The sequence below is a fragment of the Nelumbo nucifera genome, chromosome 5 (genome assembly GCF_055504915.1).
Source record: "Nelumbo nucifera cultivar China Antique chromosome 5, China Antique-T2T, whole genome shotgun sequence".
Lineage (NCBI taxonomy): Eukaryota > Viridiplantae > Streptophyta > Magnoliopsida > Proteales > Nelumbonaceae > Nelumbo > Nelumbo nucifera.
Window position 1 is genome coordinate 39,783,752 of NC_142653.1, and position 62,117 is coordinate 39,845,868.

General features: G+C 34.9%; 1 protein-coding gene across 1 annotated transcript; it reads right to left on the bottom strand.

Annotated features, from left to right (window-relative positions):
• Positions 1–6,391: 6,391 nt before the first annotated feature.
• On the bottom strand, positions 6,392–47,814 carry LOC104590717 (uncharacterized). The gene is given in 9 exon segments (XM_088888180.1): positions 6,392–6,989; positions 6,991–7,633; positions 12,631–12,672; positions 15,114–15,230; positions 15,330–16,284; positions 20,840–20,895; positions 40,040–41,245; positions 46,436–46,591; positions 46,691–47,814. Coding segments are annotated over 9 exon segments (4,665 nt in total). The 5' UTR covers positions 47,607–47,814; the 3' UTR covers positions 6,392–6,415.
• Between the last annotated feature and the right edge of the window lie 14,303 nt (positions 47,815–62,117).

A 62,117-nucleotide genomic window follows, 5' to 3' on the forward strand; every position in this document is an offset into this window, starting at 1 on the left:
TCCGAAGTGGGTGACGCAAATGTAGGTCGCCAATTGGTTCTCCGTCAGGCCGGTGGAGATAGGTTGCCTCTTATGCCGTCAAGTTGGCAAAGGTGTAGGTAGGTCGATCATCACGTCATGTAGGTTGCTACGTGAACCTCAGTCAGGTAGGTGACACCTCAATGAGAGGTTGCCCTTCATGCCGAGGTCTCTAACTCAGCCCTAAGGTGGCCGCCCGATCCTGATGAGGTGTCTACAAGTCGGCCATGGCGAAGTGGTGGTGAAGTGCCCTCAGGGTGTGCGAGGTGCATTTGACATGGTTCCGAGATGGTCTCTATCATTTTGGCTGAGACAAATCATTGTCTACATGGTTCCAAGGTATCATGTGACAATTCTGGGATTCCACGTGGCACGAACCAAATTTCCCTTCATCAATGCTTATCGAAAGATGTTGATAAAATAAATCATGGGAGTTACTGAGTTCAATTTCAAGTTAGTAAAGCGATGCTTATTGCAGGAATCTTATAGAATATCCCAATTAGATGGCTCTTTTAATGCGTTGGCTCATTGAACTGCAAAGTAATTTTTTCCAACCCATGATCGACAGGTTGGAGCTCAAACTTTTCATTTCAAAAAAAAAAAATATCGACTAGGTCAGCAATTTAGTGATTCAGTCAGTTGAACAGCTGAACCGTTTGACTTGGTCAGTGAGTCATAGGTCAGATATCAAATTTGTTTCTGTTTCTTATGTATTTTTAGCTATTTCTAATCTATCATCAATATCAATAATTCTCATTTATTATATTTATTTTTGTTTAATACAATAAATATATAACAATAAATACATGTTCAAGTTTTTGGCAGTTTTTTTTTTTCAATTTTCAATTTTTTATTTTATTATTTAATTTATGAAATCACAGATTGACTCATTTGACTGGCGCAGTGAAACAACTGATCCTCTATCAGACATAAAGAAAAAAAGTTTTTGTTTGATGATCAATCCTGAAAACAATGTTATAAAGTAGCTAGTAACCATTAATATTACAAATTAAGATATATTTATCGTTGGAAGCACAGTATGGGTGGACATACAGGGCTGATCAATTAAAATCAAATATGAACAAAGACATGGATATATAAATAGAACTTAACACTGATTCTTAATAGAAAAGAAAAAAAAAACACAAGGTAACATAATTAACTTGATCCTATTTAACAGTCCAGACCTTAAACTAATGCAGAGGCGGAGCCCATTTCGGTCTAGCTGCAAAAAGATGTGGCATTGAAAAGATGCGAGAAATTCATTTTGGGTTAATTTTGGAAAGCTTTCAATGAAGTTTCTTCGTCTTTTGCATTTTTATCTCGCACGGAAAGATCCGAAAAGGCACATAGAAAGATGTACACTTGTCAAACGGTCTTTGGACTGCTCAGATCTTATGTCAAAAACTCGATGCATCTATTGACTGTCAGAACTACAAGAAGATCTTCTCAAAAAAACTTGCCAAATGGATAATAAGTCTTTAGACCATCAAACCATTGACCTGAAATATAAATCCTTAAGCCATTAAATTATTTGAATCAAATTAAAATGGAATTGACGGTTGGAAACAATTCCCTGGTATATGTGTTTTTGAACTTTCTAATTGTATTATTTTAACGCGATAGAATTTGCAAACTGCACCAAACTGAAATGAAAAATATCCTCCGAGAAAGTTCATGTAGTTTGTATGACTTTGACTTTGTTTGGAACGTGGAATACGGTCTGAGAAATTTCAATGTAAATTGGACTTGTTTCAAGGAAATTACTGGAGCAGAGTTTCCAAGTATTGTATCACTTGTCACTAAGGCCCACCACGAGAACTTGCCGGGTCCATTGACTAGCTATTGACCCATCGTTAGGACGATCAACTACATTATAATTATAGCGATTTTGGTCCTTCTTGTGAAAATTCAAGATTTGTTATCGGCGGAATCCACTGCAGCATGCATAACACACGTAAAATCAAAAGGAAAAAAAAGAAAAAAAAAGAAAAATAAGAGACTTTAATTTTCTATGCGGAATAGAAAAGTGAAAAGCTTTTTAGGAAAAATTGCATATGAGTAGAATATCATATACTTTGGGCTTAGTCTCGCTTTAATCCCCGAACTTCAAAATATGCTAATCCAACACCTAAAAAACTGGGAACCAGTCACCTGATTGGTTCCGTTTTTCCCCCAAAACCGTTGATTTTGGTCAGTAAACTGCTGAATCGGCCAGTTAATCATTTGAACCATTAGAACGTTTTTGACTGTTTTTTAATTTATTTAATTTGTTTAATTTTTTAAATTTTTTGTCAGAACGGGTTGATTGTTTGGGTCGAACGGTCCGACCATTCAAACTGATAACCGGACCCCTGACTGGTTCGGTCACCAGGTCGGTTTTAAAAACCATGTGTGAAAGGATGCAAATTCTCTTCTGATGTTACCCAATTTTCTTTATTAATTATCTAAATGCCCAAATCTTTTAGAAGCCAATAGAGAAAAGCAATTTGTCAAAAACTGATATGTTGCTTTGGTTCAATATTGATTCTTGAGGAAAAAGATGATTAACATTGTTAAAAAGTAATTTTGACATTTTCAAAAGTTTTAAATTACACATGTGTTAGAGATAACTGACGAACTGTGAAAGGTAAGAACTAAACTGGCACATTTTGAAAGTTTAATACCGAATTGACACATTTTAAACTAGACCCAAAGTAGAAAGTACTAGTATGTAATTTTTTTATTTACTTTTAAATGGTTGGACCAATGACTCATCACCCTGAAACAAAAATTGGGTTTATCTTCAATTCAGCCATAATTTTAAAAGATTGACATCGACCAAATGAAACCTGAATGACATAAATGGGTATAGAGCTAATCCATCCCCGCAGAGTAGCGCTCAACAATGCTTCTAGTTATTTGAGGGGGGTTCAAGAACAGAAAAAACAAAATAATCTGCTCCACAAAGTTACAAAATGCCAAATTTTATTTTAATGCATGATTTATCTAATATTCCCATATCTGGGCTTCAGCTTCTAAAGCGTCTCTTTACACCATTGTGTGAATTAAAAAAACTTATATTCACCAAGAGGAGATTCAGAACTGACAAAGTTAAGGGTGGAAAAGTTAAGAGTACAAGAATGTAAGAGTACAAGAATCAAAAAGGAATTAATCTTTCATTGATGGGCAATGGAATCTTGGAATCTAAGTATGAAAATTCAACAAGGTTGAGCATTTTAGGGGTTTGAACTTAATGGTTGGATCTGGTTAACGGGTAAAGGTGGAAATGAGGGCTGATTGAGGCCATTGAATCAAAATCTTAAAAGATTAACGGTGAGCCTAGAGGATTTGGAGCTGAGGTGTAGTGTCCTAGAGTTTTAGGTGTTCTGAAGTGATCTAAGTGGTCTGATTGGGAACTTGGGGTGTAAAAGGCAGTGTCTAGGTGCATTTTTTGTTAAATCTCAATTATTTTTGGGAATTTAGTGTGTTTCCTATAGAGGTGAAATTTGGGCGGGTTGGGTTGGGTTTATGGTTAACCCAGCTCGGCCCTAAAGTTTAGGCTTAAGGCTCGAGCCCGATCTTTTCAACCCGCACTGTAATTAGATGCACTCGAATTAGGCTCAGGCTAGGCTTGGGTTAGTCAATAACCCCACTCTAAAATTATACATATATTTATGTATATATGCAAAATATGTATGTATATAGGTAAATATGTATACAAATGTATATAAATACAAATATATACACATATATATAGGCCTCGGTCTGACCTAAAAAGTAAAAAAGCCCGACTTCTTTGGATCAAGCCTAGCCCAAGGACTGAAAATCCAAGCTTAGCCCGTGTAAAACATTGGGCTGGGTCAGTTCATGGACAGGCTGGGCCCACCCAAGTTGCACACCTAGTTTCATAGTTTTTTGGGTTTTTGGTGAGGTGTGGGAGAAATGGCTGAGCAAAAAATCAGATGTTGACAATGACTATATGGATTTGAAATGTGGAATGTTTATGATAAATTGTTATCCAAGACCAAGGAAAAATCTTCTAAAGGGGAAGAACAAAAAACAAAACATTATTATTTTCTTAAAGATTAAGTTCCATTGGTAGACTCTTGAACCAACCTTCAAACTGATCTTTCTAGGGTATATATTTGTATTTATGTACATTTGTATACATATTTAGCTACATAATACATATTTTGCATATATACATAAATATATGTATAATTTTAGAGTGGGCTTATTGACCAACCCAAACCTAGCCCAAGCCCAATCAGAGTGCATCAAATTGAAGTGCGAGCTAGGCTTGGGTTTGGAAGATTGGGCTCGATCCGGGCTTGAGCCTTAAGCCCAAATTTTAGGGTCAAGTCGAGTTGACCATAAACCCGGCCCAACCCACCCAACTTGCACCCCTATATGAAGCACGCTAAATTCCCCAAAATAGTTGAGATTCAACAAAAAAAAAAATGCACTTGGGCATTGCCTTTTACACCCCAAGCTCCAAATCAGACCACTTAGATCACTTCAGAACACCTAAAACCCTAGGACACTACACCTTATCTCCAAACCTTCTAGGCTCACCGTTAATCTTTTAGGATTTCGATTCAATGGCTCCAATCACCCCTCGCTTCCACCTTTACCACTTAATCAGACCCACCAACCATTAAATTCAAACCCCTAACATGCCTAACCATGTTGAATTTTCATGCTTAGATTCCATTGCCCATCAACCACAGATTACTTCCATTTTCACCTCCCTAATTAACTAAACCCCCCAAAATTGAAAATTACATGTTTATACATTAGAAACCAAATCCAGACCTACCATTGACCTATACTTAATCTCCTTCATCTTGCTAAATTTCACACAAAAACTCCTTCATTTGAGCCCTAAACCAACCTTGATTCTATTTTCAAGCAACTTATATATTGGTCAACCTGTCAACATTAGAATCCTTTGAGCAATTTGATGTTCCATCTCACATACTCGATTTAAGGGCCATCTTCTTTCTTAAGTCCCAATTATCATTAAGTATTCATCCCCCAAATTTCACCTTGAATTTCCACTGTTCAACCCTTTATCGCACGTAGGTTTTATTTCAACCAGTCTCATAGGACAAAACCTTGCGACTCTAAATCTTCATCTTAGGCCTGCTTTTGGGCCCATTAAATATTATCACTAGACTCAAAAACTCCTAAGACACATCTGCCAAATTTCACTCCAAATTCCCTCCATTTTCATTCGAGAATGTAAACCTAGATATTATCTTTGTCTGATAAAATGGTTGATCCTATCATGATGATCATCCACTCAAGTAACATCCAAATCTGTTCTAATATCTCAAGTATTTGATCTCATAAGGATCTCATTGATTGACATATAAAAACAAACCCGTTTGATACTTAGTATAGTATCATTATCATGTTTGGAGATTAAGCACAACAATCTTGGCTAATCCATCAGTCTCCATGGTCCATAATTAATCTATAATTAGTAATGTTTAGTGTTTCTCAAACAGCCACTCATTGTACTTTAGGTCCAACCCAAGAAATTAAACAAACTATTCCACGAATTTGGCAATACAGGAGTATTAACCTTGGCATGATAAACTTCCCAAATTTATTCGATACCTGAGAATATTTAAGCTTATAATTACATGAACCTCATAAATGTACAATTAAATAGTAATTTAAAGAACCATACCATGACACATATGAAATAATATGTAAACTGATTTTATTTATTAATAAATGTCACTATACATCAACCTATTAGAGCTGAGATCATATATTGTCTAACAACTAATTGGTCAATTCTCTTCTGATTTAATGTCTTTTTGACAATATTAATATAGTAATTATATTGTAAGGTGTATGATTAAAAAAAAAAAAAAGAAATTTTGTAGATATTCAACATTTAAAATATCAAACAACCTCAAGGTCTAAATAATTAATATAGTTATTTCTAACAATTTAGGAAGTATTTGCCCGGGTTTCTTTTTGAGAGCAGAACTGCCACATTAGCATCCATTGGGGAAACCCCCCATTGGAGTAGAGAAATATTTCTTGTGATTTCATTTCTTTCCGGCAGTATTAATTTTTCCCATATAAAATTAATACTTACCTCTTTTCCCTTTTTATCTTGTACATGTGAATAGCATATGCATTTACTTTTACACTAATAATATATAATATAACAAAATTAATATATTAATTACTTTCTAAGGTGTCTAATTAAAAATAGACATTTTGTAGAGATTCGGCATTTAAAATATCAACAACCTCAAGATCTAAATAATTACAAGAAAGAAATAGAAAGTTGGGGCAAAAGTTCTTTATTAAAACTCCTTCTAAGGACTTCCCCCTCCCCCCCCCCCCAACTTTCTTTTTCCATTATATTTTATCAAACCAAACACGCAGACTAATAAGTGTTACGCAATAGCGGTTGGTCATCCAATGGTTTAGCCTTCTTCTCGAAGTTTTTGTATCCAATGGAATCTGAACCAGAATCCTGTATAGATGTTGGTCGATTTATAAGGCAATAATCCATCTCTTGATGGTTTTCTTGAACCAACGTATGAGCTTTAGACATTCTTAACCCCTCTAGCTCAACTGTAACTTCTTTCATCGTGGGTCTGTTTTTTCCATTCAAATCCAGGCACCTCTTTGCAAGGTTAGCAACCACCTCAATTTCTGCCTTTTCACCCTTCTTTACCACTTGAGCATCAAGAATTTCAAAGAGTCGGTTCTCCTCCATGGAAGAAAGAAAATAAGTGGCCAAGCTTTTATTCTCTCCTGGTCTAAATGAAGAAATTGGCTTCTCTCCGGTTAAAAGCTCTACAAGAACTACTCCAAAGCTATAAACATCACTCTTCTCTGTAAATTGACTTGATTGGAAGTACTGAGGATCCAAGTATCCTAATGTCCCTTGCACTGCTGTGGTTAGATGAGTTTTGTCAACTGCAATAGGCCTTGAAGTCCCGAAGTCTGACACTGGCTCTATATTTATCATCCAAGAGTATGTTTGAAGATTTAACATCTCTATGATATATTGGGATAGAAGCTGCTGAGTGTAAATAAGAAAGTGTTCCTGCAACTTCAGTAGCAATTCTTAGTCGATTATCCCATGTAAATGGCATGTCGTCATCACTTCGATCATGGATGTGATTGAAAAGGGTTCCACTAGAGATGAACTCATAAACCAGCAGAGGAACTTCTGTTTCCAAACAACAACCTAACAATTTAACCACATTTCTATGATTAATCTTGGAAAGTATAACAAGCTCATTGATGAATTGTTTGATTTGACCTTCATCCACCATTTCCAACTTTTTCGACTTCTTAATCGCCACAATTCTTCCATCTGTTAACATACCTTTATATACCGTACCTTGGCCACCTTGACCAAGTATTCGATTCTCGTTATAGTGATCTGTTGCCTTCTCCAACTCCTCAGTATGGAATATCTTGGTGTTATCGAAATTACCTTCCTCTAAAGATATTTGTTGTTGTAGTAACCAACCGCCATTTTGTTTAAAGAACTTCTCTTTTATTTTCTTACTTCTTATTCTCTTATGGAGTTGGTATAACCAGAAGCTAGCAAAGAATGATAACAATAGAGCTAAACTTGAGCCAATTCCTGCATAACCATTAGAAACCAAGTAGTTGAATAATAATTCAACAAGAAATTAGAGTTGATTAATATAGACTAATTGTACTTAATAGATTTCCTTCCTCTTAAATGGAGTTTATGATCTGTACTTGGATTAGGTTTCTTAGCTTAATGCGTTAAGATCAATTTTCCAATCTTTATCAGATAATTAATCATGCATAGACATATTTTGGCTAAGCGGAATTTCCTAGGCTGAAATATTGCCACTTATCTTGAAACCAATAACCTAAGTGGTTATTCGATCCCCTTTAAGTGCATTTGGTTATGTCTTTGCTAGTGGTACACTTACGATTCTTATGCCAATATTTCTGCCTTTTAATTTTATTTTTCTCCCCTTTTAAGTTAGTTATTCCGTTCATTTCGATAAAATCAATATATATGACAAATTTCAGATACAATAGGTACTCTAATAACTGATAATCATGGTGGAAAGATATTTTATTCATGATAAGAAACTGGTGTAAAAGTTATTTTATAACGTTTTTTGTGCAACATATATAAATGCTTGGAACTTTTAATAATTAAGGTATGCACGTCAAGGCTAAACCTTAAGATCCCATGATCTCATTTCTAAAATATTCCTAAATTCCAATAGTTTCATTTTTAAAATACCCTAAAATTTCGATGATCCCATTACTAAAAGTACTCCTAAATTTGATGTTCTTTTAGGTGGTTGCCTTGGTTCATGGAAAATTTGAGGATTCCTTGTTGGTGCCTTGACTCAAACTTGCCCTGTCATCGGGAATGGAGCGGGGATGGGGTAGTGGATTTTGTCTATAGGGTAGAGATGGGGAGGGGATGCCTTGCCCCGTTGCCATTCCTAATCAATCAAAATCTATTCAAATTGGTAATTAAAAATTTATATTTTCTTGACCCATCTTCTTACTATAATGTTCACCAAATTTCATCATCTACAAAAATAGTGATGTGTAGTACCCAAAATGCCCTATGGAAAAAGTGATAGATTTTATAATGACAATATTAAAATATTTTTTGTACTTATAATAAATTTTTTTATTAATCTTATTTGTCTTATTGTATTATTTTTTTTTTATCTTACTAGTATTTTAGATTTTTTTTATTCATCTTATTTCAATATTTAAGTTTTGGTTCTATTTTATATTGCATGCTCAATGAACAATCTAATTCTAATGTCTTTGTCCCTCCAATTCTATTTCTATCCCTATCTTTCTCCAACAAAATATGTGTAGTTCAAACTACACATATTTTGTTGGAGAAAGATGGGGATAGAAATAGAAAGAGAGGTATGAGAGGGATAGAGACATTAGAATTACATTGTTCATTAAGCATGCAAGACTAGAAGATATTTTAGGAGGAAGTTTTAAGTGGGGAGATAGTGTAAGAGAAATTTTAGGAGAGGAGATGATTTAGGTGATTGGGAATGCATGAGAGAGAGAGAGAAAGAGGCAAAGCTTAGGACAATTTTTATGATTTGATTTGAATTGTTCAGAGGAAGGATGATATGGCCTAATAAGATAGGTTAAACCCCTAGTGACTTGACTTAATAGGAGGGCAGGGAAGGGGAAATAAGAGAAACTTAATGAGGAAGCAAGAAAAGGGGGCTTGGAGAAAGGAGAGGCATATTGACATGGATTGTTTTGCTTTATATATATAGTGTAGTATAGATGTGGTTTATTTATTTGGGTAAATTGCTAAACCTCCCTGAAGTGTTTGACTGGTGTTACTAGTTGAAACCTCCCATAAAGTTTGATAATTGCAATTATCTCCCCTGAATTTTTCACATAGTCGCAAGTAGACTCCCTTTGTTAGAACCCTCTGACAATATCCAAAATACCCATGCAGTATTGAGTCTGGGTTTTTTAGGAAAAAAAAACAATACAAACTTTTTGAACAAAAAAAAAAGATGAGTTTAAAGGTGTAGCTTTACCTTTGAGTGATTGATGTGAAGGGCAAATTGGAAACATTAATCAATTTCAGAAAAGAGTTTGCGAGGGTTTAGGGTAGCAATTGATATGAAGAGAAAAATTGGAAAATAAACATTTTGGTTCAAAGTAACATCATGGATATTTTGGACATTTCCTTGTCTCCTCTTAGAAGATTTTAACAGAGGGGTTCTATTTACAACTGTATTAGAAAGTTCAGGGGAGGTGATTGCAATTACCAAACCTAAATGGAGATTTAAGCAATGGTAAAAAACTTTAGTGAAGGTTTATTCAAATTACCCTACTTATTTTGAAATTAAAATATAAAAGAAGTCACAACAAAGACGCTATTTTATTTGATATCCTCAAGTAAAATCAGCCATATCCTCTCTTTTCTTCTTTGGATTTTTTTTTTCTTTTTATTTCTTTTAATATAAGTATCGGTTGGATATCATCATCTATATCACTTCTAAATACCTGATATTTACTTAGGATAAAACAATGCCAGTGTGGTATTGCGAGGTCAGAATCTTGTCGGGGTTCAACACATTGTGCCAGTGTGGTATTGATACGTTTTCCTGATAAACTTGTAGGGACCCGTGTGGTGATCTGAAAGATTTAATAATTTTATTTTTCATTTAATAATTTAATATGAATAAATATTTTTAATGAATTTAGTTTTATTAATAATTTGTAGTATATAAAAGCTAACATTTTTATTAATTCCAGTAATAATTAACAATTATATAGGAATGACAACGGGGTGGGTTCAGGGCAGGGCACCCCATCCCTTTCCCTGCCCCATCTCAAGACACTCTACCCCATCCCCGCCCCATCCCTAATGTTATGTGGGCTCAGGGCAAGGTAACCACTCCTTAATGTTGGACGAGTTCAGGGGCAAGACACCCCACTCCTCATCAATGATGGAGAATCCTCGAATTTCCATACCCCACCCCCATTATTGGGCGGGTTCAAGTAGAGATGTAAATTGGGTCATGCTGGGTTGGCACAACACGAACCACATGTGGCCCGCACAAAATGTGAGTTGTGTTGTGTTGGCCCACGAGGCGTCTCGGGCCATGCCTCCCTCTAGGATAATTTGGGGGCTCGGTTTGGCACGGCCCATGCGCGGCTCGAGACCGCACAGGCCCGTGCTGTGTCGTGGGTCGGGCTGGTCCATGGGCCGGGCTTTCGGTTAGGCCATGCCACACACCAAGCCAAGCTCAAGGCAAGGCACCTACTCCTTGTCCAAGTTTTTTAAAATTGGACCGGATAGGGTACCGTTTTGGGGTTGAACGGTCCAATTGTTTAGTCCGAACGGATGACCCGCTCTAACAAAAAAAATAAACATTTAAAAAAGAAAATAAAAGGCCAAAAACTGTTGTTCGTGTTGACGGTTTGACCACCCAGGTCAGCGGTTTGCTAACCAAAAAAATGGTTTTTGCACAAAAAGTAGTTTTGAGGTGAAACGGTGTCGGTTCCCAATTTTTTCGAGTCTAACCATCTGGTTTGATCCAGTTTTGAAAACACTACCCCCATCAATCCAATATTCAATTTGATGATAGAAATGACCAAATGAATATATTGAGTATCAACCACCTGGTAAGTTTCTAAAAGTACACTAAATTGTCTTATGCAATTTTATGTAAAATTTGGAAAATTTATTGTACTTGTGTAATTTTGAAAATTTATTCAAATTTATTTAAATTTTATTAAATAATTTATTTTCTTTTTAAATGGTTTATTTATAGAATTATACCAATTTATCTTATAATTTCTAATATAAACTAACCAATAATTTCCTTTTTCCAATATTATACTAATTTATCTTAATAATTTGTGTAATTATTTGTTCAAATTACAGTTTTCCATTCCCCATAGTCATTTATCTTTAATAATTTTTAATAATTTGCAATGAAAATTACATAATTTTTCAATTTTCAAAATATATCAAATGTAATAAATTTTCATAAAATTTCCAAAATATTCTAATCATTTTCAATAATTATTTAATTCCAAAAATTTTATTTTACAAAAATGTAGTTTTATGAGATTTTTTTGAAAATTTTATTACATTTGTGTAACTATGGGGATTTATTGATTTTTTTTTAAATTGTTATTAAATATATATTTTTCTTTGGTAGTTTACTAACAAAATTACACTAATTTATCTTTTACTTTTCAATATAAATTAATTAATAATTTCATTTTATAACATTATAATATTTTGTTCCGCAATTTGTATTTGGTTTTTAATTATAATAATAACAATAACTAAAATTTTATACTTTTTGATAGTTGTTAAATATAATTCTCAATTTTATAGAAATTAGTTAAAGAGTTTGCAATTTCTATAAAATGTTGTTAATGAGTTAATTAATAACAATATTTATTAATTTTTGGTAATTTAGTAACCGTACTAATAAAAATATTTAAATTTTGATAATTTACTAACCGTATTTTTTAACTTTTGGTAATAACACTATTTAATACTCATTGAATATGGGTGGGATTAAATATTAACTATATTTAATTATTTATTAATTAATATGAGTATTTTAAATGAGTGAGAGTGTATATAGATGGGGGGATGAATTTTAGAAATTGATTGGGGAGTGGGGCAACATGATACTTTCCTGTTGGTTTAAATAAGATACCTTAGGAGAGAGATTATATGAACATTTTTAGGCAGTTGGGCGACATGGCTTAATGGGAGTGGTGGGAAGGGGAGAGGAGAGAAAGTCAAAGAGAATGCAGAGTGGGGATAATGGAGCGTAGCATGGTGACTGGACCAGTGCGATGCAAGGGATTTGTTAAGCTAAAGTTAAACGATAGAAATATATAAGAGTATATAACATTTTAATAAACAATCTGACCAAAAATATCATTGTAATTTAATTTTGTAATTTATTTTTTAATAATATCATTGTAATTTATGAAATTTAAAGTTAATTTTTAAGTTTAAATCTTTTGAACACACAAAATAAACCAAAAATAGACCCAAATTGATACAACCCGAGTTGGTGGGTTTTTAGTTATGATCAATCGGTTTCGAATGACAAACTGCGGATTTGACCAGATCGATTTGGTTAGCGAAACAACCTACAACTTAAATTAGAGATAATTTAAGAGATAAATTGGAGTTAGAGATAATTCAGGAGATAAATAGGAATTAGAAACAATTTATGAGGAAGCAAGGGAAAGTTATGCCACTTAACTAAACATTAGAAAAGCTTTATGGTTGTTAGAAATAGTTAAGTATTTGTTATTTCCTTATTCGTTTAATGGTTAATTATGTGGAAGTAAAAAATAAAAAATTCAAAAAAAAAACAGAAAATTAGGAAGGGGGTTTTCTTGCAAGGAGTGCTATGCTAACATTAAAACAAAGGGGTCAAGAAATTTTCTACTTTTATTGAATTTTTTGTTTTTTTATTCTATGTCATTTTTGAAACAACCAATCAGATGCACTTTCCCAATAACCTAAATAATCTCTTCTCCTAAAAATTCTCCTAAACTACCTCCTCCACTTTCTCTACATTATCTCTAATTCCTATTTATCTCCACAATTATCTCTAATTTAGTAGAGAGTTTCTCTCCTAAATTATCTATAATTCTTATTTATCATCTCCCCTACTTTTTATGTATATCTATCTTAAGAAAGTTTGGATTAAAAAAAATTAAGAATTCTTTAAATATTCTAACAAAATTATATAATAACATTAAAATATTTATTAACACAAAAATAATTTTATATTTTTACAAAGTATATCAGAAAATTATGTAATAACAATTTAAACTAAGTTTTCTCGGATTATCAATTTAAATGCTTTTCAAATATTTAATAATATGTAATAGCTTTATATAAATAAAATTCAAATAACAAAAAACTTAATTGTTTTATAGATTATTTAAATATGAAAATAACTAAATATTTATCATAACTTATTTTCAATAGCTAAAATATCGAAATTATCTAATAAATAATTTTATATTTTTACAAAATTTATCATGAAATTAGGTACTAACAATTTAAATTATGTTTTCTCTGGATCATCAATTTAAATGTTTTTCAAACATTTAATAATATGTAATAGCTTAGAATAAGTAAAATTCAAATTATAAAAAATTTAAATATTTTATAGATTATTTAAATATTTAAATAACTAGATATTTATCATAACAAGATTTTAAATAGTTAAAATAACGAAATTATGTAATAAATTTAAAAAAACTTCTTCAAAGCAAAAAAATAATTATAACATAATATTGAAAATAATAATTTTTTAATATATTACGAAATTAATAATGAAATTATGTAATAATAGTATAAATTACAATTTTATGGATAATTAAATTCCATCAATAATTAATATTTTAAAATTTAAATACTGTACATATTATTTAAGTATATAAATAATTGTGTATTTTAAATAACAAAATATTTAATATAACTAGATTTTAAATAGTTAATGTAAATAAATTATGTAATAAATTTAAAAAAAAAACATTGAAAAGTAGAAAAATAATTATAACATAATACTAAAATTAATAATAATTTAATATTTTTACATAATATTGTAAATAACTAATTTCACTTAAATCAAGTAATAATTCGAGAAAATAACTTTCAAAAAAATTAATATTTATTGATAATAATTTTAAACTCTTAATCTGTATTTATTGTGTAATTATATATACTAAAATTAATATTTATTGTATTTCAGTAATTATTTATTATTTTTGTGATAAATGTATTTTCAATATATTTATAAATGTATTTTGTTTTGTTATTTAATAGAAAACTTTCACTAATTATTGGAGATTAAACTACTATTTGTGAAATTTTTAAGTTTAATTTATTGTACTTATTGTGTTTTTGTTATAACTTATTGATTAATATTTATTCGAGATTTTACTTTTTATTGACTAAGTCAATATATTTTTTGTACTTATTGTATTTTTTTCATTGTCAATATATTTTCAATAATTGTGTATTTTTGCTATAAAGTTTCAATTATTATTAGATATTAAACTATTGTTATTTATGAGAGATGAGAATATTAATTTAGCTAAAATTATGAGCATTCATGAGTAGGTTCGGTTTGTTCGTAGGCTATTTGGCCAACCAAATTGACCTGGTGAGGTTGGGGAGTTGGTCAGCTAAAACCATCTAACCTTTTGTGAAAACCAACCCACTCAAATTGTATTTGTTTGGGTCGATTTTTTGGTTTGGCCAATTGATTCAAAATATTTTAACTTTTAAAATTAAATTTAATTTTAAAAACTATAGTGTAATTATTAAAAAATAAAGTTAAAAATTATATTTATGATATAAAACATTTTAGAATAAGAAATTTGGGAAATTTCTCACTTTTTCATATTATATTTAAAATATAAAATACTAATATATATCCATGGTTATGTCATTCAATTTTGGTTGGTTTACAAATGGCCAAAGTGAAATTGATCCAACTTGGTCGAATTAGGAAATTTTTGAACCAAACCGACCTAAAATACTAGAAAATTGACAAACTTGGATCAACCAGATCCTCCGTACAATCCGTCACCGTGAGTCGCCTTGGGACACAAACAAGAGTAACTCCCCACTGTATTTGTGCAAATATGTGTGCAGTTATTGTCTTCCTTGCATTCATCAATGTCTACATGCAAAACCAGCCATGAATGGAAGTTATTAATTCTCAGTAGGGTGAAATGAATTGTGAAAACAAAAAATTATTAAGAGAGGTCGCCATCATCACCTTGGCATCCTTGGGGTAGATAAGGGTTCCCCCGGTAACCTTGCTTACAGTGACAATTATAGCCGCCGGTGGGGTTGGAGGAATCGGAGCAATCGGTGTTGTCTCCACATGCGTAGCTCGTCCGATTCTTTATTGCATAGGTGCAGTTGTCGTCGGGGATTACCCAGTCCAGCACCACTGGAGTTACAGGGGCTCCGTCGTAACGGATCGGAAGCTTCTTCTTGGGGAGATCCATGAGGTCGGGTGAGGAGAAATTGAAGTTATTAAACCAATCTTGGTCAGCCAGGAAGGCATAGCTGCAGGGATTGAAGTCCAACGAGTAGGTGTGGTCGTAAAAGCTGGAGAGGCTGACGTTATAGGTATGAAGACCATTTGGAATGGAAGTCTGGCAGCATCCAATGCCGGAACAGGAACCATTAATCAGAATTTCGTTGGTCGAACAAGCTGAGATGCAACCGCTCGTAAAAGAATAACCTGATGACAATGAACTCGACATGTAGGCCTTGGTGTCGCAACCGATCGCCGTGAATTTGTTTCGGGTGCTCGAGAAGCTGGATATTTTTGCCAGTGTGATATCTACTTTTTCGGACCCGTCAGAAGTTCTGCCGCCAGACTCATTGTAACAGTCGCTAGCAATCCGGAAATAGACAGTGGATTGGCCTTCTAACGAGATATTCCGGAAGGGTATGTTTCCTCCACCAGAATGAAGAAGCACTGGATCGCCAGATGAAGTGTTACAAACTAAGTGGAAATTTGAGTCTCTGAAACAGTCTGAATCATCATTTCCAACCCCAAAGGGATATGGGATGCTCACTTTCCCACATTTTTCTTGGCAGCCAGGCTTCGCCAAACTCTGAGAAGAAGTTGATGCCACAGTCAGAGAGAGCGATAGGATTACCAACACGATGCGAAGAACAGATAGATTCTTCCAAGCCATCTCTCTTTCTCTCTCTCTCTGCGATTTGTCCACGACATTTTAGTTGGATTGAGGAGTTATAAATGCCTTCTCTACAATCATGTTATCCTAAATATAAATAAATAAACGATTAATGAAGCGAAATAAGAAGTATAAAAAAGAAAACAAAGACAAAAAAGCTATCAAACAAATGTGTTGGGGCTCACTTCAACAGTAATAACAATTAATGAAAAGAGATAAAGAGTTCAGCCCCACGTTAAAACCATGAAATTAAAGAGTCTTCAATACATTGTTTGGTTTCCTCCACCTTGAATTAGATGAAATGAAGTTATCTATGGCTAATTGCTCTTATAAAGAGGAGTGTCAATTAGACCCTATTTGGTCCAATCCAATCCAATTCAATATAAGTTCATTAATTATTGATGGACAAGGTCCATTTCAATTGGATAAATACTTTGGACCGTTTTGGAGAATGTCCAATTTAATGTCTTGACCGTCCAATGTGTTTAAATTCGTTTTCATTTAAATTGATTTCCATCCAAATCTGATCCATTGACATCCATACTTCTATCAATGAACCAAATATTGGTTCACCGTGCTTGTATATATTCATGGGAGATTTTCACAATACCCAATTGCAAGTCCTGTGAGGTGAGCTAAGGATTATTCTGAAATTAACATGCTTTTTTCTGTCACAAAATCTTGGCCCCCAGTCCCCACCCTATTACAGTTAGGGGGTTAGTGACAGGGTGTGTACAGACCCACTAGCAGAATGCAAAAAATAACGTGCCTATCTGCCAATGGATTAGAATATTCCTATATGACCAAGTCAAGGTCTGAATGTACTTGAATGACCAATTCAATTCGGTGATCATTGAATTTATAGAGATCAAGTTGGAAGGCAATTTTCGTGCCTAAATTACTACCACCAATCATTTTTTTATTGGTTATTTGGTGTTATGCATCATTAATAACTTTCGTTTGAGGCTATATTTGATTTGAAAGAAAAAATAGGAAAAAGAAGGAAAAAGTACAGAAATCTTTATAAATGTTATATAGATTTCCCTATATTCCCCTTCCTTTCTCTACCTTTTCCTTCAAACCATACAAAATACAAGTGTTTGATTGCTGGACTTACGGTGGAACAAACCAGTTAATACATCAATGAATCAGCCCTCGATTGGTACGAAAGATTATTAATACAAAGCCTCTTTCTTTGGGCTAGCTATCTTGTAAGTCACACTACTAGCTAGTTGTCAGCTTGTCATGTGCAACCAATACTTCATTGAGTTCCATTTTTTATATAAACTCACATTGGTTTTCTTTGAATCACAATGCAGGCTTTTAAAACATTTAGTTCATTGGCTAGGAAAACGTGAGATTGTATCTTATTTATCTTGCTTTTAATAATTTATATTAATAATAAACTATTAAAATATGTAAGCCCCACATCTCATCTTGGTAAGACTATATATGATTTTGAGCTTGACTTTTGAGTTCATACTGAGTCCACTTAAAATATTATTAAGCAAACTATATATAACATTGTTCATTAATTGACACTGACATATTGCTTAGTTTAACTAGTCACGTAAATTTTAAAACAATAAATAATAATAACACTAAGTTGGCATTAAGTAATTAAATTGGGTACAGTTCTCTAATTCACATTCGGTTTTTATTTTTTTTAAGCGCATTTGGTTAATTTTCAATAAATAATCTACCAAAGAAACCAGAAGAATGCGAAATTTCTTTGGTTAGGAAAACTGAGATTGTCTCTTGTCCTACTTTTAATAATTTATTTTATTAAACTATTAGAATATGTAAGCCCCACATCTCATCTTGGTAAAACTATCATTTTTGAGCTTGACTTTGAGAGCATACCAAGTCCACGCAAAATATTATTGGGTAAAATAAAAAAATCTCCCTTAAGTTTTCTGACATCATGAAAACCTCTCCAATAGTTTCATTTTAATAAAAACCTCCCCATACTTTTTAGAAAATATGCAGCTACCTACCGTTTTAGATAGAAAAGTCAACTTAATGTTGTTAGTTTTTAAATGCCTATTTTGCCCTTATATTTATTAAAATACCCTCAAGGCCTCAACACAATCCATGCCTTTGACTTCATCCCCATTCCTTTCCAGCAACTCCAACTCTTCCAATTTTAGACAGGATCCTTCTTTGCAAATGCATGGCAATGGCCTCAACCTTGTTCATTCCCTCTTCATGCAATCATCACCATCACTATCGTTGTCTTGGACTGCTTCCACCTTCTCATATATCCCCAATGACCCCAACCATGATGACCTTGTAAGTCCTAGTTCCAATTCATTTGCCTCCTACTCAGCGAGAATAAATGGCATCAACAACATGGTCATGGGGTCTCGTCTGCCCACATCATCTTTGTTAACTACTACTTTGGCTTCTCCTTTCTATGGCGGTGGTAGTGATCTGATTGATGAGTTTCATCTCCAAGACCAACTGTCATTCCTCAACGATGATTCACCCACACATGGGCTCAAAAACATGCCCCTCCTTGTCACCCAATGATCTTTATTGATTTTTAATTTTGTGAGTTGGAGGGATACTTTAAAATTTTTGACCTTTTTTTACCTTACCTGTACTTGGTAACTATATATAAATATTGATTTAACAAAAAGTGTGGGGGGCCAATAAGGACCCCCCCCCTCCCAACCAATATACTTGGCTCTACCCTTGATTAGAGATGTATGCTTATGAGAAACTGCTTAAGTCATTACAAAATATATATATATATATATATATATATATATATATATATAGATGTTAGATAAACATCAAGAAAATGTTTTCGTGACTTTTAATTTGCTCACTTGTCACCAAATGTAGTGTTGGCAAAAGTTTTCATGACGTTTATTTTAATTATTGTGACATTTTTGCAAACGTCACTAAAAGATTTCAAGATTTATCCATGTATAGTTTTGGTGATATTTACTTGTTATTTTTGTGACATTCGTTTCGCAGACATCACTAAAAGTGACATTTATTTGTTTATTTTAGTGACATTTTTTGAAACGTCACAAAAACCTATTTAAATGTGGAAACACCTCCACCAGTATGGAGCTTATAGTAACTTAGTTTTTAAATCAATTATATACATTCATTTTGAATGAAAATCTTATATCCATTCATTAAATCACATGTAATAACTATTCAAAATAAAAGATCATTAATATCATTAAAAATTGAAATATAGTATTAAATAAAAGGTAATATATATTTTAACTGTTCACATTTTAGTCCAAATGAAATTAAAAGATTACAAAAAAGGAAAATAGAACACTCATCAAAAGAGGGTTTTTCCCTTGCCCTTCCCATTCCCCCCTCTCTTGTAGACACTTGAGATGGCTTTCTTCTAGGCTGTTGCATCTGTTACAAAACACAAAGAAATATAAAATTATTTTCACACTAAATGATGTGAGCAAATGAAAAATGAATCAAACTCCTAATAGTTTATCGGATTTGGGCCAGGCTCAGGCCGGGCTTTTTTGACAAATCCCAAGCCCGGCCCGATACACAGTCAGACTTACCGTGTTTGGCCCGAGGTCAGGCCCGCGGGCCTAATTACATGACCAGGCCCGACCAGAGTGCGGGCCGGGCCATCGGACTACCTGGCCCATGAACAGGTCTACTTGTGATGGATGCTCCTTTCCTAAGACCTCGCTAATCACATCATGAGCACCAATGGGCTCAAATGGTATGCCAAGTTGTGCCTGCTCAGTCATGAAGTTCTCCATCTTTTCCTACAATAGTTTTAAGTTGATGGAGGTGTTCTATATATGATTTCTGGCCCAAATGGTTGATTGAGCCTATGTTGTGCTCTGATATTGGTCATCATCTCAGACTTAGCGCCTACAACAATAACGATATATATTAGTTTAAAAATAAATTTATCTGAATCCTAATGGTGATTGTGCTGAATCATCTTCTTAATTAACCAATCCTTCATCTTCCTGTTCACCACTCTCCTACCCTTTGTTCGTAAGCCTTCTTAAATCCTAATGCCCTAAAGAAAGATCAATCCTAACCCTCGATTATGATACTCTACTTGTACATCTCTCTTGCAAAGAAAAGTTAGGACTCCCAAAAGAATCTTGTTGACATTGTTCACTTCAACCAGTAGCATATTGTGTTGTCTTAATTCTGAAGCAATTAGAAGCTGTTTTGGGTTAGTTTCCTAATTGAATTCAGAGCATGTAAAGAGAGATTTGAGACCTTAAGCTTTAGTCTATATCCTATAATTGGAGTAACCGCTATTTAAAGTTAAGAATTCAGTTAATGGAATAAAGTGTTTGTTTCTGAGGTTATTTTCTAAAAAGGTGTGATCTTCTTTCATGACTTTGTGATGATAAACTACAAACTACTTTTTCCTTCAAACCAAACATAGACTTAAGGTTCCTCCATGTGGAAGTGGAGGGAACCTTAATTGTCAACGACTTTCAACCACCTTTAATCAAGGGTTTAAATATGATATGGGATACTCTAGAGGGGATACGGGATATGATACGACTTAACCTATATTCCTTGAATCGCGCTCAGAGCAATAAAATACAGGCTGATACAAATCAGCATGTTTTCCACATGCACGCTTATTTGTAAAAAATTCAACTACAAGAATTTGAACACAAATCACCCAACATTAAAGCTTTATCCATATGCTTGATCCATTAGGCCACTTTTCATCTTATGAAATTTAATGAAATAAAATAACATTTTTCTATTCTGGTCTTCACATGCAATGTGGTGAAATTACAGTTGTGTTTAATAATTTCAACAAAATAAAAGCATGATATTCAAAAATAATATTTTATAAACTAATAGAATAAATAATTTCATAAATCCACATTTATATCAATTTTTTTAATCTCAAGAAATTTATACAAATAAAGATATTAATAATAGAATAATTGCTTTAGTACTTAGTATTTATAAATTTGAGCATGATATGTATCTTAAAATTTATAAATTGTTAATTAATATTTCAATTTGAACTAAATTAATGTATATGTATTATTTATAAAAATAAAAATACTCTTTACTAAAACCTCGAGATTATAATATAAATTGAATTTTTCAAATCCATTAATCTACATTTATATCAAAAAATGATTTTTTATCTCAAAATTCATGACAATAAAAATATTAATAATGGAAAAATTATTTTAGTATTTAAAAATTATGAATTTGCATATGATGTGTATCTTAAAAAATTTAATATATTTGATATATTTTTATAAATTTTTAATTTATATTTTAGTTACATTTTATAATAGCGTGTTTATTGTTTAAAAAATAAAAATACTGTTACATAAAAATTTGAGAATTAATTTTTACTTGAATTTTGGTTAATATTAAAAATAAAAAATAATAAAATAGAAAATAATCGATATAATAATGCACATATAATAGTTGCATATGTTTTGTGCCTTGAAATTTAGTAGAAAATAACATAATAAAAGATTTGTGCATGTATTAATTTGTAAAAAAATAATATAATATGTTACAGGATTCTTGATTGATACATTATCAAAAAAAAATTTGCGATTCTTGTGCATATTGCGTTATAAAATAATCAATATAGTAATTCACATATAATAGTTGCATATGTTCTAGGATTTTTGATTGATACACTATTAATAAAATTTTATGATTGATACGCATCCCATTATATTAATTGTAGTATATTTCTTCACATATACCTTTAGAATATACATTTTCTATGATAATATTAATTATGGCTATTTTGATCTTAAAAATAATGTTACTAATATATTTATGGAATTTATATGCATTTTTTGACGTATCCATATTTTTTTCGTTTGTATCCATATGTTTTCAAATTGTATCTGCATCGTATCTAAGTGGTCTGATACGATACCTGATACAGATACTTTAATCCTTACCTTTAATGAAGCTCGTATTTAATGTTTTGCCAATTAGGTAGGAAAGCCCAACATTCTCTCTGGCTGTGGGGGAGAGTCTAGGAGACTAGTGTTGTTGGGAACCACCTGAGTGAGCCTTCGTCAGATTTGCAAGAAGAGGGAGGCTGCAATGTGCATGAGTATCGAAATAGGAGAACAAAGCACTTTGGGAAATTTTTTGGGGTGTCATCATCAAGAGCCTCTTGTCTAGGAATGGTTTTATAAGTTTTCTTACGAGTTGAATACCCACCTCTCAAATTGATCTTTGTTTCGAGACGGACACAAAGTGGAGTTAGAAAGATTAGGGTCAGGTTATTCTTTGGATCCTTCATTGTTTCCATCTGGAAGTAAAAGGTTTTAAGTGGTTGGTGGATTGTTATAATTTGCCGGTCATTGGCCCTTCTTCTCGAGGGACATGTAGCATTAGAGGGAGGGGTAAAAGAGGTAGAGGCAAAAGCAACATAACCCGTTAAAGAAGCTGATTTCTTGGATGTGTTCTTGTTTTGCGGGCTTGTTTTTTGGTTGACGTAGTTAGGGTGGCTGAAGCCTTGTGCTTAGGTGGATTGGTTTTGGGAGAATGACCAATCAGACCAGGGTTAGAATTTGTAGGCTCAAAACACTGTCGGGATAGGTGCCAACTTGGAATTGATGCCAATTTACTAGTGGGCATTGGTGTATAGAATGTGGGTTGTTGTCCTTCTAAATGTTTATAGCTTTGCAGTGTAAATCAGAAATCTGCATTAGGAAAATCCGTACTTCTCTGTTTGTTTTTTTAGTTGTAGGCTTGTTTTTTGTGACAGTTGTTGGGATAGCTTTGGGTGTTTGGGCTGGGAGCAGTTTGTGTGGCATGTTTTTTCTTTTCTTTTCTTCTTGTGTGCTTCTTGTATACTATCCTCCTTTCTTTTAATAAAACTAGTGGAATGGCTCGTGCGATGCACGGGGTATTTGATATTGATGGTGATGTTTGACTATGTTATATATCGGGTATAGATTTGTAATTTATGTTATTTTCTTCAATTTTTATGATTTTCTTTTTCTTTTGTAAATTTTCTATGTGTTTCTTTGCTTTTTATAATTTATATTATTTTCTTTGTTTTATGTTTTTTTTTCATAATTATTTTTTCAATAACATATATATATATAATGGGAAAAATATAAAGTTGAGGGTAAAGTTGGAAATTAAAATTAAAGTATTTTGACCAAACCAATTGCACCATTCTCATTTTCCAGTATGATATATAAGTTTCTATGATTTTCTACATTTTTTTTTTGTAAATTTTTAATGTATTTCATTGTTTTTTGTAATTTATATTGTTTTCTTCATTTTATGTTTTTCATAATTATTTTCTAGTGACAATATATATAACGGAAAAAAATAGAAAGTTGAGGGTAAAGTTGGAAAGTAAAATCAGGGTGCCTAGAACAAACCAATTGCAACACTCATTTTTTAGTATATATATATATATTATAATATTATATTATTTTCTTCATTTTATGTTTTTCATAATTATTTTGTAGTGAATATATAATGGAAAAAAATAAAAAGTTGAGGGTAAAGTTGGAAAGTAAAATCAGGGTGTTTTGACCAAACCAATTGCAACATTCTCATTTTCTAGTATATATATATATAGAAATTTTTATGATTTTCTATTTTTTTGTAAATGCTTTTGTGTATTTCTTTGTTTTTTTTATAATTTATATTGTTTTCTTTATTTTGAGGAGAAAGGTGCATAGGATAAAGAGACACAATTTCTATCTCCTCCTTCTTATTGTGAAGTAGGGGCAATGGATAAGATATACACTGTACAAAGAGGGATTTAAAGGAGAGAACTAGGGTTTTAGAATTTATTTCTTCACTTCATGTTTGCATGATAATATTTGGCCTTTTGGCTCATCTCAATCTACTTGTCAATGGGGGACTGTTATTTGCATATCTAGCGACTAGTGTTTGGATATAGGTTGATCTTGTTTCGTTTATATTCGGATTTGAATTGAACATCCGTCCGATTTGTCAGATTCAAATTGATTCGTTGGTTGGGTGTAACATTATTGGACTAGCCTGATGATCATCGAGAGAAAACACCCCTAAAACAAATCAATATAGTGAACTTGAAAGCATTTCCCAATCCAATACAACTTATTATGTTAACAGAGGCAATCGAAATAGAGGGGAAATGGAAAAAAATACATGAAAAAATAGGGAGAAAACAAAAAAAGGCGTCATTTAATCATTTAATTGATTGTTCGATGATGAAAACAGAGAGGTCAAAAAAATCCTTTCCTCTAATCAATGAAGAGGTTCGTCAGGTAAGCCTGTTAATGATTCCCGAAAATCTGAGGTTCAATTCAACATCCAATCTGATTATCTTGGATTCAGATTACGTATTTATGTAATTGGATGAAATTTGAATGTTACAATCGGGATGTGGATGGTGGTTTGGCCTTCTAACGAATCCTAAAACATCATTACACCATCATAAGAAATAAAATCCTAAAACATTCTATTACATCAAATGAATAAATCCTGATCGTGAATTGATGTTAAATCCATGGGCAGGATGTGGTTTAGGGGGGGGGGGGGGAGGCTACTAGTAGATTATGGGGGTTATAATTCAAAATTCTGCAGTGAGCTACGAAGTACTTTTCCCCTTAAAGGCTTAACCCACTAAATTGAATCAAATTAAACTGAAATTGACAGTTTGATTTGAACTGAACTTAGAAAGTGGTTGGGTTAAGAATAAAAAAACACTTAAGAGGTTCAGTTCAGCCCAATACATGATCAATAATTATAGTAATAAAATAATATAATTTTGTCATTAATAACTAAAATACATAAATTATTGTTGCAACAATTTAGTATATAAACTAGCAAGAGAGCGCTTCCATTTACAGGGTACAAAGCTGCAGCATGCACACACGTAAAAATAAAAGAAAAAAATAAGTCTTTTAATTTTATAGGTGGTATAGAATAGTGGAGAGTTTTCAGGGAAAATTGTATATTAATATCCTGTACTTTGGGCTTAAATCTTACTTTAGTCCTCAAACATTAAAACATGCCAATCCAGTACTAAACTTCTAACATGTGCAAATTTATAAAGCATGCTAAAATAGGCGTGCCTTGAGGGTTTGGCAAGGCAACAAGACACCAACAGAGATTCAGAACTGACAAAGTCCATGGTGGAAAAGTGAAGAGTACAAGAATCTAAGCCCATGTTTGATTCCTCTCTGTAAGTCTCATATTTCTTAATTCTTGTTCATTTTGGGCAAGAATGAATAATAATAGAGCATTTGGTTTAAAATTCTTGCCGTGGGTTTTAATTCTTTTTAAAGTGAAAAATCAGCCTCTAACATAAAAATTAAGGTAATTGACTGCAACATAAAAAATATTCATGTCCTATCTTGCTTATTTTCCTTCTTTAAAGAAACTCTATGTCAGTGGTCATAAACAGCCAACCTGCTAGGTCTATAAAATTACCACCATAAATGTTTGTTGGTGGATTACGTTGAAACTTGTACCAATGGGCATTGATCGTTGGCTATCCACCAAAAAACATCTATGCGGATGATTTTGGGCATTGGTGGAATGTATTTTATTGGAAAAAAATGTTTGGTTATTGCTACCCATTTTTTTATTTTAAAATTTCATCTTAGATTAGAATGAGAGTTGAATCAAACATGGCCTAGATCGTTACTTGAGTCAGTAAGAATTGAATCAAATTTCATCCTCACAAATCTAGTCTTCACATTGTCTTGGTAACATCTGCAGTTGTGCACTCAGAACATCTCTATATTTGTATAATTTCATTAATGGGAAGATATTCCCAATACATGGATGGACTTGTTGGGAGGACGGTGTGAGGACAAAATCCCAATTCACTCAAACGAGGACTTCCAAATTAACACACAGTATGGCCCTTAACAGGGGTAAGAATGTCATGGAAAGTGGGATAACAAAACCTAAAAATTAAACTCATGACCAATCAATGTTTATCATCCAATTTTTAACTAATCAACTGATGCCATGCATTCATTGTAATTCATGTGGGCTTGTCATTGGTTAACTTCTTCAGGTATCATTCCTTTCTAGTTGACAAGGGATTAGACAAAGATTGGATCAATGATCCATCCACCAATGTCATGATCGTTGTGTATTCCCTCGAATATATAAAACTCAATTAAACAAGCATAAGTGAGGTTGAAGGGTGTCTTGCTGATCGCGGTTTTGATGGTAGTCCGGTAGGTCCAAAGGATACTAGGCAGTTTGTCCACCCAAAAGCCTTTATCTCGCACGAGGTGAGCTTTCAATGCGCGGAGGATAGCCCTATTCGTCACTTCGGCCTATCCGTTCGCTCGTGGATGCACTATCGAGGTGAAGTTTTGCTGAATCCCCATCTTGACGCACCAGTTTTGGAACTTGATGTCTTCGAATTGCTTCCCGTTATTCAAAATCAAGACTTTGGCCAGTCCGAAACTTCACATGATGTTTTCTAGAAGAAATTTTGCACGTTCCGGGCCGTAACGCTCACCTACGGTTCAGCTTCCACCCACTTCGTGATGTTGGCATGCCTCTAACATTTGTTGCATTTCTTAACGAGCTCAAGTGTGTTTGCCTTCATTGTGGGCCAATAGTAGCCTTGTCTTAATGGCTTTCGGGCGAGGGCCCTGCCCCTCAACTGTCCTCCGCATAAACCTTCATGGATATCGCAAAGTATGAGCTCATCTTCTGAGGGTCGCAAGCAACATAGGTAGGGGAGCGTGAAGGATCTCCTGTACAGTCATCCATCTATGAGAACGTATCAGGCTGATTGACGCTCTACCCTCCGAGCTGCATTGCGTTCCACAAGTAGGGTCCCGTGGAGTAGATAATCAATGAGCTTATCAATCCAACTCGGTTCCACTTGCAACACGGGAACAAATCTCTTTTGCTCCCCCGAAAATGCTGGGCCGAGGCAAGTCCTTTATGTACACAGTTCGCATAGTGTTGTTATTTGTACTTGCTAGTCATGATAAGGCGTCGGCCTTAGCGTTCTTGGACCTCAGAATTTGCCTGATAAAACAAGAGCTAAAGCTTGATAGGATCTCTCGGACTTTGGTCAGGTAGGCTGTCATAGTCGAGTTCAATGCCTTGGGTACCATTTTTTATATAAACTCACATTGGTTTTCTTTGAATCACAATGCAAGCTTTTAAAACATTTAGTTCATTTTGCCAAAATAAATAAAATAAAAGTTTTCTACCAAAGAAACCGGAAAAATGAAAATTTTCATTGGTTAGGAAAACGTGAGATTGTATCTTATTTATCTTGCTTTTAATAATTTATATTAATAATAAACTATTAAAATATGTAAGCCCCACATCTCATCTTGTAAGATTATATATGATTTTGAGCTATAACAGTTCTCTAATTCACAAAAAATAATAATAACACAAAGTTGGCATTAAGTAATTAAATTGGGAACAGTTCTAATTCACATTCGTTTTTTTTTTTTTTTAAAGCACATTTGGTTCATTTTCAATAAATAATCCACCAAAGAAACCAGAAGAATACGTTAGGAAAACTGAGATCGTCTCTTATCCTGCTTTTAATAATTTATTTTAATAAACTATTAAAATATGTAAACCCCACATCTCATCTTAGTAAAACTATCATTTTTGAGCTTGAATTTGAGAGAATACTAAGTCCACGCAAAATATTATTGGCTAAAATACAAAAATCTCCCTTAAGTTTTCTGACACCATAAAAACCTCTCCAATAGTTTCATTTTAATAAAAACCTCCCCATACTTTTTAGAAAATATGCAGCTACCTGCCGTTTTAGATAGAAAAGTCAACTTAATGTGTTTGTTTTTTAAATGCCTATTTTACCCTTATATTTATTAAAATACTCTCAAGGCCTGAACACAATCCACGCCTTTGTCTTCATCCCCATTCCTTTCCAGCAACTCCAACTCTTCCAATTTTAGACAGGATCCTTCTTTGCAGATGCATGGCAATGGCCTCAACCTTGCTCATTCCCTCTTCATCCAATCATCGCCATCACTATCGTTGTCTTGGACTGCTTCCACCTTCACATATATCCCCAATTACCCCAACCAGGATGACCTTGTAAGTCCTAGTTCCAATTCCTTTGCCTCCTACTCGGCGAGAATAAATGGCATCAACAACATGGTCATGGGGTCTCCTCTGCCCACATCATCTTTATTAACACTACTACTTTGGCTTCTCCTTTCTATGGTGGTGGTAGTGATCTGATTGATGAGTTTCATCTCCAAGACCAACTGTCATTCCTCAACGATGATTCATCCACACATGGGCTCAAAAACATGCCCCTCCTTGTCACCCAATGATCTTTATTGATTTTTAATTTTGCGAGTTGGAGGGATACTTTAAAATTTTTTACCTTTTTTGACCTTACCTGTACTTGGTAACTATATATAAATATTGATTTAACAAAATGTGTATAAGGACCCTCCCCCACCAAATGTAGTGTTGGCAAAAGCTTTCATGACGTTTATTTTAATTATTGTGACATTTTGCAAACGTCACTAAAAGATTTCAAGAGTCATCCATTTATAGTTTTGGTGACATTTACTTGTTATATTTGTGACATTCAGGAAACGTAACGAAAAATAATAGAAAATATGAGTAAAGTATTTTTCATAAATTAAACAGAGAATAAGAAAGTTGAAACTATCATGAAATTATTTGGTGATTTCCAAATCTGTCTCTCTCTCTCAATTGCACATCAGCGGCATTTGATTCACAAGTAAATCTGTCTCTCTCTATTTTTGTATTCAAAATGAGCCTATGGTGATGATTACTACTAAATGGAAGTAAAACTTAACTTACTCTATTAGGCCACTACTTCCTATTAATCCAGCACTTTTAAAGACAAATGCAATGTTTGGAGCAGCGCAAGCCCACTATCTTTTTGTTTGTTTGCCTAGAATCAAACTAAATAAAGGAACCCCCAAGTCAAGCATTGCTCTTCTTGCCAGAACTGCATGTCATTCCATCTAATGATATTGCTCAAGTTTAAAAGGGGTAGGGAATGATAGGTTAAGGCCCCCGTGAGAATCATCATGTCAAAGCAAACTCTAGGAAACTTGTAAAGAAGCAACTCAGCAGATAAAAAGCTATAATTATTCAATATTGAATAAAGGAGCCATCGAACTTATTCGAACCAAACAAGAGAAAGAAATTGAATTATAGCCGTCTCTGTGTCATCTATTTCTGAAATAAAAACAGGGGAAGCAAGCCAAGCTAAGCTAAGTCCTAGAATTGTGCCTAATTAAGGATGCTTTAGTCCAAGAGAGACTTAAACAATGGGTCGTTCCCAAGTAATCCTGCCCAAGGTCAGCAACTCTAATTTCTTTAAACCACAAAAACTTGGCTAACTAGGTTCTAGTTTGCCCTCAGTACTCCAAGCAAATCCCATGTCTCACTTTCCGTTCAACAGGTCTACTTTGCCTGCACCACCACAGACTTGGTCAAAGGAAGAGAAAACTCAACCTATATCAGTCATGGGTGGCATGGCTGAACCAACTTACAACTCACCTTACGTGCTGAAACTTCAGTATTGGGGAGCAACCCTTGGGCCCAAAGCCAGAATTTAAGCAACCTAACTTGAAAGGTAGCACTCAAAAGCTTTGAAGGATTCATTCCCTGCAATATACTCTAGCTCAAGCTCATCCATTTGTGTACTTAATTACTATACGACATTGAGGATTAAAGTTAACTTGTCGAAAGAGATTTTGATCTTAATCGTTAACCTATATTGTTTTCCTTGACATATTAGCATTTCATCATATCTGGTTCTGTGTTTTATTGTTAACTTGATTGCCTTGTAAGAGCCCAGTAAGAGTATGTGGTTTTGAATACTCATTTCAAGGTTGAGTCATTGCTTTCTAAATGTCAAGAGGAGCCATTTAGGAATAGAGACTGAATTTAAATTCTAGATTTGAACTCCTATTGGCTTTCAACCTGGTCACCTTTGGGACAAGAAGGTTGCTTCACCGATTACATCATATTAACTAAATTTTATTTGTCTTTTTGCTGAATTAGATTGTGGAATAACATTGCCTGTGAAGTCATGTTTTTCCTTCAGGATAAAGTCATCTTAGTCCATCTTAGAATCTGGGTTTAATGAGATGGACTTTCTCTTAAGGACTGCTCTTGCGGATCAGTCCAAACTAAGTTTCATTCCTGGTTGTCTTAGTCTAATTTCTGGGTAACAGCATTGGGGCATACCAAGTCTAATTTTGAGTAGCAGTTATTTAATCCTCTCTAGGAAGTCTAGAGCTCACCATCTAGTTGAGCTGCTATTTTTTACAATTTTAAGTTTGAATTTAATCTCCCTTATTGAGAGGTTGTGTGCAAGACTTAATGGATGCCCTTGGGCCAATAGAGAGCCTCTTCGGTTTCAAGCCAGTTGGGCTTTTTATCTCTCTTGGTGTGGTCATGAGTTATCACTAGATTAGATGTAGAACATGACAACTTGTTGTCTTTACATGTATGGTTTCAATGTCATGACCCCTCCAAATTCTTTTCATTTCTTTTCCCTTTTCTCTGTTCATTGTTAATAAATTTATTAGCCCCCACTGAATTAGTGAAATGCTGAAACTTGAAAGCAAAGTAATATTTAAGACATCTTTGCATCCATAGCCTCCATGTTGGCCCGCATCTCACTCACTTCTGACTCAAGTTGTACGACTCTGAGATCTGCTTGTTGGTTGGATGTGGTTGTGGAGGTAGTGGACCCTTTGGACTCGGGGGTTCCAAAAGCACGCTTAGGATTTAACCCGGCCCGAACCCTAAGTAATCACATCATGAGCACCAATGGGCTCAAATGGTATGCCAAGTTGTGCCTGCTCAGTCATGAAGTTCTCCATCTTTTCCTACAATAGTTTTAAGTTGATGGAGGTGTGCTACATATGATTTCTGGCCCAAAGGGTGATTGAGCCTATGTTGTGCTCTGATATTCGTCATCATCTCAGACTTAGCGCCTACAACAATAACGATATAGATTAGTTTAAAAATAAATTTATCTGAATCCTAATGGTGTTGTGCTGAATCATCTTCTTAAATTAACAGGTCCTTCATCTTCCTGTTCACCACTCTCCTACCCTTTGTTTGTAAGCCTTCCTCTATTACAACACATTGTTTTAAGCACCATCCCTCTTCATGCCCTAAAGAAAGATCAATCCTAACCCTCGATTATGATACTCTACTTGTACATCTCTCTTGCAAAGAAAAGTTAGGACTCCCAAAGGAATCTTGTTAACATTGTTCACTTCAACCGGTAACATATTGTGTTGTCTTAATTCTGAAGCAATTAGAAGCTGTTTTGGGTTAGTTTCCTAATTGAATTCAGAGCATGTAAAGAGAGATTTGAGACCTTAAGCTTTAGTCTATATTCTATAATTCGAGTAGGCGCCATTTAAATTTTAGAATTCAGTTAATGGAATAAAGTGTTTGTTTCTGAGGTTACTTTCTAAAAAAGTGTGATCTTCTTTCATGACTTTGTGATGGATAAACTACAAACTACTTTTTCCTTCAAACCAAATATAGCCTTATGGTTCCTCCACGTGGAAGTGGAGGGAACCTTAATTGTCAATGACTTTCAACCACCTTTAATCAAGGGTTTAAATATGATACATGATACACTAGAGGGGATACAGGATATGATACGACTAAATATATATATTTTATAAACTAATAGAATAAATAATTTCATAAATCCATATTTATATCAATTTTTTTAATCTCAAAAAAATTATTCGAATAAAGATATTAATAATAGAATAATTGCTTTAGTACTTAATATATATATATATATATGTACAGAAATTTTTATGATTTTCTATTTTTTTTTTTTGTAAATGCTTTTGTGTATTTCTTTGTTTTTTTTTATAATTTATATTGTTTTCTTTATTTTGAGGAGAAAAGTGCATAGGATAAAGAGACACCATTTCTATTTCCTCCTTCCTATTGTGAAGTAGGGGGAATGGATAAGATATACACTATAGAGAGAAGGATTTAAAGGAGAGAACTAGGGTTTTAGAATTTATTTCTTCGCTTCTTGTTTGCATGATAATATTTGGCATTTTGCCTCATGTCATTCTATTCCTCAATGGTGGGACCGTTATTTGCATATCTAACGGTTAGTGTTTGGATATAGGATGATCTTGATTCGTTTATATTCAGATTTGAATTGAGCATACATCCAATTCGTTTATATTCAAATTCGAATTGATTCGTTGGTAGGGTGTAAGATTATTGGATTGGCCTGATGATCATCGAGAAAAAACACCCTAAAACAAATCAATATAATGAACTTGAAAGCATTTCCCAATCCAATACAACTTATTATGTTAACGGAGACAATCAAAATAGAGGGGAAATGGAAAAAATACATGAAAAAATAGGGAGAAAACCAAAAAAGGCTACATTTAATCATTTAATTGATTGTTTGATGATGAAAATAGAGAGGTCAAAAAAATCCTTTCCTCCCTTCAATTTGAATTCGTGGGTTTTGGGCAAACCATTCGATACTTGACACATGTTGGCTCTAATCAATGAAGAGGTTCATCAGGTAAGCCTGTCAATGATACCCGAAAATCTGAGGCCAATTCGACATCCAATCTGATTATCTTGGATTCAGATTACGTATTTATGTAATTGGATGAAATTCGAATGTTACAATCTACATTTGACTAATAATCATATCGGATTTGGATTTGAACCAATATGATTTGATTAAAATTTGAATATGATTATATTATAATATTTATTAATTTTAATATATAAATTCTATATAAATGGTACAGACAACATTCTCATTTTTTAGTATGGTATAGAAATTTTTATGATTTTCTATATTTTTGTAATTTTTTTGCGTATTTCTTTTTTTTCTGTAATTTATATTGTTTTCTTCATTTTGAGGAGAAAGGTGCATAGGATAAAAGAGATGCAATTTCTACGTCCTCCTTCCTACTTAAAGTAGGGGGAGTGGATAAGATATACAATATGCAGAGAAGGGTTTAAAGGAGAGAATTGGGGTTTTAGGATTTATGTCTTCGCTTCATGTGTGAATGATGACATTTGGCCTTTTGCCTCCTGTCATTCTGTTCGTCAGTGGTTGGGCCATTATTTGCATATTAACGGTTAGCATTAGGATATAGGTTAATCCTAATTCATTTATATTCAGATTCAAATCGAACATCCATTCGATTTATATAGAAGAATCTGGATCTCTTGCCAACAAAATGCATTCCTAACCCCTATGGTCCTACCAAGTACAATCCCTATGATATTATGTTGGTAGGGTGTCAGATTACCAGATTGGCCCGATGATCATCGAGAAAAAACACATAAAATGAATCAATATAATGAACCTAAGAGCATTTCCTGATCCAATACAACTTATTACGTTAACAGAGACAATTGAAAAAAATAGGGAGAAAAAAAAACTTCATTTAATCATCTAATTATTCCTTGATGAAAAGAGAGAGGTTGAAAAAATCCATTATTTCCTTCGATTCAAATTCATGGTTTGGGCAAACCATCCGATACTTCACATGTGTTGGCTTTAATCAATGAAGAGGTTTGTTAAGTATGTGCTTCGGGAGAAGATCAGATAAGGCGAGGAATAGGTTCCACATTAGTATTATTGTTATTTTATTTGTTTTATCCATTTACAAGTGTTAACCGTTAATTAAATAAATTTGAAAAAATAACAAAACATAACAAAGGGTAAAATTGGAAAGTGAAAATTAAGCTTTAAAATAAAAATGATAAAGGGTAAAAATGGAAAATGAAAATTAGGCTTTTTTGACACGTGTTAGCTCTAATCAATGAAGAGGTTCGTTAAGTAGGTGTTTCGGGAGAAGATTAGATAAGGCAAGGAATAGGTTCCACAGTAGTCTTATTGTTATTTTATTTGTTTTATCCAATTTCAAGTGTTAACCGTTAACTAAATAAAATTGAAAAAATAAAAAACATAACAAAGGGTAAAAATGGAAAGTGAAAATCAAGCTTTAAAATAAAAAACATGATAAAGGGTAAAAATGGAACATGAAAATTAGGCTTTTTGATGAAACATTGTCACCATCCTCATTTTTATAAATGAAAATGATGAGATATAGAGATTATCCAATTACAAGTGTTAACTGTTAACTAAATAAAATTGGAAAAATAAAAAAACATAATAAAAGGTAAAAACGAAAAGTGAAAATCAAGATTTAAAATAAAAAACATGATAAAGGGTAAAAATGGAAAGTATCATTTTTATAAATGGTACAAATACAATATATATATATATATATATGATTCAGGCATTTTAAGAGGGAATAGGATTCAAAATATAAAATCAATGAGGGATAGGATTAGGAATATAAAATGAGCATTTTAAGAGGGGATAGGATTGGAATAATGAAATCAGGGAGGGGTAGGATTGGAAATATAAATTAGGGTGTTGGACGATGGGTGCTCATCCATTTCTCTTTTTTATAAATGGGTAAGACTTTACTTTATCTTCTTCTTCAAAAAAAAAAAAGTACAGCTAAACCATTTGACTTTAGAAAGTTCTTTTTTGTGTATTTTTAGCTATTTCTGTCATCAATAGCAATAATTCTCATTTATTATATCTATTTTTGTTTAATACAATAAATATGTAATAATTAATACATGTTCAAGTTTTCTACAAATTTTCATTTTTTTTTCAATTTTTTATTTTATTATTTAGTTTATGAAATCACAGATTGACTTATTTGACTAGAGCAATGAAATAGTTGATCCTTTATCTGAAGGGAAAAAAATAAAGAAAAACAGTTTGTGTTTCATGATCAACCCTGAAAACAATGTTATAAAGTAGCTAGTAACCATTAATATTACAAATTAAGATATATTTATCGTTGAAAGCATCTCCGGTCCCCTACTAGTAAAAGTTCTCTATGTGGGTTTCAGTGTGACATGTTTCAACTTTCAAAAGCAGAAATAGGGGTAGTGCCTCGAGGGTTGAGCAACGCAACAAGACACTAAAGGGGGGGATTCAGAGTCAGGAGTAAGAAATTATGGCAAAATTTGGGAATGATTAAAAATAAGTATTATTCAAACAAGTACTTATTTTTAGTTTTACTAAGTGTTTGTTTTTTTTTCACTTTTAATAAGTACTTGACAAAAGTGTTGAGACTACACATTAAGTGGAAAATAAGTACTTGTAGGTGTTTGATAAAAAAGTATAAAAAAGTACTTATTTGATAAAGAAGTATTTATTAAAAAAGCCACTTGAGAGTTGCTTTTCTTTTTAAGTACTTGTTAATAAGTGGACATGTGAAAATTTTGGGACTAAAATGTCCCTATTTATTTTTTTAAATACCCAGAATACCCCCATCTCTCCTTAAACCCCCTTCTTCTTCACTTGAACAGGGTTGAGCATGCTAGCAGCAGCACCTTCCTTGGGAGCATCATTGAACGAGCTACAAACTCGTTGGCGACCAAGTCGGTTTCACGTTTGAACTTGTTTTCTACATATATTTTTGAATATTTTGGGTTTTTTTTGAGAATTTAAACGCCTAATACCCTCTTTACTATATGTGGTTTTTTGTTGCGATTACAAGCATTCGCACTGTGCTCTCGCCAGCAACACTCAGGTCAGCCATCCTCATCCCTCTTCTTTGTTTTAAAATTATTTTTCGTGTAATATTTTGATTAAAACCAATGTATGAGTGAGGCTAAAATTGTTATTTGTGTCAATATAACACTTATGAGGAAAGTAACTTACCAAACATCACCATCCCAATAAGTACTTAAAAATATAATAAGTGATTTGACAAGTGGATCACCAAACAACTTTAAGTGATTGTTAAAATAAATACTTCTAAAAAGTACTTATACAATAAGTATTTCTTTTAACAATCACTTAATCATAAAACATATCCTAATTACTTAAACAATAAACACTTATTCTATTTTATAATTCTATTATTGCCCTTCGAATATAAAAAAACCTAGGGTTTGGCTTATCCACTATTTCTTCTCCGATACCCTCTACAACCAGCGACAGCTACGGATTAGAGCAGTATCAATTGATAATCCTTCTCAAACCGTTACAGACTTCCAAGAAAACCTCAGACGACTCTCCAACTCCCCAAAGCCAAAGGACATCGTAGACACCATCACAATCCCTCTGAAGATACCAACCCCTCTACAACCGTTGTATCTCTGGGAATTGACCTCCTATGTGGCGCCTCTACAACCGCCTGTCGTTACTCAGCATATGTGCAAGGCGCACCTGCCTGCCTCTACACTGGTTCGTTGGATGATTTACCCACAAGGCCACAACTAGTGTTCTTTTGATTCCTCAGTGCAATGCTCCTCTCTCTTTCTTTCTTTTTCTTAGTTTTGTTTCGAGATGAGTCTGAGTCTACAATTTTATTTTCATTCCTAGAATCCTACAGACCCGGATGCTTCAGCTCGTCCTAGAGAATATTACAGTGGAGAATTTTTTATTCCTTTCTTTTGTTCTGTTAAGTCTGCAAATTACACCTGGCCAAGCAATACCTTTTTTACTCTTTTTTATTTTGAATTTACATTTCCATTATTGTAGTCTTTGTGTTCTTCAAACCACATAATTTTGAAAATTCATGATATATTTTGAAATTTGAAAGAAAATAAAGACCAAAAGAGTAATAAGTACTTATTAAAGTGCTGAGAAAAAGACCACTAAACGTCCATTTTAAAATAAACATTTGAAAAAGCTGAATATTAAATGCAAATAAGTGCTTATTTGAATAACTATTTGTTTTTAAGCACTTATTTTTTACATAAGCACTTTCAAACAAGTCCTAAATCATCATTTGAATCAGCTGCCAAAAATGAATAGGATTTCATCCTCATAAATTTGGGGCCCGTTTAGTAAGTCTTTTTGGGAAAATCTCCTGGTAACTCTAACAGTCAAAAGACGCATTGAGCTTTTGCATGAAGATCTGAGTAGCCCGAAGCTAGTTTGGTAGATGCACGTCTTTCTGTGTCTTTTTGCATAAGAATAAAACACGAAAAACGTGAAAAGCTTCTTTTGAAGCTTCCCGAAATCAGCCCAAAATGGGCTTCTCGCATCTTTCGTGAACAAAACGGAAATAGATCGAAATTGGTCTGCCCAACTTATAAACAGTCAAAAGATCGCACAAAAAGACATGCCAAATAGGCCCTCGCATTATCCTCACAACACCTGCATTGGAAACATCTCCCTATTTTTATATTTTCATTCATCAGAAGATATTATCTTCCTTATATATGGCTGAAAGGGTTGTGAAGATGATGTGAGAAAGAAATCGGATTCACTCAAATGAGGATTTGCAAATTAACAAACAATATGACCCTTGACAGGGGTAAGAATGTCATTGAAGGTGGACGTTTGAATGAGTTAAACATGATATAAAACAATTAGGTTCCACGTGAGTAGCCCTCTCCTTCTCCCATTATCCCACTCTTGCTTTCCCCTTAATTCTCTCTCCATTCTCTCTTACCCCTTTCTAGCTATCTCATTAACTCTCTATCCTCCCTCTCTTTCCCCAAGGTTCAAATATCGACACGTATCAATCGATACGTATCGTTCTGGGAACTCTCTGATACGCAAATGATGTATTGGGGATCTGACCGGTTCAGGCGGTGGAGGAGCCTTAAACTGCCCCTGAACCGGTTTTGAAAAAAATTAAAAAAAGGGTAAAATATAAAAGCCTCCTCTGAAGTTTCTGACAATCATAAAACCACCCCTAAATTTTTAAAGATCACGACAAAAACCTCCATTAATTGCTCCTAATTAATTGTCAAAGTCAATAAAATATTTTAAAATGTCAGAATTGCCCCTGCTTCCCCTTCCTCTCGCAATAGAAGCCTAGAAGGGAAAGTTATGAAATACTTCCCCCGATCTCCCCTCACTGGTTTTTCTCATTTATTTCTTCTTCTTCTTTGTCCCCACTATTTTCACTTTCTTCCATCAAGTCAATTAAGTCGAAGCAACCAAAAGGCATTGTTCATCTACTTCATCGTAGCAGTGAATAGAGTTTCAACAACCGTCAACGGCGACCTCCTTGAAGCTGCCGCCCAACACAAAGTAATAGAACTAAGTAGTGAACGAAAAAGAACTTGCAATTGGCAGCAATGGCAGTGAGCCCATCAATAGTGAAACCCTTACAAGACAAGAGGACCAAAACACTAAAATTCTTAAACAAATGCGAGATCACTTCCAACACCTCATCAGTCACCATCATGTGCTTCAACCTCAACTCCTCTAAGCATGGGTAAGCTTCGGCCATGGATGAGATCCAGGGGTGCACATACCCTCCCCACCCCTCCGGAATGAGATTGAAATCAGCAACATGCGGTTTCCCCTTGAGTGACACAGATCGGACCTCCAAGAACTGCTTGATCAGTTGTAGAGGGAGCTTGTCCCTTATCTCAATCTCTCTCCTTGTTAAACGGATCAACGCATGATTTGATTTCCGTTATCCCATCTGCCATTTCCCTAATTTGTAAAATTTCTTAAATTCGATTCAGGTTCGGGTTGGAGTCATCTTTTCTCTCCATTTGTCTGCGTGTTTTTCTGCTTTCCTTTCTACATCTCTTGTGGGTTTCAACTTTCAAGTTAATCTTGTTATTGCTTTCTGGGTTTATTGAGTTTACCCTTTACCAATTTTGAGTCGAAATTGGTTGTCTTGCTCTTGGTTTTCATAAGAAATGTGCAAATAGTAGATTTCGGTTTTCAATACATTCTATTAGAAACACAATTGGCAATTTGGGGTATATGAATCAATCCTTCAAAGTTTTTTCTTCTCCCGAATAATTATTCATCGTTTTCTGTTAATTCAGGTGCATCGATTGCTCTGACTCAATAATCTCAAAGGAAGAGAGTGGGGACAGTGGGGACGGAGAAGAGAGAGAGAAGAAGAAGAAGAAGAAGGGATAGTGAGGTGGAAGCAGGGAAATAGTGAGGGGCGATCAACGGAAGGATTACACGTTGTTCCCTTCTATTGCGAGAGGAAGGGAAAGTAGGGGCATTTCTGACATTTAGAAATATTATATTAATTCCTTGACAATTAATTAGGGGCAATTTTATTGGTTTTCCGTCTGAATCAGTGACGAAAGGGAGGTTTTTGTCGAGATCATTAAAAGAGGTTTTTGCTAAAATAAAACTATAGGAGAGATTTTTATCATTGTCAAAAACTCGAGGGGAGGTTTTTATATTTTAGCCTTAAAAAAAAGTAATTCGTTAATTATTTATTGCTTATAGTTATTCCATTAATAATAATGATTTTAGGAGGGCAGGATAGTTTCCAATGGATGTTAATGTGGCAGTTCTATCAAAAATAAAACCATACACATTGACAAATACTTCATAAACTATCGTAAATATTTAGAGTCCCTTTGGTTCGTGATCAGATCCGAATCAAAATTGGAATAAGAATCCCTTAGAATCAGAATCAGAATAGTATATTCCCCTTACCTGTTTGGTTCAGACAGGAATGGGAATCAGATTTCGATTGATGGTGTTTGGTTGATTAAGAGGCTAGAATGGGTTTGTGTGTCAAATACAATGCATACACATTAGTGGTCCTCTTACGCCGTGTCATTAGCCCCACTAAAAATTCAAGATGTTGAATTAATAATGCATTTGATTAAGCTTTGAGTCAGAGATAATTTTGGCCTTACCATTGATCAAATAAAGTAGAATCGATTTCCATAAGCCATTCAACATCAAGCTATATATATTTATATTTGGTTTGATATAAACTAAGAAAGAAACAGAAAGTTGATATAAACTAATAAGTGTTACACAATAGCGGTTGGTCATCCAATGGTTTTGCCTTCTTCTCTAAGTATTTGTATCCAATTGAAGTTGAACCAGAATCCTGTAGACATGTTGGTCGATTTATAAGGCAATAGTCCATCTCTTGATGGTTTTCTTGAACCAACGTATGAGCTTTAGATATTCTTAACCCCTCTAGCTCAACTGTAACTTCTTTCATCGTGGGTCTGTTTTTTCCATTTAAATCCAAGCACCTCTTTGCAAGGTTAGAAACAACCTCAATTTCTGCCTTTTCACCCTTCTTTACCACTTGTGCATCAAGAATTTCAAAGAGTCGGTTCTCCTCCATGGATGAAAGAAAATAAGTGGCCAAGCTTTTATTCTCTCCTGGTCTAAATGAAGAAATTGGCTTCTCTCCGGTTAAAAGCTCTACGAGAACTACTCCAAAGCTATAAACATCACTCTTCTCTGTAAATTGACTTGATTGGAAGTACTGAGGATCCAAGTATCCTAATGTCCCTTGCACTGCTGTGGTTAGATGAGTTTTGTCAACTGCAATCGGCCTTGAAGTCCCAAAGTCTGACACTTTAGCTCTATATTTATCATCCAAGAGTATGTTTGAAGATTTAACATCTCTATGATATATTGGGATAGAAGCTGCTGAGTGTAAATAAGAAAGTGCTCCTGCAACTTCAGTAGCAATTCTTAGTCGATTATCCCATGTAAATGGCATGTCGTCATCACTTCGATCATGGATGTGATTGAAAAGCGTTCCACTAGAGATGAACTCATAAACCAGCAGAGGAACTTCTGTTTCCAAACAACAACCTAACAATTTAACCACATTTCTATGATTAATCTTGGAAAGTACAACAAGCTCATTGATGAATTGTTTGATTTGAACTTCATCCACCATTTCCACCTTTTTTGACTTCTTAATCGCCACAATTCTTCCATCTGTTAACATACCTTTATATACCGTACCTTGGCCACCTTCACCAAGTATTCGATTCACGTTATAGTGATCTGTTGCCTTCTCCAACTCCTCACCATGGAATATCTTGGTGTTACCGAAATTACCTTCCTCTAAAGATATTTGTTGTTGTAGTAACAAACCGCCATTTTGTTTAAAGAACTTCTCTTTTATTTTCTTACTTCTTATTCTCTTATGGAGTTGGTATAACCAGAAGCTAGCAAAGAATGATAACAATAGAGCTAAACTTGAGCCAATTCCTGCATAACCATTAGAAACCAAGTAGTTGAATAATAATTCAAGATAAATGAGATAATTCAACAAGAAATTAGAGTTGATTAATATAGACTAATTGTACTTAACAGATTTCCTTCCTCTTAAATGGAGTTTATGATCTTAAATCTGTACTTGGATTAGGTTTCTTAGCTTAATGCGTTAAGATCAATTTTCCAATCTTTATCAGATAATTAATCATGCATAGACATATTTTGGCAAAGCGGAATTTCCTAGGCTGAAAAAATATTGCCACTTATCTTGAAACCAATAACCCAAGTGGTTATTCGATCCCCTTTAAGTGCATTTGGTTATGTCTTTGCTAGTGGTGCACTTACGATTCTTATGCCAATACTTCTGCCTTTTAATTTTATTTTTCTCCCATTTTAAGCTAGTTATTCCATTTATTTCCATAAAATCAATATATATGACAAATTTCAGATACAATAGGTACTCTAATAACTAATAATCATGGTGGAAAGATATTTTATTGATGATAAGAAACTGGTGTAAAAGTTATTTTATAACGTTTTTTGAGCAACATATATAAATGCTTAGAACTTCTAATAATTAAGGTATGCACGTCAAGGCTAAACCTTAAGATCCCATGATCTCATTTCTAAAATACCCCTAAATTCCAATAGTTTCATTTTTAAAATACCCTAAAATTCCCATGATCCCATTACTAAAAGTACTCCTAAATTTGATGTACTTTTAGGGGGTTGCCTTGGTTCATGGAAAATTTGAGGATTCCTTGTCGGTGCCTTGACTCAAACTTGCCCTACCTTCGGGAATGGAGCGGGGATGGGGTAGTGGATTTTGTTTATTGGGTAGAGATGGGGAGGGGATGCCTTGCCCCGAACCTGCCCAGTTGCCATTCCTAATCGATCAAAATCTATTCAAATTGGTAATTAAAAATTTATATTTTCTTGACCCATCTTCTTACTATAATGTTCACCCAATTTCATCATCAATAAAAATAGTGATGTGTAGGACCCAAAATGCCCCATGGAAAGAGTGATAGATTTTATAATGACAATATTAAAATGAGGGAGAGTGTATATAGATGGGGGGATGCATTTTAGAAATTGATTGGGGAGTGGGGCAACATGATACTTTCCTATTGGTTTAAATAAGATACTTTAGGAGAGAGATTATATGAGTATTTTTAGGTAGTTGGGCGACATGGCTTAATGGGAGTGGTGGGAAGGGGAGAGGAGAGAAAGTCAAAGAGAATGCAGAGTGGGGATAATGGAGCGAGGCATGGTGATTGGACCCGTGCGATGCAGGGAATTTGTTAAGCTAAAGTTAAACAATAGAAATATATGAGTATATAACATTTTAATAAACAATCTGGACCAAACTCAATGAGAGTTTGTCAGTTTTCTAGTATTTCAGATTGTCTTTGGTTTAATAAATATATATTAATATTTTATATTTTAAATTTAATTTCTTAATACTGGAAAGTAAGTAAATTCCCATATTTTAGTCTAAAATATTTCATATCATAGATTTAATTTTGAAATTTATTTTTTAATAATATCATTGTAATTTATGAAACTAAAAGTTAATTTTTAAGTTTAAATCTTTTGAACACACAAACTAAACCGAAAATAGACCCAAATTGATACAACCCGAGTTGGTGGGTTTGTAGTAATGATCAATCGGTTTTGAATGACAAACTGCGGACTTGGCCAGATTGATTTGGTTAGTGAAACAACCTACAACTGAACTAAACCAATCATTGAACACTCCTAATTTCAACTAAATTTATAGTCTAATTTCTAATAAACAACAATAATTTCATGATGAATTTTGTAAAAATATGGAATTATTAATGATATGAATATTATTAAATATTATTTTTTTGTGTTTTGAATAAATATTTTAAATTTAGATATAACTTCGTTATTACATTTAAATAGTTCTAATTTTTTTTAATTGAAACTTTCTTTAGATAGATATAGATAAAAAGTGGGGGAGAGGATAAATAGGAATTAGAGATAGTTTAGGAGAGAACCTCTCTACTAAATTAGAGATAATTTGAGAGATAAATAGGAGTTAGAGATAATTCAGGAGATAAATAGGAATTAGAGACAATTTAGGAGGAAGTGGGGGAAAGTGATGCCACTTAACTAAACATTAGAAAAGCTTTGTGGTTGTTAGAAATAGTTAGGTATATGTGATTTCCTGGTTAATTATGTGGAATTAAAAAAAATAAAAAATTCAAAAAAACAGAAAATTAGGAAGGGGGGTTTCTTGCAAGGAGAGCTATGTTGACATTACAACAAAGGGGTCAAGAAATTTTCTCCTTTTTTTGAATTTTTTGTTTTTTTATTTTATGTCATTTTTGAAACAACAAATCAGATGCACTTTCCCAATAACCTAAATAATCTCTTCTCCTAAAATTTATCCTAAACTCCCTCCCCCACTTTCTCTAGAATTATCTCTAATTCTTATTTATCTCCACAATTATCTCTAATTTAGTAGAGAGTTTCTCTCGTAAATTATCTCTAATTCTTATTTATCCTTTCCCCTACTTTTTATCTATATCTATCTAAAGAAAGTTTGGATTAAAAAAATTTAAGAATTATTTAAATATTCTAACAAAATTATATAATAACATTAAAATATTTATTAACACAAAAATAATTTTATATTTTTACAAAATATATCAGAAAATTATGTAATAACAATTTAAATAAAGTCTTCTCGGATTATCAATTTAAATTCTTTTCAAATATTTAATAATATGTAATAGCTTTAAATAAATAAAATTCAAATAACAAAAAATTTAAATGTTTTATAGATTATTTAAATATGTAAATAACTAAATATTTATCATAACTTATTTTAAATAGTTAAAATATCGAAATTATCTAATAAATAATTTTATATTTTTACAAAATATATCATGAAATTAGGTACTAACAATTTAAATTATGTTTTTTCTAGATCATCAATTTAAATGTTTTTCAAACTTTTAATAATATGTAATAGCTTAAAATAAATAAAATTCAAATAAAAAATTTAAATATTTTATAGATTATTTAAATATTTAAATAACTAGATATTTATCATAACTAGATTTGAAATAGTTAAAAGAACGAAATTATGTAATAAATTAAAAAAAATTCTTCAAAGCAAAAAAATAATTATAACATAATATTTAAAATAATAATAATTTAATATATTACGAAATTAATAATGAAATTATGTAATATTAGTATAAATTTTGATTTTATGGATAATTAAATTCCATCAAAAACTAATATTTTAAAATCTAAATATATTACATATTATTTAAGTATTTAAATAATTGGGTATTTTCAATAACAAAATATTTAATATAACTAGATTTTAAATAGTTAAAATAAAAAAATTATGTAATAAATTTAAAAATTTTCTGAAAAGTAAAAATAATTATAACATAATATTAAAATTAATAATAATTTAATATTTTTACATAATATTGTAAATAACTAATTTCGCTTATATCAAGTAATAATTCAAGAAAATAACTTTCAAGAAAATTAATATTTATTAATAATAATTTTAAACTGTTAACCTGTATTTATTGTATAATTATATATATTAAAATTAATATTTATTCTATTTCAGTAATTATTTATTATTTTTGTGATAAATGTATTTTCAATATATGTATAAATTTATTTTGTTTTGTTATTTAATAGAAAACTTTCAATAATTATTGGAGATTCAAATACTTTTAGTGAAATGTTTAAATTTAATTTATTGTACCTATTGTGTTTTTGTTATAACTTATTGATTAATATTTATTCGAGATTTTACTATTTATTGATTAAGTTAATATATTTTTTGTACTTATTGTATTTTTGTAATTATTGTATTTTTTTTCATTGTCAATATATTTTCAATAATTGTGTATTTTTGCTATAAAGTTTCAATAATTATTGGATACTAAACTATTGTTATTTATCAGAGATGAGAATATTAATTTATCTAAAATTATGAGCGTTCATGAGTAGGTTCGGTTTGTTCATAGGCTATTTGGCCATCCAAATTGACCCGGTCTGGTTGGGGAGTTTGTCAGCTGAAACCAACTAACCTTTTGTGAAAACCAACCCACTCCAGTTGTATTTGTTTCGGTCGATTTTTTGGTTTGGCCAATTGATTCAAAAGATTTTAACTTTTAAAATTAAATTTAATTTTAAAAATAGTGTAATTATTAAAAAATAAAGTTAAAAATTGTATTTATGATATAAAACATTTTATAATAAGAAATATGGGAAAATTTTCACTTTTCCATATTATATTTAAAATATAAAATACTAATATATATCCATGGTTACGTCGTTCGATTTTGGTTGGTTTACAAATGACCAAAGTGGGTCGAGTTGATTGGGTTGGTTGGTTTAATCAGTTTGATGAATAAACCTTTCATTAAGGAGTGTTTGTTTTTCCATTAGGCCCATGATTTTTTATTCCAAAAATACCCTTAACACTTTTTTTGTACAAAAAATAAAATTAACTGAATATAGCCAGCAGAGTGGTTGCGCATGTCTTATAAAGGGCAAAAATTATATTTTTATATTTATTTTCTTCTAATTAAATTTATTTAAATGAACATTAGGGTCAACACTGTCATTTTCCACTATCATCTAATGGAAGATTGATTAAATCCATTGCAAATTATAAGTGGTGTTTAAGTAAAGTTTTAACTATAGGGTAGATATTTGTAAATCCATGAAATTAGAAGGAGTATTTTAGTAAATGACACTTTCTATTATTTAACTTTCGCTTAATAAATCTTGTATATCGCACCCACTAGTAATATATATATATATATATATATATATTATTTAGAACACCCAAAACAGTTGTTTCCCTCATAAACCACTCAACCAAACAGAAAATGAGGCTCCATTGCAAGAAATCACTACTTGGTGCTAAGCTGGCACCATTTTTCCGATTAACAGCAATTAATAATACAAAACACCCCTAAAATAAGGCAAACAACCCTCAGAACCAACGGCGCACCCTGTACAAAATTTATACATGCTCCAGCGCGCAGAAAACTCGAAACTTTTTACAAATCCAAAACTAATTAGTATTAACTAATTATCCCCATTTCATTAAGATGAGTTTTTGGGTAGGAAAATTTAAAAAATGGAACTAGAATATATTAATATTACCTGTAACGATCGCAAACGTTCGACTTCGATTTTTAATGCAACCAGTACCAGATAAGCCGTCTCCGTGAGTCCCCTTGGGGCACGAACATTTGTAACTTCCCACTGTATTTGTGCACACATGTGTGCAGTTATTGTCTTCCTTGCATTCATCAATGTCTACATGCAAAACCAGCCATGAATGGAAGTTATTAATTCTCAGTAGGGTGAAATGAATTGTGAAAACAAAAAATTATTAAGAGAGGTCGCCATCATCACCTTGGCATCCTTCGGGTAGATAAGGGTTCCCCCGGTAACCTTGCTTACAGTGACAATTATAGCCGCCGGTGGGGTTGGAGGAATCGGAGCAATAGGTGTTGTCTCCACATGCGTAGCTCGTCCGATTCTTTATTGCATAGGTGCAGTTGTCGTCGGGGATTACCCAGTCCAGCACCACTGGAGTTACAGGGGCTCCGTCGTAACGGATCGGAAGCCTCTTCTTGGGGAGATCCATGAGGTCGGGTGAGGAGAAATTGAAGTTATTAAACCAATCTTGGTCAGCCAGGAAGGCGTAACTGCATGGATTGAAGTCCAACGAGTAGTTGTGGTTGTAAAAGCTGTAGAGGCTGACGTTAAAGATATGAAGACCATTTGGAATGGAAGTCTGGCAGCATCCAATGCCGGAACAGGAGCCATTAATCAGAGTTTCGTCGCTTGTACAAAATGAGATGCAACCGCTCGTAAAAGAATAACCTGATGACAATGAACTCGACATGTAGGCCTTGGTGTCGCAACCGATCGCCGTGAATTTGGTTCGGGTGCTCGAGAAGCTGAATTGCTTTTTCAGGTAGATATCTATTTCTTGGAACCCGTCATAGGTTCTACCACCTTGATTGTAACAGTCCATAGCAATCGGGATGTGGACGGTGGTTTGGCCTTCTAACGATATATTCCGAAAGGGTATATTTCCTCTAGGGAAACCAAGAAGCACTGGATGGCCAGATGAAGTGTTACAAACAAAGTGGAAATGTGAGTCTCTGAAACAGTCTGAATCATTATTTCCAACTCCAAAGGGATACGGGATGTTCACATCCCCACATTTTTGTTGGCAACCAGGCTTCGCCAAACTCTGAGAAGAAGTTGATGACGCATTCAGAAGTAGGATTACTGACACGACGACAATATTCCAACCCATCTCTCTCTTTGCAATTGTGCAGACCTGATTTTAGAACATAGATTTGCTCGTAGCGATATATATACACGATATTTTAGAACTCTGGGTAAATACTGAGACACTCCAACTGTTAGTCTGTTACCTTGGGGCCGGGGTGACACTTAATCCCCTAATCAATTTCTTCCACATTTCGCCCTCTATAATTATCAAAGCCCCTAGCCGTGTTAATTGGTGAACATGAAGTGACCTAGTTGTCCTTATATATTATTTTTCTGCTAGCTTTGAAAGCAAAAGCAAAAAGAAAAGGAAGAAATCAATTTATGTCGGTGGTTGGATCAAATTCATTAAAGTGATGTGCCAACGATCTACACCACGAAAATGGCCTCAAATGATAACTCAATTAGATATCAATGTCACTCCAGCATCATAGTCCAACCATTGGGCGGAAGACCTCTACCAATTCCAGAGTCAAGTCAATTTATGGGGCATGATCAATAATAACACTTATGAGGTTCAGTTCAGCCCAATACACGATTAATAATTATAGTAATTATAATTACAGGGTACAAAGCTGCAGCATGCACACACGTAAAAATAAAAGAAAAAAATTAAAAAGGAAAAAATAAGTCTTTTAATTTTATAGGTGGTATAGAATAGTAGAGAGATTTTCAGAGAAAATTGTACTTTGAGCTTAAATCTCACTTTAGTCCTCAAACATTAAAACATGCCAATCTAGTAGGTAAACTTCTAATACGTGCCAATTTATAAAACATGCTACAATAGACGTGCCTTGAGGGTTGGGCAAGGCAACAAGACACCAACAGAGATTCAGAACTGACAAAGTCCAGGGTGGTAAAGTGAAGAGTACAAGAATCCAAGCCCATATTTGATTCCTCTCTGTAAGTCTCATATTTTTTAATTCTTATTCATTTTGGGCAAGAATGAATAATAATAGAGCATTTGGTTTAAAAGTCTTGCCGTGGGTTTTATTTCTTTTTAAAGTGAAAAATCAGCCTCTAACATAAAAATTAAGGTAATTGACTGCAATATAAAAAATATTCATGTCCCATCTTGCTTATTTTCCTTCTTTAAAGAAACTCTATGCCAGTGGTCATAAACAACCAACCTGCTAGGTCTATAAAATTACCACCATAAATGTTTGTTGGTGGATTACCGTTGAAACTTGTACCAATGGGCATTGATCGTTGGCTATCTATCCACCAGAAAACATCTATGCCAATGATTTTGGGCATTGGTGGAATGTATTTTATGGGAAAAAAATGTTTGGTTATTGCTACCCATTTTCTATTTTAAAAGGGAATCTTTGAAGATAAGGGCTTCTAGGGTATTAGGAAGGTGTTTGAGGTTTCTAAAGGAGTTAAATACTTTTCTTTTCATTTCGAATTGATATCCTAATCTATTATGAGAGTTATGGAGGGTATTAGGAAGGTGTTTGTTAGGATGCCTCCTAAGGCTCCCCACAACTATGCAAAAGCCCAACTTAAGCCTCTGGCTGACAACACACTTCTTACCCATCTTCTATCCACCTCTTCCAACTTTGTTTCTTGAATTAGTACAACATTTGACTTATCTTTCCTAAAAACTTCCTTAACCACCCTTCTTTTTCTTTGACTCCCCAACCCCCTAACATTCTAACTGATTATCTTCATGGGAAAAATCAAATGCTGAGACCCTAAGGTTTTTCTTAACCTAAACCATTTTCCTTTCTTTGCTTAAAAAAAAAAAAACATTTTCCTTTCCTAATCACCCATAATCTGATTTTCCTTCCAAAAAACTATTCCCCTTATCTCTAAACTCTGTTCTACCAATCAAACCTAAGACCCTCCAGCAATTTTCACCATTGCCAACACACTTCTGCCACCGCTAACCAGTGTTCATCTCATATAGTCTTGCAGTTCAAGCCATAGAGATTGACAGAGGTACTAGCGTTCATTCTCCATCCCTTTCTTCAACATTTTCTAGGGTTGTAAATGCTGAATGCATCTTCGAATGATCATGAGTTTTAATTTCTAGGGATGCAAATGCTGAAATGCATCTTCAACTGCTGTCTATTATTGAGTTGCCAGTTGAGGTTGTTGCTAGGCGGCCCTAAACTATTGCCACTTGTCTGCTATTTGCAAAACTCATTAAGGCAAAATAGGTAAGTCTGCTTTTCCTTCTTCACTTGATGACTTGGAAGATTTTTGAAGGATTAACAGGGTAGCTGAAATTGTTTTTTCTTGCTCTTTAACTTGAATTGAATCAAATTCGAACTGGATATCCATTAACCTTATTGTATCAAATTTGAATAGGGCAACTAGAGTATTTAACAGATTCAAATACAATGAATTTCTTGTCGAATCAAAATTGGATGTACCCCTATCCAATTTCGACCTGATCACTTTACATCCCTATTGGCTGAGCCCCTGGACCTGGATACCCCCACTGGCCCACTCCCTTTGCATTCCTTCCTGCTCCTTCCTTGGCAAGGGATTCAGCAAGGTCATAGTCTATCTGACAGAGACATTTGACCTGGTCACAAATCACTTTACTTCTCATATGCAGTTTAGAAGTGCCCATGGACAATCAACTCTTTGATATTATCCGGCTAATGACCACTCTGAAATAACTTTAGAGCAGCATTATTTTATCAGCAACAAAAAAAATCAATTTATTAATAATAGAAAACATGAATTATACATCTAACAGTAGCATTTTCCCACTCATCTCTGCACATTCCACCTACGCCAGATGACACTGGATTTCCAAAAGATATGGCATTCCTACATTCTTTTAGGCAGATTTTGGGGCATGAAATAGTTATAACCATCTTCTTAGAGTCAGCACCTAGTAGTCCTGTCCGTGTTATCAATTTCCAATGCCAGACTCTACCTTACCTTTTTTTATAAATAAAACAGATAACCCTTTTCAACATTTCTTGCTTCCTTCTCTCCTCTTCCTTTCTTAATTGACACCTATACTTGGTATGCAATTTTTCATAAAGAAATTCAAGAGATTTTAACAGATTCAAAGTGATTCTAAGACTAAAATAATAGGATCTTAATAAGAAAATAAAATACACAAGAAAGAAATATTGTCCCAGATTAAAATCTCTTAAAGACAATGAGTCTCTGCAAGGGAGTTTGCTAATATTGGAATCCATCTGAAATGAGATGTTCATTCTAGAAGACAACATTCTAGATTCCCCGGTAAAGTAATGGAGAGTACATGTTAGATTCTCTTGATATTCTCAGGAGTCAGGACCAATAAAAGTCCAGAAGAGCTAGTACAGAGAGGTGTGGGTAAGATGATGTCTTGGGTGTCTGTTACTTAGGATTTTAAGCACCTGAATTTGCCTCATCTTTTTAATTCTCAGTTTTGGTGGAGTCTGTAACTTGATTTGCTTCTAGACCTTTCTTTTGGTCTGGGAGTTTCTGTAATTTCTCTTTCTTGAATAAAATTACTTTACCTTTTTCCAAGAAAAAAATATACTCATGAACAATAGGTGACAGGGATTGGGGACTCACTTTTCTCACTTGAAGTGGAACGGGTAACCCTAATGCAAAATTTGAAAGTGGGCTTTGCCTCAGGGATGAAGAGAACTCAGATTCAAGAAGAATCTAAAATGGCGATTTGCTAGATGCATGAGTGGAAACTACTTTTTTGGCTCCTTTTTAAGATCTTGCACAACTTTATTAGTGTTAATCCCTTTCCCGTCAAAGCTCTTTGGTTTGGTCCCGTCAAACCTAAGGTGAAGTTTCTCCGTTGGGGGCTAATAATTTGATTGTTAATACCAGTGAAAGGTTCCAAATTAAAAAAAAAAAAAGATTGTTGTCTCTCCCCTCATGTCTGATCCAAGACTGATCAAAGAAGGATACATTGCGATCACTAAAAACAGAATGGGCACACACACATACAATTGATCGATGCGATGAATTAGTTAAATGTCCATAATATCGCATTAGGACAAAGGTGGTTGGTTTCCAAAAACAGCAAGACCCAGGATGCTTGCATTCATACCAAAAACAACACTTTCACCTTCTGACTCAGAGACACATTCCACTGCCACTAGCAGCTTGAAGCCTCGCATCAAATTATGTAGAAGTATTAAATTGCTCCATTGCTGAAAACTATTAAATTGCTCTACCTTCTCAGCCCCTGTAGACCATCGCTTCAGGAAACAATAAGTTCTAAAACCATTCACCCGAAATGGGCTTTCCTTCAAAGTCCTCATGGCCTCAAACTTGAAGGGGAAGATGAAAAGAAACCTCCCTCTGGCTAATCGTCGGACTTTAGGGTTGGGCTGCCCAACCCAACAACTTTGAGTAGTCTACCTCCCTCCACTTCTACAACCAAGTTACAATCTATAAATTCACATGTATTGCAATAATCCATAACTTCACATCAACTCTATTGGTTCAGTTGTATCTGGTTCTAGCCAAGACTTGAGATTTGTTCTTGCCTTCGCCTGATTGGGATCGTGAACATATATAGTAATAAGTGTTTGAAGTTGATCCAAGGGATCATGAAATTCAAGATAGCTTGTGATGACCAAAATTTGTGCAAGGGATCATTAATAGGGGTGTGATCAAATCTAGCTAGCTTTAATCAAGTTTGATGGTAATTGAGTTTGAATCTTATGATGTGCTAGAATAGTTTTTGAACCCGAAGTCAACCAAGAAAACAATAGGGTCAAGATCTTGTAAGCCTGGCTATATATGATACATTATGCACAATTCAATTATGAAAAGCTATTTTTTTTTTCTTTCGAATATAGGTTGGAATAATTTATGTGGCACTTTTTACCCTCTTGTCTTTCTCTTTTAGGGAAAAAAGATATTTGTCCCATTACACACGATGAGATGATAACCAATACAACTGTTATGTGAGATCAACATGTATAACCTCTTAACAATAGGTGTTCAAAAATCAATTGGAAGGTCAAATATACTTATATCCAAATTTTATTTATAAGATTTGAAAAGATTAATCTTGTCCATTGGATTTAGAATATTAATGGTGCAAATGCATCGGATTATCAAATTAGTAAATGAAACGAATTTATTAAAGTAATATTACATATATATATATATATGATGGTGCACGATCTGGACGCTCCTAGCTGGAAGATGATTTGGAAGCTGGTTGCGTAGCAAGCTAGTTCGAACTAAAAGAAAGTAAAGCTTAGAGAACCCTGGGTGGTTAGCCCAGCTAGTAAGCAAACAATCATGCGAACCTTGTTCTTTGGGGTTAAAGCTCTTATATAGTTGAGCTGTCGTGCATCTCATGAAACGACTCTGAAATCCTAGGCCTGGGTAGTTGGGATCCATTCCGCTTCCGAGGGAGAGTAACGTACCAGTCAATGAAGTTTATGGTTACCTTTCGATCCGGGCGGGAAGAGGATAAGGCCTACGATTATACGGCGTGATCCTGAGTAGCTCGAAGTCCATTGAGAAGCTTCTAGAGTCGATTACGTGTGCTGAAGTGACTTTTGGTTCCGAGGTGCCTGAACACCCGAGCTCCTGATCTGCTGACAAGGCTCTCCTCGCTGAGTTATCATCCTATTGGTAGGTCACATCCACTTGTCCTTCACTTACTAGGTTGGGCCAAATCACCCCTCATCAATTAACCCTCACTCCCCGTGCTAGAGGTCCTGACCAAGTGCGGGGACTTCATGACAAGCACAGGTGGATTTTGCGTGATGTCTAGATGGTACGAAGGGAGGCTTTTTGGTCGGACTTGTAGGACCGCTTGGCTCAACTAGGAAATGACCAAGATCGCATATCGAGTATGCGCAGACATCGCGCTGCTTATAAACTCCTCCGACGTCAAAACGCGCGCTCAACTGATTTTAACCTCGGGTAGCGTGTAGCTGATTTCCATGGGAGCCATTGGATCATGTAGATCTCGGCCATTGAACCTCGGTTACATTGGCTATAAATAGGGGCTGAAGGGCCCATTTTTCTTGCCATAAACCAAATGATCGAGTTCCTTGATGTCACGTTCAAATCTTTCAGCTCGGTGTCATCTGTCCTTGTGTCCGAGGTCATCCCGCTTTCTTCACGGTGAGTTTGCCTTCCCTTGTTCTGTTGTCTTTCTCCTTCTTAGTCCAACACGTCTAGTTGTAGCATAGATAAGCTTCTTAATGGGAGCAATGAGTCTGTCGAGATTGAGGTGGGTAACTTGGCCTATGTTGAGGAGTTCGGTTCTGTTGGGGCACATGCTTCGGTTGAAATTCCAGACTTCACTTCGGAAAGGGCAGACACATCGGGTCAAAACTGTGAGGTGTCCGAACAAAGGACGTCAACCTCGCGTCCTAGCCAAAAGCCAGATCGCTTTGGTCCTTCCACCATGACTACCGAAAGGTTGCAGTCTCTAGCTTCTTACTATTGTTTTTCTACCGACAACATATTCAACATTCCCTTGGGTCAGTACCCTTGGGATCACGAGTCAGACGAAATAGCTATTTGCGAGGAGCAGCTCGTAGCAAGACTTTGTTTCCCACTTCACCCCTTCATCGTAGATGTTCTTCAATTTTTTAATGTCACCATAGACCTACTCCACTCGAACTCTATACGATCCATTGTCGGTATTATCTCTTTATTTCATGCATACAATAAACCCTTGAACCTCGAAGTGTTTAGTTCATTGTGCGCTATAAAGAAGAACTCAGCCTGTGTTTTCAAGGATGAGAAGTACAACTACTACATTTCTCCCTGACCAGGGTACAAGGTCTTGCACGGGTTCCCCAACAAGCTACTGGCCTGGAAAAGGCGGTACTTCGTGGTTTGTGTAGCCGGAGTGTGGCCATTGTCGACGAAGTGGAGGACGGCCATTACTGACCCCGTGGTTCATTTGGATAATGAGACTTTGGCAATGGTTTGATCCTGGGTTGACCTTAACCTGCAGCTGGCGGACTTTCTAGCCGAAGAGAAGCTCATACAAGTCGGGCTGAGTCCTCTAAGTAGGTCGTCACACCGCTACACACATTTTTTCTTCCTTGTAGCTCATATTCGTGACTAACTTGTTTGTTGCTTGTTGTAGGAATCATGGAAGACATCCCCGCTGATGAACTCTTCGGTACCATGAAGAGGGGCAAGAAGAGGAGGGCTTCCAAGAGATATCATCCTCAGGAGGTCACCGCCACCTCTGACGTTGACGCCACTACTACCGAGCTCCCTTCATCTTCTGAGCCCACATGTCCTCCCGTCATCAACTTAGTTAAGGAAGACCAAGGCAGGGCTTCTTCGCATCACACGCCCAAGGAGACTTCAGGTCCCGAGCTCTAGTCTATGTAGGTGGGGGATGTTGACCCCCGCATGCGGAAGAGCATCATGAATCCAAAGTATGGTCTCCTCAAGAGCAAGAGCAGCTCATCATGTCATGGTGGTACGTATCTAGTACTTAGTTAATTCCTTCAATAGCTACTTCACTATGTGGTACTTAATTTTGTTTTCCTTCCTTGATAGGTCAACTCTACTATCCACTCCCTAGTCCGACAATTTGAGGTGACCCTAAAATGGGCTGTGGAGGCCGAGGAGTCTTCTTGGAAAGCTCACGCCGATCTGAACTTAGCTCGCGATGAAATCAACAAGCTGTAGAAGGACTGTTGATGACGGAGAAGGATGAGCTGCAAAAGAAGAACGAGGACCTCGAAATGCTTCAAAAGGAGCGAACTGACATCTTGCTTATGGCGATGGAGGAGGCCAAGCTCAAGGCCATCGAGGAGTAGAAGTCTTCGGTGGAGCAATAAAAATTGTTGGTCAAAGCTGGGGTGGCGGGCTCTCGCATTGGCTTCAAACTTAGAGGTGGTTGACCCAGAGCAAATTCCCTGATCTTGACCTTGGTGCCATCACAACATCCAAAATCACCAAGGAAATGGCCGCGGAAACCGCTAAAGACCCAAACTCCGAAGAGGAGAGCAATGAGGACCTCTTCGGTGATGAGACGACAGAGGAGGAAGGAGGAGATGGTGCTACTGAGGATCATATGGAGACCGACCAACCTGCCGATACTGTTGATGCTTCTGTTGGGGATAAGGAACCCCAGATCGATTGATGTAACTTGCCTCTTTTCTTTGACCCCCTATATATATGTGATATTTCGAGCCTCCGAGCTCGGTTGATTAGTTGTAGCCTCTTTTTCTTTCTTCTCTTTTTTTTGCTATGTACTTCGAACTTCTCACTATTAATGAAATGCAACAGTTTAAGAAATCTTGTGTGCAAAATTTTTCTAAGTGTAGATTACTCCTGAAGTGCTGAGCTGATGAGCTAGGCCTGAGTGGGAATAACCCAATGTTGCTATACGCCAAAGTGAACAGACAGTGTAGGGTATATGCCCGACCTATCTCTGCACTAGCTACCTTTTACTTACCCATGCCAAAGCAACTGGGTTTTTTGGTTGCCTATGCTGAAGCGACTAGGTCTTAGAATGCCCATGCCGAAGAGGCGATTGGGTCCTATCATGCCTATGCCGAAGAGGCGACTAGAACTTATTTGCCCATGCCGAAGAGGCGAATGAGTCTTATATTGTGCCGAGGTCTTTTATCAGCTCGACACTATAGCCCTTAGGCTCTAGGAGTGACTTACGGTCCTCTCTCCAGCTTGACGTCCTTTTGACTAGCTCGATGGTCTCGTGGACTTAGTATATTCTTGGTTGCGTTGGAGTTGCGAGCTTATTGGTAGTACTTTCTTAGGTTGTCAACATTCCAAGCTCAAGGTACTTGCCCTCCTTCCATGGTCTCAAGCTCGTACGTGCCTTCTCCGAACACCTGTCTCACCCAGTACAGTCCCTCCCAGTTCGGTCCGAGCTTTCCCACGCCAGGCTCGGGTACCATCACCTTATGGAGGACTAGTTTGCCAACCTGGAATTGTCGTTTTCTCACTTGGGCGTTATAGTACCGAGCTACTCGCTGTTGGTAAGCCACAGTCCGGATATAGGCTATGTCACGTACTTCTTCTATTAGGTCTAGGTTAGTACGGAGCTCGTCATTGTTTGCCTCCTCATCGTATGCTTCAAGCTACAACGCTGGTACTTTAATCTCGATCGGAATCATTGCCTCCGTCCCATACATGAGGTTGAAGGGTGTTTCACCGGTCGCAGTCTTGATGGTAGTTTGGTAGGCCCAAAGGACACTGGGAACCTTATCCACCCACAACCCTTTAGCTCACGTCAAGCGAACTTTTAGTCCACGAAGGATCGCCCTATTTGTCACTTCGGCTTGTCCATTCGCCTGCGGGTGTGCAACGAAGTGAAACTTTGCTGAATCTCCATCTTGGCACATTAGTTCTAGAACTTGATGTACTCGAACTACTTCTTGTTGTCTAATATCAGCACCTTGGGTAGTCCAAAATGACACATGATACTCTTCCAAAAGAAGTTTTGCATGTTTCAGGTTGTGATGTTCACCAGCAGTTTGGCCTCCACCCACTTCGTGATGTAATCCACCGCCACGACCAAGAACTTCCTTTGCTCGATTGTTGGTGGGAATGGACCAAGATGTCAATTCCCTACTGTGCAAAGGGCCATGGGTTAGTCGGGTACTTTAGATAGGCGGCAGGCTAATGGTGGATGTTGGCATGCCTCTAACATCTATTGCATTTCTTAACGAGCTCAAGTGCATCCGCCTTCATAGTGGGCCAGTAGTAGCCCTACCTTAGTTCTTTTTGGCCGAGCGCTCTGCTCCCTAAGTGTCCTCCACATAACCCTTCATGGATGTCACAGAGTATGAACTCGACCTTTGAGGGTCGCAAGCAGCGTAGGTAGGGGAGCATGAAAGACCTCCTATACATCCATCCATCTACAAGGACGTACTGGGCTGATTGATGCTCTACCCTCCAAGCTACTTTGCACTTTGCTAGTAGGGTCCCATGGAGCAGATAGTCGACGAGCAGGTCGATTGAGATCGGTTCTGCTTACAACACAAGAGCAACCTCTTCTGCCCCCCCGAGAATGCTAGGCTGGGGCAAGTCTTCTATGTACACGATTCTCATGGTATTGTCGCTGGTACTTACCAATCATGACAAGACATCGGCCTCAGCATTATCGGACCTCGCTATCGGACCTTGCTATCTACCTGATGAAGTAAGAGTGAAAGCCTCGTAAGATTTCTCTGACCTTGGCTAAGTAGGCTACTATGGTTGCATCGTGAGCTTCGTAATTGCCGTTGACCTAGTTGACCACTAGCTATGAGTCGTTGCACACTACGAGGTGCATAACACCCATCTCTATCGCTAAGTTGAGCTCGACAATTAGTGCCTCGTACTCCGCCTCGAATCCGAACTGGAGAGGGTACTCTAGCTTCACCTCGCTCGGACCATACAGTACTAGTCCAACACCACTTTCTCGTAGGTTAGATGAGCTGTCTACATGGATGATCCAGGACTCATTGTCCTAGGTCGGTCCAACCTTGGTCGGGACCGGTGCTGCACTGTTTGACGCCTCCAACGTGTTAGTGGGTTTAGTCAGTTCTGGGGCCGGTGTGTTGAATGTACACTCTGCAATGAAATCCACTAAGACTTAGGCTTTGATCGCTAGACGTGGCTCGAATAAGATGTCGTACTCGCTCAGCTTGATAGACCATTTTGTTAATCTCCCTGACATTTTGGGCTTAAGTAGGATATGCCTCAGAGGTGTGTTGGTGAGGACGACAATGGTGTGGGCTTGGAAGTATGGGTGTAACTTCTCAGCTGCTACCACTTGCGCATATGCCAACTTCTCGATGTCAGGGTACCTAGTTTCTACATCCTACAAAACCTTACTTACATAGTAGACGAGTCGTTGGACCTGATGTGAATAAAAATTATCATATTTTTATCTCTGAATATTCAGTCCTTTTACACTTAATTAACACTTAATTGGACACATTACTCTGGTATTTTGATTCAGGGCAAGGAAAGAAGTCGCAAGAAGGAAAACAAGGCTAATCAGATGGTTTTTCACAGTTTCGGCACCGTTCAGTAATCTCGGCCTAACTCTCATATCCGGGCTCCGATTGGGCTGACTCAAAATGCACCGGAAAGATAGGAGAGAACCTTACAACTTTAATGTTTTGGGTTTTGATAGATTCGGCCTACACCAAGGTTAAAATCAGGCCCGAAGTCAGAACAATTTCGTAGTAAAGCCTAGCTCACAGCTGAAACCCATTTCGCAGGAAAGCCTTGTAGCGGTCCAAGTTGTTAAAGAAGCCCAATTCGAATGCAAGGCAAGAAAGATAAAGAAGACTGAGATAAAGAAGCCCAATTTAAATTTTTGATGTTATTCTAGAAAGATAAAGAAGACTGAGATAACTAGATAAGATATAAGGATAGGATTAGATTAGGACTTTCTATTTTCGAGGGAGAACTCCAAGAACGAGTTGAAAACAGCCCCTCCCCCTAAAGCTATATAAAGGGGGAGGGGGGCGGACTAGCACCAGGCATCAATCAATTACTGAAGTTCCCTCTGAAGTAATCAAGAAAACCACCAGGAAAGCTTCAAGAAGGAGATCAACAAGGCAAGAAAGCTTCAAGAAGGAGGTGGCGGCAAGAAGAAGAGAAGATCTCAGCTCCAAGGGCGACACCATGAGTTCTTTCTTTCCTCTTGTTTGTTTTATTTCCTTTATCATGAATTGATTTTTTTATAACTAGGGCTATGGAAATCCTAACCATGACAATGAATATATTTTTATCATGATTTATCCAAGATTGTGATTTCCATATAATCTATGAGTTATTTTGCTTAATGCGTTTAGGAGTGGCCATCTCTTAATTGATTGGGTTTATGTAAATGAATCGGGAGAGGAATTCATATAGTGGACTGAATAATTCATGGTGTGAATTGAATGGTATATAGGGATATATACACATGATTCATCTGAATGTATAAGTTTTTCTTTGAACTTAATGCATTTCTATCTTGAGAACTCTAGTCGAGGGATCAAAGGGTTACTTGATAGAAATAGATTTGATATATCTTGGGAAATAATATTAAATAAAATTGGAAAAATTTCAGCTTATGGGAATGACAAATTATCTTGGTTAATTTCATCCATTAATATTCATTGGAATGGTTAGGCGGACCAATGGTCCTAGCGATTTCAATTAATCGTTGCATATTCAGCTATTGATTACTCTTGCTTTTATTTTCTTTTTCTATTTTTAAATTTCAGTAGTTCTTATTGTTGGATCTGAATTTCAATTGTCCAAATAATTAAGGAAGGCTGTAGTTCTAATACTTATTTTGTTAAATCCTCGTGGGAACAATATTTTTATACTACTTGATAACTAGTGCACTTGCTAGGGTTATAATTATAGATATCAAGTTTTTGGTGCCGTTGCCGGGGATTTAATCCTTAAGTAATATTAGAACTTGTTAACCTTGGTTAATTTGAATTTTTATTTCTGTTTTTTTTTATTTGTTCGAACTCTTCCTGTGTTCAGATTTATTAGTGCATGACACGCACTAGAAGAGGACTAGCAAGATTCGATCCTGAAATAGAGAGAACCCTTCGCTTATTGCAAAGAGCCAACAAAGGTAAAACGAGAGAGGAGGTTGAAAGAGGCGAACCAGTAGTAGAAGTTGAGGAAGAAATGGCAGAAGCAAATCGCACCCTTTTGGACTATGCTTGTCCAACAATTGATGGGGCTACTTTCAGCATTTACGAGCCCATAATTCAAGCATCACCACTTAGAATTATCCAAATGATTCAGACGAGTATTCAATTTAGTGGGTTACCAAGTGATAATCCTAATGCACATATTGTTAACTTCTTAGAAATATGTGATACATTTAAACATAATGGAGTTAGCGGTGATGCTATTAGGCTTGGACTATTTCCATTTTCATTGCGCGATAGAGCTAAAGATTGGCTTAACTCACTTCCTACAGGAAGCATCACCACTTGGAATGACATGACCCAAAAATTCTTGGCTAAGTATCTTCCACCCTCTAAAACAGCAAAGTTAATTAATGATATCACTACTTTTGCTCAATTAGAGAAGGAATCTTTGTATGAAGCATGAGAAACGATTCAAGGAGATGCTTAGGAAATGTCTTTACCATGGGATACCAACTTGGCGTCAAATTCAAACCTTTTATAATGGTATTACCCCCTCTAATCGTTCTATTATTGATGCAGCCGCAGATGGCACAATCATGAGGAAAACACTGGAGGAAGCTTATGATCTAGTGGAGGAAATGGTGTCGAACAACTACCAATGGAATAATGACCGAGCCGATCGAAGGGGATGGATCAAATACAATAATCTATTTATGGATAACATTTTTATAAACCATATCTTTGCTTGAATTTGATGGATCACTTGGATATATGGACAAGGTTATTTCATCACTGTACGATACTACTTTTATGGCCTTGATTTTTGGGCTGATCTGGTGCATTACTTGGATAACTTATATTGGTTGAAATCGCTCTCTATCACTAATTGGAAGGTTTTAAAAACCATTTTCAATGGTAGATCCATTAATCATGGGCATCCAATCAATGTACCAAGACTTTTAAGAAATCTATGTCAAATTAAGTGATGTACAAAACATGTCAAAGATGTAGACCATCAAAATGGCCTCCTTAGATAAATCAGTTAATCTCAACTATCCTAAATCATATCACTACTGATGTTTCAATTAATTTAGCCCTTTCAAATGAGATAACAAACCAATAAACCTAGACCATTAAAGCCATTTACTAGAGTGAATGGATTAAACAAAATATGGATGGAATTAGTTGTTTCTTAAGATGCCACTTTAATGGCTTAGATTATAGAGGTTATCTCATATGTCACTTTGTTTGGCTCAATTTTTAAATTTTAGAAAATTAAGTGCCTTTTATTTGGGTGGCCAAGATTAGTTGAATTCTTGTGACATTGCTTCGATATGGAGAGGATTAATTCTTTAGACCATTTTGATGTCTTTGATTCTTTTGTTGATTTGGTACATTCTTTAGGCCATTTTTAATAATAATAATAATAATAATCGTACAGACCTTATTTTTCTATATCTGGTTTCAGGTAGATGAAGAAGAGAGAAGCTCGTAGTGGTATATATATATACGGCTTTTTAGAACTCTGGGTAATGACGGAGACACCCCAACTGTTACCTTGGGGCTGGGGTGACAGAGTGACACTTAATCACTCTCTCATTTTGATAATTTTATAGTAAAAATTGACCAAATCAAAGTCATATCAAATAAGGGTGGTTTTAATAATTGTTAGATAATTTAAGCAATTTCGCTTACGGTTTTGAATTATCAGAGTATCCCTGCAAGTAAGTCGTGGACCGACCCACCAAAGGCATCGCCATCAAACCATTGACCTGAACTGGAATTGACAGTTTGATTTGATGGTTCGATGGCAATGTCTTAAACCACTAAATTGAATCAAATTAAACCGGAATTGACAGTTTGATTTTATCTGAAAATAAGAAGATTCTCTAAATAATACAAACCTTAATAAGTGTGAAGTGCAAAACGGTTCATAGTGTAAATACCGATTCAATGCATCATTGCATCCCAGTTCACAATTGCATGCATTTTTG